Consider the following 72,089-nt stretch of genomic DNA (forward strand, 5'->3'; position numbering starts at 1 on the left):
CAACAGCCCTGAATGCAAATATGCACTAAAATAATCATAATGAGAAATAGAGATCAACCTAAGAGCAGGTTAGAATATAAACTGAAGATCTAACTAATGTTCACACATTTATTTGTGTGACAGCGCTGCTCAGGTATTTTTCTCATCTTCTCTTTTCACACTCAAAACCGTTTTTCTGCTCGCGTCAGTGAAACGTGTGGGAGACCTTCACGCGCTGTCCAGTAGCGCTTCCTGTCTGGAGTTTGGGCCCAATGACTCCTTAGTCGTTCTCAAACCTAGACATGGTTATGTCCCAAAAGCGATTGGTACCCCGTTCAGGGCACAAGTTATTTCCCCATCCGATAGCGAATCTGACTCTAATCTCCTGTGTCCGGTCAGGGCCCTGAGATTATACTTTACTCGCACTGCTCCGGTCAGACGATCTGAGCAGCTTTTTGTTTCGTTCGGTGGGCGCACCAAAGGGTTGGCCGCCTCGAAACAGACTCTATCCAGATGGATAGTTGATGCCATTGCAGCCGCATACGCAAAAGACCTGCCATGCCCTCTGGGCATTAGGGCTCATTCCACTAGAGGCATGGCCTCATCGTGGGCATGGTCCAGCGGAATTTCCATTCATGACATTTGTGTGGCAGCGGGATCTTATTTTACAATCTGGAAGTTCCCGCCTTGCAGGCTAAACTACTAGCTGTCTAGTATGTTACAGCTCTTCTGGTTGTGTTTCACTGTACTCAGTGTTTCATTTTGAAACTTCTCAGAACGGAGTGTTTTTAATGGCAACACCCACGTCCATGATGCATTTAAGGTATGCCGCCTTTTAAAATACATTTATTTTCATCTATAGTTTTCTTGTCTATAACCTGGTATAACATCTTGTGTATTCTCAATAAAAGTGTCTGCTAAATGAGTAAATGTAATCCACAAGCAATATGAAGTGATTTTGTTTGAATAAAATAATAATAAAATTCCCAGTGAATTGTGTATAGATATGTTATTATTTGGTGTAAAGCAACCTGAATACACCACATGCATTTTTTTTCTTCAGTTTTTATATTAGATTTCACTAGTCGTCATGCAGCAAACTTTACAATGAAAAACTGTTCATGGATATATTTGATCTTGGGATTATTGAGACTAACAGACTAAAAATGTATGATCAACTGAATGATGGTGTTGTGTTTGCAAACATGATGTTCTTTTTTCCAGGTCAAGAATGAGGCCAAATAATTGAAAGATTATATGTTTATTTGATATGGTAAACAAGAAGAGGCATAATGTAACAAAAACAGCATGATCAAAAACTGCAAATCAGTTTTTGAATATCTTGTTTATCAACTTTTAAGATTTATTACGCTAAAATATCACAGTAAGAGAGATTAGAGATGTCAGTGAAAAGACCACTAGGTGGAGCTTCAGCAACTACTGTATATTAACAGAGACATACTGTTTATAAAAGGGTTAGTTCATTAATACCAAGTCATTAATTACCCTCATGACGTTCCAAACCCGTAAAACCTTCATTCATCTTCGCAAATGAAGATATTTTTGATGAAATCCGAGAGGTTTCTGAATCAGCCATTTGCAGCAACGCAATTGCAACTTTCAAGGCCCAGAAAGTTAGTAAAGACATCATTAAAATAGTCCATGTGACTACAGTGGCTCAACCTCAATGTTATGAAGCGACTCTAAAAATAACAACTTTATTCAACAATCTATTCTCTTCCACATCAGTATACAACGCTGTGGACGCAGTCTCAACACTGCAGCTCTCTGGGTTCTATGTAGGAACGCCGGCTCACTATTGGCCAACGCTAGTCACGTGAGCACCACGACACATGCGTGTGTTGCTGATGCAGGGGCTGGCCAATAGTGAGCCGGCCTTCTTACGTAGAACTTAGAAGTGCTGCACTGTTTACACTATGTCAACGGTGTAGGAGAATGACACAGAAGAGAAGAGATTGTTGAATAAAGTCGTTTTTTTGGGGTCGCTACATAACATTAAAGGTGGGGTATGTGATTTTCTTTTTTGACCATTTTTTCAAAATCACTTGAAATCCTATTGCTAACCCACTTACAGCCACTGAGTTAGAAACACTGAAATGAAAATTAAGTAATTTAATCATCTGTGGAACGGACAGGACTCGAAAAACTCCAGTCAATCATTTCCAAGACCACCTAGAATCATTGGACAGTAAGTGCGTCAATCAAACAGTCGTACCATACCCCCCTCCCCCCATCCCCCTCGAGCGAATCAGGGCCAGCGTTGGAGGAAAGAAGGAAGGATCCTTTTGAGTTGTGTATTTTCAAAATCTGACGGCCATTTTGCAAATCACATACCCCACCTTTAAGGTTCAACCTTATGTGGTTTTAACGACTATTTTAGACATGGACTATTTTAACGATGTCTTTACTACCTTTCTGTGAACGACATGAGGGTGAGAAATTAATGAAAGAAATTGAATTAGTTAAATTTAGTTAACATTAAGATAAATGCGGGATTAATCTGCTTGCCGAGACACGACATATTAGCACCTGCTATCTGTAGAAGTGAAATGAATGCAGTCACAGTTATGTGCTTTGCACCCTTTAACCCTCTGGGGTCGGCGGTCTCGCCGGCGATACCAGCTCACTTTTTTCCTTATCAGTGCAAAAGAGACTCAAATTACTCTGTTGATTTTGATCTTACATATAAGTGTTGTACATCATTCGATCCTGTTGAGTTTGTATTTTTTTTGTGGAACCTCATAATAAAAACAAAGAAAAATAAACATGATGCGCGTTCTGCGTTCTCTCTGTCAGTGAAGTCCATTCTGCAACGCGTCCGAAAAATGAACTGTAACTCTGCAAATACTCAGTCAAACAGTTATACAGGCACACAGGCATGAAGCCTGAATTATCTTCTTTTAAATGAAGTAATTTATATAAAAAACAAATTTTCTCATTTTATGTAATCTGTACGAAAAGAGAGAGATGATAGTCGTTCTCGTCTCAGGTCATTAAAGTTCATTTGACCACGCCCAAGGATCGCGCGCTCTATTCAAACACAAATGCTCTGAGGCGATCCACGCCCACACATCAGCTGGATAACCCACCGAAAGAGACTCAGATTTACGACGCTGTGAGGAATAATACTATTTTAATAATAATCCTCGAAAAAATTACCTCAGAAGTACAGGTAGTTTCATTTGGAGGAGCAACGGATCCAGCCGAGGAATAGGTACATTCTTTATTTTCAAGTGCTTTGTTCTAATTGCGATATGGAATAGTGTCTGTAAACAAAAAGACTGTTTGAATCGCGTTTTTGTGTGTGAATGAATGAACAGCTTTTACCTAACTATATTCCAATACTGAGATGAGTAAAAATCGACTGAAATATGTTGAAATAAAATATTTTTGTATAAGCAACGTATTAAACTGCAAATTAACATTTATATGTCCTAATCATAAAAACGATGTTACATATGAAAGACAAGATGTCGTTTTTACTGTAAAATACTGCCACATCAAATAAGCTTGTTTGCTAAGATGTTATTATAGTGTTTGTTCGATTGTAGGCTATATTCAAACTAATTAATCCGCAACTGTGAAATATGTAGGCTATGATAAAATGTATACTTTAGTATATACAAAGAAAGATTACATTTGAAATATAGTTAAAATTTTAATTGTTGTTGTAATTGTAACCTTTTTATTAAAATAGCAAAAATATGAATATGATAATTAACTGCACAATTACTAGAAATTTTTACATTTGATATTATACAATTTGCAAGCACAATTTGAAAAATAAATAAATAATTGGAACTGTGAACCAATTTTGTATTATATATATATATATATATATATTGTCATTCTTGTGGCTCAGTGACACACCTGAATGAAAGGGTCATTAGTATGCAGCCACATTATGCGCTCATTATGCGGGCCCATTGTCTTCTCAGGTGTGAATCACAGCAGGTCACACCCCTGCGCATATTGCCTTTCCAAACAAAAAGTGTCATTTTTAAATTTAAACCAATCTATTGTTTTATGTGAATGATAAGGCAGGATGATTTTCAGATCATTTTGAAGAAAAAACTCTAGGCGACAACATCCATTAGTCAAAAGTCTTGTGGACACATATTTAGTATGTGTTTTGTGGCCTTATTTCAGAAACTTTAAGTTTTAGTTTTTTCAATAACCACGCATAAACAATATTCTCTCAAAAATACAAAAATGTACATACATGTTGATAACACATTATGGTAGCCCTGTTTGTGCTAAATAGAGTGTAATTACACCTTTGCCAGTAATATGTTTATAAGCAACTGAAAAAAGCACAAATGTCAGAGTATGTCAAAACATCTCAAGGACCCCAAAAACACCTTGGACCCCAGAGGGACCCCATCTGGATGTCTGTCTGTTTACACTAAAACATCACCACATGGAGAGATTTATGACTATGAGATTTATACCTATACTATTAAAAAGTACACAAATCAGTTTAGCCTAAGTAAACTAATCATAAATGTTGGTATAAAACAAATGTTTGAAGAATAAGATCACTGTGAATGATAAATGGGAATGGAAATACCAATGCAATTACTTCCGCTTAGTTATTTTAGCTGTAGAAAAACAGTCTGTTATGCTGGTAGTCTATTTCTTACCATATTATTTTAATTTGTTATTGTAATCATGAACACACTGGTTTGCAGCACAAGTAGGTTTACATTTTACTGCACTTTTTTTTCCGGTTTTTATCTATAGCATTGAATGAGTTTGCTTTTTTTTTAAAGAAAGAATCTTTGAAATGATATTTACTCAAAGGAGTTCTCGTGATATAATGGCACTAGGGATGCAACGATTACAGATTTTCTAAGTACGATTATTGTCTGAGAAATAATCACGGTTTAACGATTATCACGATTATTATGCATCAATTAATTTCACAACACTACTAATGTATAATATCACATGAACACTCAACACTAGATTTTGATGTGTTATTTATTGCTGCCACAACACAGTACAAAATTATAAAATGGCAAACAATAATCAATCTCTTCCTTTGGAATTAAAGAGAAGTGCTTTGTAAACATCCAGCATTTTTCTTTTAAAAAGCACAAATTCAGTCAAAGGCTGCAGGACTCTTTGATTGAAATAGATCACAAAATTATTAAGTTTTTAGTTTGTTCTAAATTTATTTTCAACCTGAGGTAGAAAACTTGATAACATGAAAACAATATCTTGTTGGTATTTGACTTAAAAACATAAATAAAGGGATAATAAATCCCAATGAAAATAAGAATAAACAAAGTATTTGGCTGGCTCTATTGAATTAAATGCAAGCTAAATATTAGGCCTATGTATTTCTTTTAAAATAAAACAAATATAGTCCAAATGTTATCCACCAATATTATTGTACTTATTTTAATACTCTTTTTTTAATTATTAATCCAAATTTTACATGTGCCTTTAGAAAATCATCTATTATAATCTCATTATTTTTTACATTATTACAAATTAAAATAACTTTTAAATAGATGTTTGTTTGAAGTTTAAGTAAAAATTATAGAAAGTAACTGAGAACATCTCTCATGCAGTGTTATTAATAACTGAAATGCAGTTAATTGGTAGTCCTAGAAGTCTACATGATCTTATGTTAGTGTTTTACACCGGGCATATTAAAACTACAAAGCCTAACATTTACTCAACACAGACAGGAGAAAGCAATAGGATATTAAGTTAAATGTTGCACGCCGCGTTCTCCTTTTTCCAAAGGGCTAGGGCGGTTGCGCTCCGGAGGCGTCTGTCGTTGCTCTGTTAGTTCTTGTCACTTGACCTACGGTGCGCTTGCGGCATTCTGAAAAGTAGAGATGTTTTTATCTAGATGCGGCGCGGACGCGCTTGGAAAAAACATCTAGATGCGGCGCGGACGCGCTTGGAAAAAACGAGCGCGTCGCTTCCATTATGAGCGCGCATACCGCGCGCGCCTACATTTGAAATAACGAACTTGAGCGCGCAAAAGACGCGATATGTACACAAGCACTTTAGGTGTTTTTTCGGTGGAAATAGAGCGTCGCTGCTTAGTCCCTCTGCCATAGTGGTTGACGAGCACGGCACTTTAAGCTGGTGCACCGCTGGTGTAACTGTTTTCGTTTTGTGTTAGGTGCAAAAGTTCCATACTTTGCAGAACACTCGGTGTAGCATAGTCTTTACGATTAATTAACCGTGACGTTTTAAAGCGCGGTTAATTGTGAAATCCGGTAATCGCTGCATCCCTAAATGGCACCAGACATTCAAGGACATCTTCATCTGGTTGATCAGTGTTTGTTGCTGCGTTACGCACAGTCTTCTTCCGTGGAAGATTTCTGGTTCTGCATGCATAAAACAGAAGGACCATCACAGCAACACCCGCCAGAAATGAGAGAGCCAATCTGATCACAGCTTCGGTGAAACTACAACAGCGACTTTCTTAACACTAGAAGTGCCAGAATTCCATAACTACTAGAACTGCCACAAGCGGTCATTTTGACCGTTAGATTGCAAACTCTATATCTTTAATGATAAATACCCAATTGAGAGATTAATGCATTTGTTGTATTAGGATATCTTTTAAAAACAAAACAACACCAAACTGTACATTTTAAAAAGTTTAATTATACATTTATAAATAATAATATCAGTAGCCCGTAATTATCGCATAGGGTCTATTCACAACAGAGCTATATTTCCATATCCCTTCAACATAACTCAGAACAAGATAATAACAACTAAAAGTATCTTATTTAGATATTCTTTTGACAGTGAGAGAGACAATGTCACGGTTTATGAATTCGCTGTCTCCTTTCTCGTCTTGTTGTGTGTGTGTTTGCGTGGTCGCTGATCAATGCAGCTGATCAGCACGTGCGCTCTGATCAACGCGCCAGCTGCAACTGATCAGCGATTCGACCCTTTTCAGTGTTACTGTTCTCGCCTAGTCTTTGGGTGTTTCTCAAAACCAAGAATTCAAAGAACGGACTTGTGTTCTTGGGGAGAACGCTCTTGCTAGTTGTTCTTGGAAGAATGAACTCACAAGGGGACGAGCACACAGAACGCTGCTGACAGTTTGAGACGATGTGTTCTTGCTGGTATTGCGCAATAATACCCCCGCACAGACACCGTCTGCAGTACCCAAACATAACGAGAATTATTGACCATAACAGCCAGGCTGCAATGGTCTTTTGGCTGTGGGGAAAAACGAGTCTGTGAGCAAACTGGCCGGTTGGCTCGATAGCTAACGTTACACCCGCAGGCGCTCATGGAGATTCTCACTTCCAAAAACGTTTGAGCAAATTTTCGATTAGCCATACATTTTCGTAAAAATGCCAATATTTGAAATCTACACAGTTGATTTCTCACATCAAATGTTCTCAGAAGTGAATTTAGTGATGAAATAGTGTACGTAATTGTAGAAAAACGAAATACTGTATTGACCTGCCTCTCCTTCCTCGAATGCCGAATTGAATGCTGGGATATTTCTGCCGTCAAGTTCACACAAGTTACCAACCGATGCATCCTCGGTAAAATGGGCGTGTCAAGAACACATCCGGGATTTTTAACTGTTCTTGCCAAAATGCAAACTTGTGTATTGGGACAGTACTTGGGCCACAAAAGATGACGTTTCACAAGAACACAAGGACACAAGTACAGACAAGAACACAGATTGAGAAAGGCCCTTTGTCAGATCGTTGTGGATTTTTCCTGCGTGTTTGTTCCCTGCCTGTATACGTTTTCCGTGTGTCATCCCGTGTTCAGCACTCCTGGTTCAGCACTCACTCCAGCGTCCCTGTGCTGCCAAGGGCTTCATACCGGACATTTGCACACCTTAACTCTCCCAGCATCTGACCAGCTCTCAATAAACATATCTGTCATTTTGCAATTGAATCTTCTGATTATTTCCTAATAGACAAAGGTCAACCGCGAGAAATGTAACAAAAGAATACCGCGAAATTCAGTGCGGTCAATATGACCGTCTATGGCCGAAATAGGTAAATATGTTCATTTGTTTGTTTGCCTTATGTGTAATTTATATTAAAAACATTTTAAATGAAAATACAGACACTTTTAGGAAAAGTCAGGTACCAGCAGGATTTTATTTATTTTTTCAACAAAGTTATTGCAGATATAAAATTCAAAACGGTCAAAATGACCGTCGTGGCTGTTCTAGTGTTAAGAGAGAAGAAATAAGCAACGCTAGAAAACAGAAATATGATTCATGTTTGGGAAACACAGTGTCTCTGGAGTTTGGTAAGAATTTCAAAGAATCCAATTCTTTGGGGGATTATTTGATACCAATCAGTATACTGTATTTACCAAAGGTGTAAAGTCCAGGGGTCAGAAAGTAAAAGTCCTGCAATATGTTTATTCCACCCATGAACTCAGCCAGCTGATTCCAGCTGATTTCACTAATTAGTTCTATCTCCTGGCTGAAAAACGGTGCTAATTAACAAATCCAGGTGACTGGAACAAAATACTGAGGAGGACTTTTACTTTCTGAACCTGGACTTTACACCTCTGTGTAAAACCACATTTTTCCATCTTAAAAATATATATAAATTGCGATAATATACTCTCAATGGCAAATTCAGAAAAGTTAGTTAATGCGTTCTTTACTTCAAGGCTATATTATTGTAATGCTCTAATGGGTGGTTGCCCCGCACGCTTAATAAACAAACTCCAGCTGGTCCAAAAGACAGCAGCTAGAATTCTAAATAGCCCGGTTCTGTCATTTGTTAAAAAAATTGTTAGGCTGCATAAATTAGGTCAACCGGAACCATGAACACTTGCCATAACACCCAATGTACTTGCTACATCTTAAGAAGAATGGAATCCATGCTGATATTAGTCTTTCTGTCTATCCCAAGGTTACCGTAGTCACCCGTACCTAGTCGATATCCAGATCAGATGCTGGACCAGAGCCTAGACACAACCAAAACAAGAGATCCAGTCTACTAGAGAATTCCCTGTGAGGGTCTCGTCGACATAATCAGACAAGTCCTCTGTACAGTGAACGGGTGGATTCTGGAATCCACTGCTGCTTCAATGTATATCTAATAAGTGAATATAATCAAGGTATTAATCATTATTTCAGCCTGATAATCAGTATACATATGCACCTGCATATCAGTCCATGTGTGGACAATTTCTATGTTTATCTATTTCTTAGCCAATCGGAATCCTTCAACCTGAAGTAACGACGTAGGTGTAAGGTATATTTGTTGTAGAAATGTGAATGTACAGAGAGCGGCCTACAAACTCCTTGTGATTCTTGAAGCTGACTTCTGCCTTATGAAGCTACAAACTATATTCAGTAAAAAAAAATTCTTCAATTGACTGCACTTCTGATTCCGGGTCTTCACTCATCATATCTGGTCCTTGGGTCTTTAACTGTATTCCAATATATATAATTCCTGAAAAATTATATTTCAATGCTTTCACATTCTCTTGCAAAGGTTTTGCATATAAGAAATTGTGCGCTCCCTCACAAAACTTTTGGGTATAAGAAAATATACCCAAAAAACTCACATATTATTGATAAAAGCATTAACATAATTTTTCCTCCCATCTAATATTTTTCCATCACCATATTCCAAGTTTAGGGGCTCTGTAAATTACAACCAAACAGCAAAATTTAGCGCATATCTAACAACTGCAATTCGTCCATTTTGTATAGAATATGATTTACGCACTAAAACCAGAGGAGACTCGATCATCATCTGCATTTTTAAATGCTCATGACAAACATCATAACTGAGCCTCACCGCTGTAGGCCTATTTGTTTTCTGCAAATCATTTGCATAAAGTTGCTGGATGCTTTTGGATGCTCTCAGTGTAAGCTTGGTGTAACCTGCTTAATTTTTCTTTAAAAACTTTTAGGCACAATATAAATAGGACAGAGAGAAAGTCGTGAAAAGTTTAACTTTATGGAAATTAAGCTCCTATTGTAATCTAGTGAACACTAAGTTTGTCAAAACATGACAGTGGTTTTAAGGAGAGACTTAAAGGTGACCTATAATTCAAAATTGAATTTACCTTGGTATAGTCAAATAACAAGAGTTCAGTGCATGGACATGACATAGAGTGAATCTCAAACTGGACTGTTTTCGCGTTCTCATTTAATTCACGTTTATGAAAAACACCCCTGAAAAACGGTCGGTTCTCCACACAATACCGACTGTGACGCAATAGTCGGGATCATTAATATGTACGCCTCCAAATATTTGCATAATGCCAGCCCTCAATGCCAGGCGGAACTGCGCAGCCGAAGCATGGCAGTTGCTCAGTGTGGATGTACACATGAACACAAAAGTATTTTTTAGTTCGCAACGAAGCTCTTACTGTATTTACATCATCGTGTTTGCATTGGTGAAAGCAGAGAGAGTGCAGAAACTGCTTTGCAATGATAAGATCTTCATTCTCGCGATCAACACACTGTCATCTGCTCAATGCTCATCAAGGCAACATTTTATGTGATGGGAATAGATCTAAATACTTTAAAAACATCTCACGATTCGTTAATCTCGATAGCTGTTATAGTAAAAACGTATAATAGCAGTAGTAAAAGTATTCGGGAGAGAGTTTCACATGTAATGCGTAGCTATTTCATATGCAAGCATGTCAGCCAATCACAGCAGTGGCCGCGGTTACACTGAATCCCACAGCAGACACGCCCCTTCAAACAGAGTGTTCAAATCAGAGGCTAAAAGCAGGCTAGGAAAAATGCCATTTATTTCTAAATTATGATTATTTTTTTATCTAAAAAACATACTAACATTATAAGGGTAACCCAGGAAACATTATAAAATAATAGAAAAAAACATTCTAGGGCACCTTTAAATTCAACCACATACATATTTAGGCCCAAAAATAATCTGTCAACAATTAGTGAGTTTGATTCAGAAAGCTATAAAGTATACCCAGGCAACATAGTTCTGGCCCAGATCCGACCCACATCAGGTACATGTGCATTCAACGCGTACCAGATGTGGGCCAGATCTGGGTCATTGCTGCCTCGGTATTGTTCATCTGTACAATGCAAAGAGGAGATTACGTTTCTTTGAAATTAATTAGAATTAGGTTCTTAAAGAAATAAATGTTGTAAAATCATGCAAAAATGTGCACAAATGATTGTCTTCACAAAACCACTTATTTCATCATCAGACTAATTATGACCTTGTTTTACGTGTTAAAAGGTGAATACCCGGACAGCAACATGTGGATTCAAAGCTTCTATGTTGTTCTCTGGGTATATCCTATATATTCAATAATCCAGCTGGTATACTCACCACAGACAATAAGATTGAATATGTTGAGCGGCGTCTCTGATCTGGTGGTTTTGACTGTATAAAGTCCAGAGTCTGTGGTTCTGATGTTTGTGATGGTCAGAGATCCAGTCTGATCCAGTTTCAGTCTGTCTCTAAATCTCCCATCAGCACTGTCATCATAACATTTTGTCTCATTGTTCTGTCTATTGATTTGAGCAATGAAAATGTCTTTACGTCCAAAATTCCACCTAATCTGATCATCTTTCTGTATGTTAGTAACATTAGGCTGTAGAATGACAGATTCTCCCTCCATCGCTGACACTGACTTCACTTCATCTGCAATGCCAAAAACACCTGCAGAATAAACAAAAATGATTTAAACTAATTTGATATATACATATTTTTTTAAAATACTGCAACACAAACATTTTACACTATTGAATGCATAATTGAAATATGTTCACATTTTCAAACAAGTAAGATAAAGGTAAATATTTTTTTTGCGTGAATGGTGAATCAGATTGCTTGATTTACAGTCAGCATCATTTAAAACATTTACAGCACAAGCAATAATCTATTCTCACTAATTTAAATAGAAAACTGTGCACATTAAAACAAGTATAACTTACCAACTAAACACCACAAGCACAAATGGAGGAAAATCGGGTGAATCATTTTCTTCAGCATTTTGAACATCAGAACCGTTTCAAATAATTTGATTCTACCGTCAGAAGAGCGAACGATGAGAGAGATCAGTCTGAGCTGAAGTGCAGTGAATAAATACTTCTGCTTCTCCTTTCAGAGTCTGTACGCCTTCTCACGTGGACTTATTTAGAAATGAAGTCTAAGATACTGCAGACTATTGTTCCTCCATGAGATATTTTAAGATAGGTTTGACCTCCCCTTTATGCCAGTGTAGGGTTTTGCCTTGTAAAATACTCCCGACAAAATACTCCCGACACAATACTCCTGACACCATAGTCCTGACACAATACTCCCGACACAATACTCCCGACACAATACTCCCGGCACAATACTCCCAGCACAATACTCCCGACACAATACTCCCGGCACAATACTCCCGGCACAATACTCCCGACACAATACTCCCGACACAATACTCCCGACACAATACTCCCGACACAATACCCCCGGCACAATACTCCCGACACAATACTCCCGACACAATTCTCCCGACACAATACTCCCGACACAATACTCCCGAAACAATACTCCCGGCACAATACTCCCGACACAATACTCCCGACACAATACTCCCGGCACAATACTCCTGACACAATACTCCCGACACAATACTCCCGGCACAATACTCCCGACACAATACTCCCGGCACAATACTCCCGACAAAATACTCCCGACACAATACTCCCGACACAATACTCCCGACACAATACTCCCGACACAATACTCCTGACACCATAGTCCTGACACAATACTCCCGACACAATACTCCTGACACCATAGTCCTGACACAATACTCCCGACACAATACTCCCGACACAATACTCCCAACACAATACTCCCGACACAATACTCCCGACACAATACTCCCGACACAATACTCCCGACACAATACTCCCGACACAATACTCCCGGCACAATACTCCCGACACAATACTCCAGACACAATACTCCAGACACAATACTCCCGACACAATACTCCCGACACAATACTCCCGGCACAATACTCCCGACACAATACTCCCGACACAATACTCCCGGCACAATACTCCCGACAAAATACTCCCGACACAATACTCCTGACACCATAGTCCTGACACAATACTCCCGACACAATACTCCCGACACAATACTCCCAACACAATACTCCCGACACAATACTCCCGACAGGAGTCCCGACACAATACTCCTGACACAATACTCCCGACACAATACCCCCGGCACAATACTCCCGACACAATACTCCTGACACAATACTCCCGACACAATACTCCCGACACCATACTCCTGACTAGTGATGTTACGTCTGACACCGACGCTCCGAAGCTTGCTTCAAACTCGAACGGCCCTTGCAATGAACCACTGCTTCGGAGCTTGTATCATTATGTCACTAGTCACGTGAAAATGACATCTGAAGCAAACACACTGGTTCACTCCTGTAGTGAACCACCTGACTGCTTTGACAGCCCAATCCAGTGTTGACAGGTTTGAAACCTGCCGGCTGTATTTCTTATAAAAGTGAAGCCAAACCATGGCAACACCGTGGGTTGTAGTAGTCCGTGTTTGGATTGGCGTTATTGTTGAGGAGAAATCAGCCCCACCAGTTAACAAGTTATAGAGTTCTGCTTCCCACAGCTAAACAAGATAAAGCTTTCACACATGATACTGCCCTGCTAAGAAAAACTATAGAAACCATTACAGAAATTCTATTTCCAACTTTTTTTAAGCTGGTCTGATCTTCTGTCCTTGTCTAAAGAAATAATTACACACACACACACATCATGCTTAATGTTTTATTATCAAGGTGAACACATGAAATTCACCAGTATCTGCAAAATTCACCTACATAAATTAGTTTCACAGCACTAACATTGTTTCAGCTTTGATCGCCTCGGTAAACACGTAATAAACGGGGCGTTAACATATAAGCCTACTTGCATTTTATGGTTGTCAGCTTTGTTGCATTACATTTACTTCACCACGAGAGGGTGCTGCAATTTCTATCTAAATGAATCTTCGAGTAATGAACCATTTTCGACACAATTGTATCAGAAAGCATTGATGCTTCGAAACGCTTCATTTGGCAATCACTACTCCTGGCACACTACTCCTGGCACACTACTCCTGGGTATGATAAAGTATAATAATGAACCGGCACAGGACAGCAAACACAAGGGGATTGAATAGCGAGAAACTGATAATGACAGCAGGTGACACAAATGAAACAATAATGACTAACGAGGAGAACAAGGGGGCGGGGTTAAGTGACGAGACAACACAAGCACATGGCCCAAACAAAAGGCCATGTGCTTGCACACAAAACATGGGTCTGTCATGATCCTGCCTCAAGACTAGAGAAAATCAAGGACACGAGGGCAGAATCATGACAAACATGTATTTACTATAGGGTTTGGGGGATTAGTATTTGGTTGAGGGTTATTTGTGTGTAACTATGCATTACTGTTATTATTTTAAGTATTCAACTTGCAAATGTTTCATCTTCAGTAAGACCCTATAAGAGAAATAACATTGCAAAGACAATCTTGATAAAGCTTTTGTAATAAATATTGGAAATGGAGAACAAATGATTATGAATAAATTCTTCTGATTAATCTTCTTCTTCTGAGAACCCCCCAGAAATGGTATATATTAAAGACTATCTGCATGCCTTGAATGTAACGCATGGAGATGACCCAGAAATAAGAAATGTTAATGTAACAGACAAGGTTGATATTTTTATGGATGATCTTATAGTTGAACACCTCCGCAGGGAAAATGCAAAGAGCAAGACGGAGAAGAAGGAGAGAAAGGCGCTGGCGAAGATCTCCACTACGGCTCAACTTCCTTTAGAATGGACTGATTCATCGTGCACAGCAGTTAATAAAAATAAGTTGAACGATTAAATAGGAAAATAATATGCATTGTAAACAGTTTTATGGTTGAAAATAAAATAGACTACTCAAATGAAGATGTGTTGAATTTGCAGGACAAGCTCAAATTACTTAAAGCATAATTTGAGCTTGACCTGCGAACTTAAGGGTCATTGTTAGAGGTGTTATGTGTGTGTGTGTGTGTGTGTGTGTGTGTGTGTGTGTGTGTGTGTGTGTGTGTGTGTGTGTGTGTGTGTGTGTGTGTGTGTGTGTGTGTGTGTGTGTGTGTGTGTGTGTGTGTGTGTGTGTGTGTGTGTGTGTGTGTGTGTGTGTGTGTGGACATGACATGTTTAGAGTGTTAGTACCACATGTATTTTTAAAGGGAACTGTGAACATTGTTTGCCTCTATAGCTCAAAAGGGCTGCGATAGAAAAACTTACCAAATAAAGCTTTTGTGTATGTGCTGCATTAAGTGTGAAAAGGAAATAGATATTTTGAATATATGCTTCTGCAAGATTATGTTAATAAAAGACTAGGATAAGTCAAAAGCTTTACCTTATAAGGGAATTAGTTGTACTCTAATGACAGCCCATAGTTAGAAGGCGGCCTAGAACAGGGTTAATATAAAAAGCCTTGGAGAGGTTTTTTCAGATTTTTTCTTTTGGAATTTTTCTCTTTGTATTATTTTGAATCTTTTTAAATAAAACGAAATCATTAAACAAGTCTAAGAGTAATTTCCCCCTAACAATATTTCATGAGTTTTTTGTAATGAAATATTAATATTGGCAAACGGCCAGTGCATTCGAATCCAGGATTGAACTGGTTAGAGGCACGGCCAAGGACACTGAATTGACATCTTACATCTTTAATCTAAAGGTAAGGGCAATTTTTATGAAGGTAATATGATGCCATAAAGAATCACATCCGCAAGATTTGTGAAAGTGTACATAAGATTCCAAGCGTAAATTAAATTTGCATGCGCAAGACAAGATTTGTAAAGGTGTAAATCGCCTAAGAAAAAAACATTTGCAGCATTTTACTGTTATTCGTTAGTGTAATTCATGTATTGTGAAATTGCAGCTTCATGCTAATGCAAAATAAATAGGATCTGTATTCTTCTGACTTCCATTTTTCTTTTGGCACTTTTTTTTTTTTGCAGAAATATGACCAAAAGCATTGCAGGCCTGTGAACAGCAATTTCCAAGCGAAAACAACAAAGTCAGGAACTGCAAAACAGATCAATTGCGTAAAATCCAACTTTTTGTAAAAAAAATTAACTGTTGCAAATGTCTAAATGGCTTCATGGGCCAAAAAATTTCCCGAAATAACCCAATTTGTACAGTTGCGTCTTTCTTTTACCTGCACTTCCAGTTCTATACCAGAAATACTCGGGAGATAGAATAATGTACAAAGCATTCATTTATTGAAGCATTCATTTATTGACAGCCCAGCAAGCAATTATTTATAAAGTTCTTTTGGCGTAGGCCCCGTCCGTAGTGCATAATTCGAGGGTAGCGGATCTGCATTTCCTGCCTGAAGACAAAGGCAGGGGCGCAGCCGACCCCCTGGGAGGTATGGACAGGACCATCCTGGTGGTGGTGGTGGGGAGGGTGGAGGTAATTGTTGCGTCAGCATTTGCGAACTCAAACATGTGTAAGTAGGGATCTTTTATACAGCAAGTATTAGGACATGATTGGATAGATATGAAGGTAATAAGCCTTGTCTCGTCGTTTCAACCAGAGCCAGTGGCTTGCTTTCTCAGCTTGCTCAGAGAGTAGGTGGATCTACTCAGTGTGGCTCTCCGCAGTCCCCTTGAGCAGGCGTGATGTTGATCTGCCCACAAAGCCTCTGGCTCCCACCTCCACCGGGTACAGCCTCACACTCCATCCACTTCCTCTGCACTCCGCGACCAGGTCTGCATACTTCGCCTTCTTCCTCTCGTAGGCTTCTTCCAGTCCCTCCTCACATGGCACTGTCAGCTCAATCAGTATCGCTGACTTCACAGCTGCAGACCACAGCACCACGTCTGGTCTTAAAGTGGTATAAAGTGGTTAAAGTGGCATATCTCCTGTGGGAACGGGAGCTGCCTTCCCAGGTCTACTTCATCTTCCACACCGCCCCTGGTGTTAACAGCTTGGTGGGTGGCCTCTTGCTGGTATGCACTGCGGGTTCCCCCTGCCTGAAGAAGCGGATCCTGCATCGGCTCTCTGATGGACTCTGGTTGTTTGCCTCCTGCCGACTTGTCTCAGCTTCCTGAGCAGCACTTGGTCGTGCAGCCACCTGAGCCCGCCCTGTGTCAGTGCTGTTTTGTAGCCCGACAGAACATGCTGGAGTGAGGCATTGATTGTCCCGCAGAGGTCACAGGATTGCTCTTTTCCAAGCCATTGGTGGAGGTTGTGAGGGCTCGGGAGGGTGTCGTATGTTCCCCTAATGAGGAAACTGACCAGAACTCTGAACATATTCTATAATATATAACATTTAAATCCAATAACGTTTTTAATCAGCCTAATGGTAGCCTACACAGCTTATGAAGCAATCATGATTTATTTATTTATTTATGTTTGTTCATTTATTTATTTAACATGCATGTGTGCATTAAAAGTACCATTTTGCCAAAGAGAACGTTTCTGAGCCAAATGCAGATAAAAAGATGTGTTCTGGTGACTGGCCTGTTTATTGAACCAATCAGAGCAGAGTAAATCGAGTGTCAGCGAGAAGCTCATCTGATTGGCTACATGATGAAGGTGGACCCGCTCTCCTCTTCGCACTTGCAAAAGTCAATGAGTGAGAGAATCGTGCCAAAACTGTAAGCGCAGGTAAAAGAAAGACGCAACTGTACAAATCGGTTTATTTCGGGAACTTTTTTGCCCCATGCACACGACAAGCCATTTAGACATTTGCAACAGTTAATTTTTTTACACAAAGTTTGATTTTACGCGGTTAATCTGTTTTGCAGTTCCTGCCTCTGTTGTTTTCGCTTGCAAACTGCTGTTCACATGCCTGCAATGCTTTTGGGCGTATATTTTTGTGCAAAAAATGGAAGTCAGAAGAATACAGATCCTTATTTTGTGTGAGCATGAAGCTGCAGTTTTAAAATACATGAATTACACTTACGAATAACAGTAAAATGCTGCAAATGGGTTTTTTTCTTACACTTGAAAGGCGATTTACACCTTTACAAATCTTCTCTTGCGCATGCTAATTTTATTTACCCTTGCAAACTTATGTAGGCTACTCTTTCACAAATATTACCCTGCGCATGTGATTCTTTATGGCATCATATTACCTTCATAGATATTTTATTGCGGCAGATTATATTTTAGAAGGATCTAGAGGTTACAGCAGGATAAAAATACCACACTTTCTGTCTTGTCAGTTTTATGCTAACTCGTTTTTTTTTTTTGCTCTCTTTCTTTTTCATATTTTAATGTTTATTTATAACAAACCAATTATGTAGCACTTTTCACAACACATGCAGTGTCAAAGCAGCTTCATAAAAACTACAGTGTGGATACACAATATTTTCATTAAAGGCATAGTTCACCCAAAAATTTAAATTCTGTTAACATTTATCCTTCATGTCGTACCAAACCCGTATGACTTTTGTTCATCTTTGAAACACAAATGAAGATATTTTTGATGACATCTGAGAGCTTTTTGTCCCTCCATTGACATGCTACGCAAAAACAGGTTTGGAACGACATGAGGGTGAATAAATGACGACAGAATTTTAATTTTTGGGTGAAAAACCCCTTTAATGAATTGCTGTCACTGCACATTTGGGCTGATTCTTACCCCATGTTTTGTTCCCTTTTGTTGTCTTTTGTTTCACCTCACATTAAACATCAACAAAATAAACCTATTTTGTATTCAGTCCCATTACAATACAATACTGCAACAGGAGAAATCAAATGCAAACTCTGTGCTGTCTCTTTATTTCTTTTTTTCTTTTCCTTTTACCTTGGGTTTTTATTTTCTGTATTTAATACGTTTACCAACCTCTATTGAAAAACGTATTTTAACTAAGAAAATTTAATTCTTTGTACGCAGAATGCAGATGTACAGAATCACAATCAGCTCTGGAAAGAAAGTGGAACATCCCGCAAGATAAGATATTTTATATGAAACGTTACAGAAATGATATGGCATAAAGCATTTAGGTGCATGTAAGGGTGAGTTATTTGTGGGTTCCAGCCCTCCCAGCCCATGTTGGAGTAATGAGGAAGCAGATGAACTGGCAAAGGAGTCGTTGAAGGATCCTGAGATCAACATCAGAGTACAGAGGACTAAAGAGGAAATGAAGGGGTTGATGGGAACTGAAGTGAAGAGGCGGCAGAGGATATGGGACTATTAAATATGAGGAAGGCATCAGTATAGTAGGCCTATACAGAGAAATGTGGGGGTGGAAACAACAACTGTTAAAAAGGATGTGATAGTGACAAGATTACTTATTGGACATACAATACTAAATCAAAGTTTATATAAAAGAGGGAAACAAGAAACTGGTAATTGTGATGAATATGGATACAGAAACAGTAAATCATATATTGCTGGAATGGACAGCATACAATAGAAAACAATTAAAGTTAGTTGAGTCACTAAAGGGGGTCAACTAATACTAAAGGGGCTCATCTTTTTAATAATTGTTAAACTGTGTTTTTTTTTATCAAAAAGCCCTACTAGGGACAAGTGTCGTGAATTAGCTTTAGCTAAAAACACTATGATACATACATCAGATGACTGTTAAAGTTGATCTATGTTATTTGTGTCTGTCCCTATATCTAAATAAACTATTAAAAAAATAAATAAAGGAAAGGGGTGTAAGCAATTATTCACCTTAAGGAAATATAAAGAGAAGGAACAAATTATAGAATTCATGAGTTATTATTAGATTTTTGAATGATACTGGTCACTATTATTATTTTTGTTTGTTTGTTTGTGTGTTTGTGTGTGTGTGTTCATACTCCATTTCCATAGGTTGCAGATGCACCTCATAGTTGGTTTGCCAAACGCCATTTAAACAACAGAAGAAGAAGAACAAGAAGAAGAACAAGAAGAATAAGAAGAATACAGCAGAGGGCACAATTATTTCTCGCATTCGAATAGGGCACACTAGACTAAATCATTCTTTGTTCAAAATAGGAAAACATAAAATGGGTAAATAGGCTAATTATTGTGATCAGGCAGAAACAATTGAACATGTTTTAATAAAATATGTAAAAGGTTAGAACTTATGAAGGAAGTAAGAAACTTGAATCATTTAATATGGAAAGCATTTTGAAAGTGCATGCAGATCAAGATACAATATATATTGCTATTATGAATTATGTCAAAGCAATGGAATAGACTGGAGAATTTAAAGTAATTGGTTTAAAATATATATATATATATATATATATTTTCTCTGTCTCCGTACATCTCACACACTCTATGTTGTTTATTTAAGTTGTTCATTTCTACACGCTTATTAGTGCTTCACACTCCGGTCCAGTTGGTGGCGAAAGTTGGTTTGTCAACCGCCACAAAACTCCATTAGAAGAAGAAGAAGAAGAAGAAGAAGAAGAAGAAGAAGAAGAGGGCGGGTAATGCATGTAGTTTACAATCCGCCGTTACAAAGAAGAAGAAGAACAAGATTCGTCTTCTCTGCGCTTTGATAAAGTCTTTGAATATGATGACTTGCAGCTTCTTCTGTCGTTGCAAATCATGCATTAATTCATTAGAAAGTCACAGTCGGTGTAAAAATCTCTCAGTTTAGTGGGTTTTGTTAACAGTTGTTGCTGTCAGTCTGGTGGGTGTGGTTTATAACACAACGAGGATTATTAATATCCCTCGAAATCAGATTTCGCTGGAATCTACAACAATATGAAGAGCACTTCAAATCCCGTTTTGTTTTTATTACTATTGTCCGGTAAGTGTATGATTTGTGTTAATTCTTAATCATTTCTTTTTCACTTTGATGCTTTCACTTTCATAAGTATTTTGAGTGTTTCAGTGGGGGATTTATAAAGTTATTTATAGGGTGGCATGAGGACTTAAGGGTCGCAACACCAAGTCAAGCATTCAAGCATAGTTTTTGTGGATTTATGACCTGACATACACATTAATTAGTTTCACGATTATGTTAAACAATTGCATTACCGGAAAGTAATCATAATGCTGTTTACAAATACGTTTCACAATTGTTCTGTAAAAGCTTAGTTTTACTGTATGTTTACTGTTTTGGAGAACACAAATTACTGAAAACAATATCATACTCTTATTTCTACAGTGCATATGTGAAGGTAAGTTACCCAGCATGCAATGCAGCATGAATAGATTGTGCTGTACAGTAGGCTACTTTATTATACTGGTTGGTTTTATCTGTGTTGCTGAACTTATTTTTTGGTTATCTTTTAGCAGTATGTGTTGTTGGTCTATTTTGTAATACCTTTTTTGTATGTTTTTTTAATTTGTTGAGTGTCACGTGTATGACAGATATTCATGTCGAAAAAAGAATCTTAAATTTTAAAATGAGAAATTATCCGTTTATCATCATCAAACATGCTATTAATATTACAAGTTTCTTTAATGTCCTTTTTACAGTGGAACCCAATATAAAATGATTTGTTTTGCACTGACTAGTTTCTCCAATCAGACTCTGATTACTGTTTGCAGATATGCTACTCTCTAACTACTATCAAAGGTATTGCTGTTGTAGTTGTGCAGTGAAGAGTTGCACATATTCACTCAGCTAAATGTATTTAATTTATCATTTTAATTAGCTTGGTATTAAAGCATCTGCTACATCTTTAGATTGTAGATGAACCAACATGAGTTTTCTCTCATTAGTTTGTCAGGAAGACTGTCTGTTCTTCATTCACAGCTGAATAATTCATTGTTTATAAGACAAGTCTAAACGATCTGTTAAATCTGTTCACTAATATCAGCATCAGTGTTATATGAGTTTAATCTCTGAGAAACTGTTTCTGTGTGTTCTGCAGGAGTGTTTGGTGATGATGCAGTGAAGACAGTGTCAGTGATGGAGGGAGAATCTGTTACTCTGAACACTGATGTTACTAAAACACAGACATTTAATCTGATAGAGTGGAGGTTTGGGGGTACAGTCATTGCTCAAATTGATGGAAATAAGATCTCATATCCCCATCTCACTGAGAGATTCGGAGACAGACTGCAGCTGGATCATCAGACTGGATCTCTGACCATCAAGAACACAAGAAACAAACACTCTGGACAGTATAAACTAGAGATCAGCAGCAACTCTGAGACCTCACCTATGATATTCAGTGTTACTGTCTGTGGTGAGGACACTTTTATTTTTTTTTAATAAATTGTTTTCAATAGAGGCAATACAGAACCAGTAAAATGCTCTATGCCTTTCACAGATCTAAAACCAACAATAAATGCAAATGTCAAAATAAATGGCAGGCAGAATGGGATCAGTGCTTAAACAACAAATTACCTGAAATTAATCTTGATGTTGGGACAAGACATGCATTTTAATACTCACTGGGATCAAGTCATTTACACACAATTACAGACTTGCACATCATTCAAAAATCAGGAGAAAATCCCCCAGTGTTCATCTTGTCAGAAAGAATCAACTGTCATTAAACATATTTTACTGAACTGTAATGCTTCTATTGCTCTGAGGAACTGGTTTTATTCTGTTGATGCGTTTGGAAAAAAAATTAAACCAAGCAAAAAAAATTAAGTCTTAAGGTTTTCTAGAAAAAAAGCTTAAATATGATTTAGTTAAATTTTTATAAAACTAAAACTTATTTATTTCTCAATAACTATAAAATATATTCACCATGAACATTGACACAGGAGCTTGCATAGTGTTGCACAAATGAAAGGGAATTAAACTGCAAGTGCAGAAAACAAATATTATAATGTGTTCGACATTGTTATAGAATTTCAGGTTCACAATATTAGACTCATGCTGTTCTGAATATTATCACAGATGATCACATGACTGATATTCAGAACAACCGAATGACAGATTTGTGATGTTGATTTTATACTACAGGCCAGGACTAGAAAGATTGTACTTTTGCCAGTTACAGTGTTCAATATGTTTAATCTCTGAATGTGAATCTGTTTCTTGTAGAGTCTCCAACTGATGCTGTTATTGATGCTGGTGAAGCTGAAAGGAAGAGCATTATGGAGGGAGATTCTGTCATTCTTCAGACTAATGTTACTGAAACACTCGGAGATGAGCTGATAGTGTGGAGGTTTGGAGATGAAGGAAAACTCATAGCTAAATGTGATATAGAGGTCAAGAGCCTACATTTTTTTCCTGATGAGAGATTCAGAGACAGACTGCAGCTGGATAATCAGACTGGATCTCTGAACATCACAGACACCAGAACCACAGACTCTGGACTTTATACAGTGAAGATCAGCAGCAGCAAACGGACGTTATACAAGGGATTCAGTGTTACTGTCATTGGTGAGTAACTCAAGACTTTGAAGTTATGATTGTTTATCAGCTGTCTGCGAATAATTCAGATCATGTGTCAATAAAGGACTCAAATCATGAGGAAATTATATTCAATGACATCATACTGCAACTTTCAGAGCACAAAACTTTATTAGCAGGGGTGCACATAACTGGTACGCAGGTACGCATGCGCGACATAAATCAGGAATGCGTAATGCCACTTCTGTTACTACGCGCCTTTGCGTAACTGTCGCCAAAATGCAACCTAGGGTCTTTTTGTTAATCTACCCGAGGCAAACTTTCGTTTTAAAGCATAATTAGAATGGAAACGCCACTTTTAAGTTTGACCGTATTTTCGTTTTCGGAGAGCTAGGGGCACGTATATGATAGCAACAAAAATCGCTATTTTTAAAACACTAAGAAGGCTCGACACAACATGAAACTTTGCTCAAAGTATCACCAGGGGACATGAACTCCAGCATTGAGAACATTGTTTGTGTACACAGAGTTTACTAAAAAGAAAGATTTTGAACAACTCACTGTAGCTGTGTCCGCCGGAACAGTAACACCGGCATTTTGTCAGTCAAAAATAGTCGATCTCCGAATGCGAATGAACTGACTCTGAATTTTAGTATTGTTTCTTATGAGGATCCTTTTTCAAATACAAGGTCAATATTGTTTTTCACTTATGACAAAACAACAAATTATCCGTGAATTTTTAATGGAACTAAGCTTTAGGAGCTTTCCATCTTTACTCTCCTCCCTGTTAAGTTGCATTCGGAGATCGACTATTTTTGACTTAAAAAATACCGCTGACAGTGAGTTGTTCAAAATCCTCACCATGAAGTCTAATGAACGCGATGGAAACTAAACAATCAAATTACACTTCAAAATAATTATTTCCAAAGATGTTTTCTGTCATTTTAGGTAGTTTTATTCACGCTGATGTAAATTTAAGTGTTCGTTTTTTAAAATAAGTTTGGTCTTTAGTTAGTTATTTGATGCTATAAAACCGGGAATGTGACATCATGATTGACAGCTTCTACACTGAGGAGGACTGCACTTATTAAGACCAGGCTACATATGGGGTGAGTACCAAACACCATCTCCTGGTACTCACCTGAGTAACTCACTGAAAAACTTATGTGCACCCCTGTTTATTAGCTAAAACATCTTGATGTGAATGGTCATAAATTACTGACACCTGTAAACAAATCTGTGATAAATACTGACTACATGAACTTTGATCTTCATCACTGATTTGATTTTAATATTTACATGCAATTAATTAACCATCATTAACACAAAGATATACTTATCAGATGTTCTCTCAGGTTATATAGTGCTGATGTTTCTAGTGTGTGTTACTGACTGTCTCTCTCTATCATTACAGCACCAGCTCTGTCTCCAGGTGCTAAAGCAGGAATAGTTGTTGTTCTGCTGCTGGTGTTTTCAGCTGCAGCTGCTGGTGTTTTTTACTATCGCCACAAAATCTGTTCTCCAAAACCTTTATTGGGTAATTATAACAACTCATACAACAAGAGATTTTCCACAGTCAATAGTTATATATTTTTAACCACAAGTTCTGCTTGTGATTGTGATTGCACAAGTTGGCCTTAAATCATGATCTTTCTGTTGTTTTTTGGCCATTTTGAATTTTATCTGGACCGCCTAGCGCCTCACAGATGTGTTTGAAAACTAAGAGAATGATATTGAGAGTGTTGTAGACACTGATATGTCTTGTGAGTCAATGAATCTATCACCTCTTATCTGGTCGTTAGTTTAAGTTGTTTATGCACACTTAAAGGGATTGTTCAAGATTTTTTTTTACCAATAAGTAAGAAATGTCATCCTAGGGAGCTCTTATTTTTAATGCCATGATAGTTGATAGAAAGCATTTCTGTCAAAAAGGAAAATAATTAATTTTAATGGTAAATTGCATTGGTTGTCGCATGTTTTTGAATCATGAATCAAGTTTGTTTTTGAAAAATAATATTTAATCGTTGCAGCACAGTGGAATATTTTTAGCAAATAACCACTTAAACTGCACATAAAGCTATCAAGTTCAAAAATGGTGATGATGATGATGAAGCAATAACATGAAAAATCACACCATATCTTCTCAGTCCTCCATTGTTATTGACATCTGCTCAATATTATCTCCTGTTTTCTCTGTTTCTGTGCTGACTGACAAGACGATAAATTCTCTAAACAGAAATCAGAACGTCTAAGTATTAAACCTGGTACAACGAGAACAATTCGATTATTATCTGACAGTAGAGATCTAATGTAGTTTTCATATTCAGCACTTTTTACCACATGTTCTGTTTGTGATTAGTTGAGTTCAATAATCAATGAAGCATGTGTTTGTCCAGTATTGAGCTGCATGACATTAACCATTTAACTGTCACCCTGTTTGTACTTCTACTTTTGAAGCTCACAGAACTAAATCTAAGCTTGAGAAACTTTAAATATAAAATCCTAAACTGCTGTGGCTGTTTTGAGTTTAACATGGGCTGTCTGACTTTTATTTGTGTCATTGTGTGTGGCTTCATTTGGCTTATTCTTTCAGACATTAACACAGAAACCCTGAAGATGGCGCTGCACTTGTTTTTTTTTTAGGATTTGATGCTTCTGTTTAATACTGAGTGAGTTGGTCTACACATCATATCTGGTCAGTAATTATTCACATTTAAGCTATATGATTTCTGATAAATACTGTTGAAAATTGAAATCAATGCCCAAACAAACAGTTAAGTGAATTTTTGCTAGATGTCTGTTCTGTGTGTGTGCTAAATGCTAATGCTTTGCCATGACACCTTAAGCTTGACTAGTCGCTAATCATGGCCTATAGAGGGTGCAACAGGATAAGAAATTTGAAGTCAAAGGGCTCTATCATACACCCAGTGCAATGCAGCGTCAAGCGCGACACAAGTGTGTTTTGATATTTTCAGCCTGACACAATTATTATTTTCTTGTCCTGTGCCACGTTGTTTAAATAGCAAATGCATTTGTGCCTATTTGTGAGGAGGATCGATCAGGGGTGAGTTTCCCAATAGTAGTTTTTGCCTACTATGCTCACAAGTTCCATTGAACTTTATTGGTGACAACGGAACTTGTGACCATAGTTGGCTTTAGGAAACACACCCCTGACTGAGCACCAAAACACTCTTGTAGCCAATCAGCAGTAGGGGGCGTATCCACTCATGATGGAGGGAGGAGAGAGAGTGAGCAAGTGGGACATTTGTAGAAAGAGAAATGCATGAGATATTACCAAAGAGGAAAAGGTCAGAGGAATATAATTGGAAGAAGAAGGGTTACGATCAGAAAAGAGCTTGATCCCGTTTTAATATTGGAAACGTTTCCCAGCATTGGAGAGACGTCTGACAACAGGAAGGCTGGAAAAACAGGAAGCTGTTGTTAAATCACAGTTGACTCAAATAAACAATATTTATTTGCCCTCATGTCATTTCAAACCTGTATGCTGTTATTTTCCCTATGGAACACCAAAGTAAAAGATTTTGTTTAATCTTCTTTTGTGTCCCACAGAAGAAATTCAAACAGGTTTGGAATGACATTAGGTCAAGTAAATGATGACAGAATTGACATTTTTAGGTGATAATTTTTTTTAATTAATGAAGAAATATTAACAGTATGGGGGAAATTTCCTTAAATACTGCTAATATTAGTTAATATTAAAAATGTATACATGACCATTTAACAATATATACATTGTTTTCATATATTGTTTATTAATTCACTTTAATGAGAGCTAATGTTAACACATAAAGCACTTGTGGTGAACCAAACATTATCTTCATCTTCAAACTCACTTAAAATATTCTCATTTCCCTGTTTCTAGCCACTGAATTGAAAGAGGAAGAAACGATACCTAAACAGCCAAGTAAAACGTGTAAGTATTTCAACTTTTTTTTTTAAAAGTACTAATAAAACGAGTGAACTCCCGAGATTTTAATTTCTTATAAGCTTTTAAAATTTATGAAGACAATGAGATGGAGACATTTGAGAGCATGGGGGGAAATATGTATTGTCTAGAAAACTATTTTACAAATATCTTCAAATAAGAAGTTATTTAAAGGAGGAATTAGAAACTTATGATATTCACCCTCTTTTGTGCTTTGATTAAAGTTAGTAAAATTAATAGAGTAGATCATTTGATAGGATGAATAATAAATAATATATTCAAAAAAATTAAGGGTACGAGTTTACATAATATTAAAATAACATGGGAAAATGTATTATACAATAAAATAACAGAAGGAGATTCTAAACAAAGTTTAAGAAACCACGCAGAAAGAAAATTTAAGAACCACGCAATCTCCATATTGGCAAAAATATGCTTGAAAAGTTAATATATGATATTTTATAACACCAGAAATATCTTCTAAGTAAAAATTATCTTTAGGATGTTGGAGAAGTTATGGTGGACTTGTAAGTCCGTCTACATCGGTCCAATGGCGGTTTTACGATAGAACGGGTGAAGGTCTCTGCACGTTACTGTCTTTCCGCGTGGCAAAGTGATTTAATTCCGTTTAAGCTTTTAAGCTCCATTTTATATCTGAGTTCATGTTATCACGACCTCAAATTTAGGTTAGAATGCCAATTGGTTATTTGTAATTTATATAATAGTTTAGCAGCACATTTGATTATTCTTTTGAACTCTTAACTTATATTTTACCCGTTCATCTTAGGAAGCTTTGTGGCTCAGAGGACCTCACGCCTTCTGTTTAACGTGGGTTTCACGGTCACAAACTCGTCAGTTTTGGTCACTAAACAGACAATTGCTATATACCTGAGATCGGTCGCATTCACGCTTACACAATCAAAGATACTTTGGTATAGCCCACATGGTTTTGTATACACTTAAATTTAAAGTAACGTTTACTACAGGCAGAGGTATGGCCACTACTACAGATATAAGTAGACCAACTTCTCTTATAATAGCTTTGCATTGGCCATGCCGTGGTTTCCCACGTACACTTATCTAAAGTAACATTAAATTAAAACAGAGGTACGAGACACCCAAATCTAGGTTGGGCAAGCAGCATTTTGCTGTCCTAAACAGAAATTCACTTGTCTTTGCAAACCAAGTACACTTGAATTAGTGCCAAATTTTACCGCAGACTTGCGGTAACTTACGAATCCGTTTAATCTACTTGGGAAAACAATTTCAGAGTCCGTCAGAATTAAATCAAATGTAACAATTTATTATGTCAGGTAAATGTATCATGCCAATTTCATAATCAGTTCAAAGATAATAAATACAAAACATCAAATGCTCTGGAATAAAGAGCGAACATGCAAATCTGACATTAGAAAATACATGATGCCCATCTTGCCCACACTCCGCATCACGGGATAATTTGAGCTACAAATCGCATTGAGCCTATCGCTGCATCTCTTTAAATACTCAGACCAGGGCAGAAACCTCTTTTCAAATGTAAACATGAGTTCACAGTGGAAATTTGCATTAATCACCGTCCCAGACTTAACTGGGGACAGAAGTTGATTTACATGGGGCACACTCACAGCAGTTAAAAAGAGATCTCTAAACTCTCCACACCTTATTACCTTTTTGGTTTACTTCTATGGGAATGAGACCTTTGTATCAGTCGCACTGAGACATTTCAAATGATACCAAGCATGTATAAAACTGCAAGATAATTGTTCATATTAAACCATAAAGAATTTTGGGTGAATTTCAGGTGATCTCAGCATGAGAGAGAGAAGGAACGGGGGAATGGGGGGTCAAGGGAAAGAGATGTAGATTAGGATGATGCTTGGCTGAGACTTGCGACTCGAATGTTGATGCTAATTTCACAAGAGAGAGTTCAAATGTTGATTTCCAGAAATTTGTCTTCTCAGGGAGTGGTCGTTCTTCAACCAGACTGCCCGGCATATTCTAATTTCTTAATTCTTACAAATTTAAAGCCCATTACTCTCATATATTTTATACTTAAAAAATAATAAAACAATTTTGTACAGAAGTAATTCAGGTAATGGAAGAAATTTTGAAGAAATTAAAGATAAAAAATATAGTTTTGGTTATAGGACCAATGCTACTTAATAAAGATGAGTTATACTTATTTAGAATACTGAGAATTACAGCTTTTAAAGCAATAACACAATTTTAGAGAAGACAAGAATCCACAGTTTTACAATTTCTCTGTTTTTATGTGCTGTTGGACAGATGAAGAGAAGATCGTATCAGTAAAGGAGGGAGAATCTGTCACTCTGAAGACTGATGCTGAAATACAAAAAGATAATCAGATACTGTGGATGTTTGGACCTCAAGAGAATCTCATAGCTGAAATCAAAAGAGAGACCAGAGAAATCTCTACATATCATGGTGCTGATGGGAGATTCAGAGACAGACTGAGTCTGGATGTGAAGACTGGATCTCTGACCATCACAAACATCACAGCTGAACACATCGGCGTCTATAAGCTACAGACCATCAGCAGCAGAGGGAAGTTGAATCAAAGATTCATTGTTACTGTCAAAAGTGAGTAGCTCAAGGTTTTCAGTATAATAATGTCTTTATTGGCAGTTATTTCACACATTAAAGTCCCACTCCGATCATATTTTGAGCTATTTTTAAACATTCCCAGTGGTCTTTAAATTATGATTATGCCATTTTTAGCCAAAATCACAAAACCTGTGCCGTTTTCTGGGACTTCGCTTCAGCAGAGCGGCAGTAGCTCATTAGCAATTCGCCTCTGCGTTGTGGGCAGATCCGTTGGCACGGAGACGACCCTCCCCCTGCCCGTTGCTGAGAGCTCTGTCTCTCCCGCTAGCTTACACCCCCAATACCGGTGGGGCAACAGTATTATATACACGTTAATTATTATTATCCGAAGTTAATCAAAGTTATCACCGATCACCGATCATTATTTCACTCCAAGACGTCGCGTGTGTGGAGACGCCCAGTGGAGTTACTACGTCACAACTCAATTTGAATGTAGAAATACTCAGAAATACAACTTTGAGCTTATTTTTCTCAAGATATGTCCTCTAACATCAGAAAAATGCCACAAGAACATGTTAACACCTAGAAAAACATTATTTTCATCGGAGTGGGTCTTTAAGCTTGATAAATTACCGTAAAATTGGCAGATTGAGTTTTCCGCCTGTTGAGTTGATTTGTGCATAGCACATGTTTTCTTCATCTGTTTCGATGAGGAGAGGCACAGCTCTGATGAATGGAAGGCAGTCTTGAGACACACTTTGGGCCTTTGCAGTCTTTGCACTTGACCACTTGTTTACTTGCATGACGTATTTCCCATATTTGGCCCAAGTGTTCAAGTAGGCGTAAAGACAGCAAGTGTGCATTTAACTTTTGATTACCCGATGGGACACACTTACGGTATAGTGTTGTAAAAATATTTACAGAGCTTTATTTACACATTTTGATTTTCAGTACTTTGCATTTTAAAATAAACTTATGTGACAGACGACACGGTTTAGTTATTGTAGTTGTAAGGACTCATGGGCGGATCTAATCCGTGGGGAATTTGCATATCATAATTAATAATTGGTAATTAATAATTATTCATACATGTTTGGATTAGATCAGTCTTACATGTTAATAAATCTCCCGATAAGGGATGATATGTCATTTTACCTGCACGTGTATCCCTGCAATTAACCACAAGTTGATTGCAATTAATTACACGGACCACGTCCCACAAAACAGGCAAAATTAATTAGCTCAATTGTCAGGATAATATTTGTGGGGCTCCACAATATCATCTTACTTTATAGGATTTCAGGAAACGCAATTCTCTGGCCAGAAGAATTGGGTTTCGCGCCCTATAAGCACATACTCTTTAAGGTATATTTAATTTTAGTAAGCTTGTAGCATAAGATCTTTGGCACTTAAAGACCCACTCCGATGAAAATAATGTTTTTCTAGGTGTTAACATGTTCTTGTGGCATTTTTCTTATGTTAGAGGACATATCTTTAGAAAAATAAGCTCAAAGTTGTATTTCTGAGTATTTCTACATTCAAATGGCTGTGAATCAGTAGCAGACGCAAAAATGCCGTTTGAAATAGACTGGAGTTGTGACGTAGTAACTCCACTGGGCGGGGCCACAAGCTCATACTCCCCGCCACGCCCGCTCAGGTTCTGAGGAGTAGAGAAGACGATGGCGGATCAACACCTATGTGCGGTAGCGGGTTGCAATGCTAAGAGGAGAAATAGTGGTATTAGCTTTCATGCTTTACCAAAACATGTTGCTGTGAGAGATAGATGGATTACGTTCCTTGGTCACGGCAATGTTAAAAACCACACATCGGTTTGCGTTCAGCACTTTACAGAAGACTGTTTCACCAACTGGCAGGAGAAGAAAATGGGCTTCGTCAATAAATTGTTTTTGAAGCCGGATGCAGTGCCTTCCATCAAGACACTATCAACTTCAAAAAGGTTAATCTGACTAAATGTTTGGAGCATGTCCACAAACATATTTATTTACTAACATGTTATTAGGAGTTATTGGCCTGAAATAGTCAATTCAAGAGATTACAAAAACAATACCATTCTGATACATCCACTTGTAGACGACGACTAGATCTATGTACGTCCTCTTGTTCCTCGTCCGAGCTGGCATCTGGCTCAAAACTGTACGGCTGGATAGCTCCAATATTGTTCTCCATTTTTGTTGCACCGGTATTGACAGTTTGGGGATTTAAGCTAGCAGGAGAGACAGAGCTCTCAGCAACGGGGAGGGGGAGGGTCGTCTCCGTGCCAACGGCTCCGCCCACAACGCAGAGGCGAATTTCTAATGAGCTACTGCCGCTCTGCTGAAGCAAAGTCCCAGAAAACGGCACAGGTTTTGTGATTTTGGCTAAAAATGGCATAATCATAATTTAAAGACCACTGGGAATGTTTAAAAATAGCTCAAAAATATGATCGGAGTGGGACTTTAAGGGACTTGAAACTGAGCAAAGTACATCAATCAAATGAATATATAATTAATTTAATAGAGGCATGACTACTTATGTATTTACTACGGTTACACGGGATATATATGTATTTACAAACACATAGACATCAATGAATAATACAATAAGACATCAATGAACGAGAAATGCGTAAAGTTTGGACAATGGATAACTTACACGCGTGAGCGAGTAAGAGAGAGAGAGAGAGGGAGGGGGAGAGAGAGAACATTGACAGAATTCCTCCTAAGACATTCACCTCTCCGATTACAACACAAAACATCATCTTAAAGCTTCTTAGAAGCTCTATAAAGAGATTATACTTGCTCAAGTTATGTTATGGTCTCTCTGTGTCCAAGCATTCCTGTACGGCCCTGTCTGGCCGCGTGAGCTGAGTCCTTTGTGTGTGAGGAAGCGTCACGTGGGCTGCTTGGCGCGCGTGTTGAACGGAGGTTCAAAGTCTTTGGGGTAACATTACCAAAGGGAAATAGTTCGGCTAAGTTCGTTTCACTTCAGGGAAGTGAACTGAGTCAACTACGGAAAACAAAACTTTGACTAACAAAAAAGAAAGAAAGATCTCTACGGGGAAATCACGCGGAGTTAACGTTACATCTTTGCATGGCTGGTGAAGAAGCGCGTGTGCATCTCTCGGTCCGTCGCGTCACGCGGTCACGTGCGCATGTTCAGTTCAGTTCAGTTCAGTCTTTATTGTCCCACTCGGGGAAATTTGATTTGCAGTAGGGTTAAAAAACAAACATACATGAGACATAAACAAAGATAAGAACAGCCGTTATATACAACCTTTTTTGTTTGTGTAAAAATACTCAAGTTGAAATGATAGCCTCAACAATCTGTAATTTTGAGCAATCGCTCAGGCTCAGAACAAATTTAGGGCATTAATTGCCGTAGGTGCAAAAGAAAATTTGTATCTATTAGTTTTTATTTTGGGCAGTCTGTATCTTCTCCCAGAGGGGAGAAGAACAAATTCCTCCCACAGAGGGTGGTCAGAACTGGCTATGATAGTCTGAGCCTTACGTATAACTTGTCTTTTATAGATGTCTGCCAAGGAAAGCTGTTTAATTCCAATTATTTTGCTGGCTACTTTAATGATGTTAAATAATTTATTTTTGCTTTGCACCGTAAGATTTCCGTACCAAGCTATACAACAAAAATTCAAAATGGATTCGATAAAAGATTTATAAAATAGAGTCATCAGAGTTTTGTCCACATTAAAAGTATTCAGTCTGCGCAGAAAATGAAGCCTCTGTAGACCCTTCTTATAGATAGCAGAAGTGTTAAGGTCAAAGTTCAAATTTTTGTCAATTACTGTTCCGAGGTATTTGTAACACTCCACTGTCTCAATAGGTGAGCCCTTGATTATTGTTGAAGAGGTAAAGTGGAGAGTTTTTCTGAAGTCTATGACCATGTTTTTGGTTTTAATGACATTTAACTTTAAGAAGTGGTGGTCACACCAATCAACGAAATCGTTCAAAACAGGCCCATGGTCGACCTCACCATCCTGGAGCAAACTGACTAATACTGTGTCGTCCGCAAACTTCAGAAGAACCCTATTATTGTAGTGACTCCTACAGTCATTTGTATATAGAAGATACAATAGTGGGGACAGGACACACCCCTGGGGTGAGCCTGTAGATGACAATCGCTTCTGAGATAGAACGCCATTAACGCTAACTGACTGGGGCCTACATGTTAAAAAATCCAGTACCCATTTTACTATACCTGGATCAAGGTTAAAAATAGACACAAGTTTCCTTACTAAAAGGTGTGTTTGGATTGTGTTAAATGCTGATGAAAAATCAACAAATAAAAGCCTTGCATGGGTTTTTTTCCCCTCAAGATGCTTATACAGAAGATTAAGTAGGGTAGTGGTAGCATCGTCTACTCCTCTGTTAACCTGATATGCAAACTGCATTGGGTCAAGCATACCATGAACCTTTTCAGACAGGATTTGCTTGACTAATCGCTCAAAAGTCTTCATCACTATTGATGTTAAGGCTACAGGCCTAAAGTCATTAAGCTCTTTTGGGTATCTGTTCTTGGCCACAGGTACAACCACAGATTCCTTCCAAAGTGTTGGGACCTTATGCTGGGAAAGTGACATGTTAAAAAGATCAGAAAAAATGTCACATAATTGATCTGCACAGACTTTTAGGATTTTACCAGTTATCCTGTCAGGGCCAGGGCTCTTTCTGATATTACATTTGTAAAACATAGATCTGACAGAATGGGCACTGATTGTAGGTTGAGAGGGGGCTGCACAATCACTCAAACCATCAAACAGATCACTCTGCGCATTTGTAAAATCATGTTCGTCATTAAAACATAAATAAAAATCATTTAGAGCATTTGCAAGCTCTATGTTTGAGTTAAAACCGTCAATAGAGATTGATCTATTACACGTATTTTGCTGGCACGTCATGGCTTTCATGCCATCCCATACAGCTTTTAAGTTATTGCTATGAAATGTATCCTCTATTTTACTCTTATATTGGAGTTTTGCCCTTTTAATTGCATATTTTACCTCTTTTTTGGCTTCTGCCTTATCCCTCTCCTCACCATGTAAAAAAGCATTATGTTTCTTGTGCAGTGCATCCTTTACTGCTTTATCTAACCAGGGTTTATTATTTGGAAACACCGTCACCCTTTTAGTTGGAATAATAGAGTCTTTTAGGTAAAGAATATAAGAGGAAACTGCCTCAACCATATCATCAAGCTCAGTAGATGAATTGATAAAAACATACCAGTTTGTGCTTTCAAGGGCTCCTCTAAGTTCCTCAACAGCATTTTCAGTCCACATCTCCACTTCTCTTGTAGTCACTTTACCCCTTTTAAGGAGTGGCTTGTAGGTTGGAATAAGAGAGATAGTGTTGTGATCAGAGGAACCAAGAGGAGGCAGAGCTACGGATTTATATGCACCTTTAACTGAACCATAACATAGGTCAATAGTTTTGTTCAGTCTGGTAGGGCATGAGATATATTGATAAAAGTTGCTCATTGATTTGAGATTGTGATTAAAATCACCAAGGATAAAACAAGGGGCATCAGGAGAGAGGGACTGAAGCTTATGTGTCACCTCGTGAAGAATTGCCACTGCGGCTTTTGCGTTAGCTTTAGGGTGTATATACACAACAGTGACAAATATTTGAGGAAATTCGCGGGGCAGATAGAAGGGGCGCACAGACACTGACAGCAACTCAATGTCCGCGGTACACACAGACTCTCTGACAGTGACGTTTTTACACCACCGTTGATTAACATATAGGCAGACACCGCCCCCTTGGGATTTCCCTGTGACGTCAGCGTCTCTGTCAAGCCTGATCGGCGCACCAAAGCCACTGAGAGTCAAGTCAGTCTCTAAATCCGCAGAAGTAAGCCAGGTCTCGGTGAAGGTCATAATGCAAGAGTCTCTGTATTTCTCCAAGTGCCTGACGTTAGCTTGGATCTCTTCGATCTTGTTCCTGATAGACTGGGCATTGCAAAGTAGTATGGAGGGGAGGGGTATACGGTTAAGTCCCAGGCGCTTAAGCCTCTGCCTGACGCCTCCCCGTCTTCCTCTTTTCCGCACTTTGCATTTTCTGTCCCGTGTAGTGAAATTCTCATTGTCATTGTGACGAAGGATGTCTTTAATGAAGCCGTCTTCTTTGAATAATTCCAAGTGTGTTGGTAGCTGCTGTTGGTCTTTTAGGCTCAGCAGAAACCCTCGTGGGTACTGAATTCTGCCCGTGTGCGGATGGCAAGGATCAAACAGACACTGAACCACAGCGAACACAGTTCCCATGACAATAAGAAGCAGTAATTCCATTTCAGTTTTTTAGAGCATTGAACAAGGCAGCAGAAGTAAAAGATAAACTTAGCCAAATAGTTGTGTTTCGGCCTAACGATTACTAACAAAATTAAAGAAAAAACAAACAAAACAAACAGACCACTACTGCATGTCGCTACTCACGCAGCGCCAACGTATATTCGTGTTTCTCCTTCAAAGCGAGCGCGCGCTCGTTTAAAGGTCCCTTGTAGATGGATTTGCTGAAGAGATATGTCACGCGGTTTTCTTTTCACTCGTCGATTGGAATTAAACACGGAGACTTATCTAAAACTGAAAAACACAAACGAAACTAGAAACAAATAAAAAGAAAGGCGAAGAGCTCGCCCGGAGGCGAGACTTTACATTATGACAAGAGTAAGCGAGCGGAGGGGGGAAGCGTCATTTATCACTTTTGGAGAAATCCAGCCTCTTCCTGTTGGCTTGGCCAATTAGAGGGTTGGAAGTTTACAGGCGGGACTTTGGGTTTTATTTCTCTTTGTCTTGTCAGACTGCTTGTCTAATTAAATTATGACCTGTGTTAGAAATGGTCATTTCTACTGCAGAGATGTGTTATGCACATAATCATACCTTTTACGGTGTGTTCATACATATATCTGGCTGAGTCAAGTCCAGGGCATTTTTACGATATCAAACACGACTGTTATAGGTAAACATTTACATTAAAATACATCTAGGGTATTTATAATTCACTTTTAAGTTACGGAAAAATTATAGTCATTACAATGTGACATGGGCAAATGGACACACATAAAAAACACATCGAATATATCTGGTTAAATGTCTTTTAAAGAAAAGAAGTTTCTTTCTCTTTGGAATCACATTCAAGTCAGCCATAAAAATGTCTCGTAACTGGACACCACACTCTGTCCTGAGCGGGCTTCACTTGTGGGGGGATGCGTGTGTGTGTAATTCACATTCCAGGCTTTTTTGGGTCTTTAGCAGGATGTATTTAGTTATTCAGATTCACCCTACGCTCAGTCCTTACATAGTGCTTCTAATAAGTGATAAAAAGCAATTGGAATTTTTTTATAAATATAAACATACCATCTTTGCACCAATAAAATGTGAAACACTTTGTTTTACTTTGCTGAGTCTTCCGTCTGTGCAGATGAGTTTACTCTGACTCACAAAATGCGTTTGTTGTACGTCGCAAATTTTATTCTCCGTCCTCAGAGAAAAATGCTAAAATTTCGAAAGTTTACCTAAGCAAGTAAAACCAGTTGAAGTCCATGAATGTTTTTACTGCCACGGACTTGGTCATTTTATTGCGAATTGTCCCTCACTGAAAAATAAAAATAAAGGGAAGTCAGCCAAAAGTGTTGGTTTTGTTAAGAACACTGGCAGTCAACTTAGTTTGAATATTGATGCCGCGTATGATCCTTTTTTTGTGTCAGTGAATAATTTCTCTTAGTGGATCTGAGCGAGACTTGGTTCCTGTTACCATGTTGCGGGATACAGGGGCCAATCAGTCGTTTGTGTTGGCTAGTATGTTGCCATTTTCTGATAAAAGTTATTGTGGATCTGATGTTCTCATTCAAGGGATTGAGTTGGGGGTGTTGAAAGTATTGTTACATAATGTGTACATTCCATCCGGTTTAGTAACAGGCTGTGTAAAATTGGCAGTGCGGCATAAGTTACCTGTGAATTATGGCGTGGCCTTAATTATAGGTAACGATCTCGCTGGAGGGAAAGTACTCCCATTTCCCGAGGTAATTGAAAACCCTGTGTATGATTCCATTACTTCTGGTGAGTTAGCATCAGTGTTTCCTTCAGTGTTTGCTGCGTGTGTAGTTACGTGGGCTATAGCGCGTAAGTTTGGTGATTCGATTGATATTTCGGATACCTTTTTGGCAGCTGAGGACCAGGTTAAAGATGAAGTTCGCATTGTAAAACTTGAGCTGTCTGGCCCTGAGTCGCTGTCCGTGACTAGTAGTGCTGAACTAGAATCAGCTGATCTGTCGTTGTCCATTAATAGAGACGTGATTTCTGCTGAACAGAAAAAAGACACTACCTTATTGCGTTGCAGGAATGTAGCGTTCAATGTGAAGGAGATGGAGAATAAATCGATAGGTTTCTTTTGGGACAACGAGGTGTTAAAGAGAAAGTGGACTCCAGCAGGGTCTGATGGTTTAGGTTGGGATACTGTTTTTCAGCTGGATTTGCATAAGTGTTTTCGAAAACAAGTTCTGAGTGTGGCCAATGATAATATAGCAAGATCACAACAATCTGATGTGGCACAGTACTGTCGCTCGTGCCACGTGTGTCAGGTCGTAGGAAAACCTAACTTAGATTATACATCCTGCACTACTTAAACCTATCCCTATCATATAGGAGAGCCTTTTGCACGAGTAATCTTGGACTGTGTTGGACCGTTACCGCGAACATAGTGGTCGACCGATATATCGCCAAGGCATTTTTTAAATATCGGCATCGGCCGATCAGTTTTTCTGATTGGCCGATGCGTTGGAAGGGGAACTTTTATATGTGTTTCCCTGGCCTAAAAACGCCTGTTTTATCGGCCCCAAATTATTCATGTGCATTTCAGTTGGATGTTGATGCAAGTGCTACAGGTGGTGGTGCTGTCCTTCTGCAGGATGATGAAAATGGGATTGAACGTTTGGTACTTTTCGAAGAAATTCCTGAAACATCAGTTAAACTACAATACCATTGAGAAGGAGGTGTTAGCCTTTTTAATGGCTACAAAAAAATGTCCTCCTAATTCAGAAAGTAATAGCTACACATTCTAATATCTTTTCCCATGGTCCCATTCTATATCCTTATTGGACTTTATTTTTGCTCATGAATAAAAATGTTCGAGTTAGTTTGTTCAGAGACTCCTTAATATCATTTTGGGGAATTTTAATACGGAGTGATAACAGAATATGTATCTTTTATGAATACTCCTAGATGCTAATAAGTAGAAAATGCCACAACACTTGCAGAATGGTTACAGACAGTTAGGTAGATTTACGTGATAACACACAGATTGAAACTAAGAATGAGTCAGTTTACGGAGCTATGTAAACCTTTAATGAAGGGACTGGGCGAGATGTGGGGGTAATGTTTTCGAGCATATATTTTTCTGTACTATAGTTGTTTACTTCAAATAGACTGGCTGGTTACACTTGGCAAACTTGATCTAATAGAAACATTTTCTTTGTATTTTTATCTTTCTATGTGTCACATATTAAGTCGCATTGATATCATGGGTGGAGGGAGAACCGCTCACTTTATACCCTGAAACTGAAATACAGAAAGACGATCTGATAGTGTGGATGTATGGAGACACTCGCATAGCTCAAATGACTAGAAAGACCAGAGAAACATATGAAGGTACTGATGGGAGATTCAGAGACAGACTGAAGCTGGACAAGAGGACTGGATCTCTGACCATCAAGAGCACGAGAACTGAACACTCTGGACTTTACAAGCTACAGATGAGCAGCAACAGAGGAACCACAAACAAGAGATTCAAAGTTGCCATAAATTGTGAGTAGTTGTTTATTTATCTTTGTGTGATTCTTCGAAATGAACAAAACTGAATTTTAATAGTTAAAGTGCACATTGAGTAACTGCAATGTGTCATTTATTTTTGTATTTTCCTCAATTTATTAAATGTTATGGTGTACAAAATGATGAATTGATGCAGTACAGGAAATTACTGGCCCAGTTAATCATAATTAATGAGCCAAAACATTATGATCATCTTCCTGAAATGCTGTTGGTCCTCCACGTGCTGCCAAAACAGCTCTGACCTGCCGATGCATGAGGTCTGGACTCTACAAGAGCCCTAAAGGTGTCCTGCAGCACCAAGACATTAGCAGCAGATCCCTCAAGTCCTGTAGTTTGCGTGGTGGAGCTGGCGTGGGTCAAATTGTTGGTTCAACACAGATGTTCAATTGGATTGAGATCTGGGGACGCATTACAGAAAACTCCTAACTTTAGAATCCTATCTTATCGATTTGGTAACCTTGGCAATTTCAGATAGGACCTCATTGAAGACAAAAACAATTACAAAATGACTTTTCTTCAGTGCATAATCTTATCTTAACTACGGATAGGAAAGGGGTATTACAGAAGCATCCTAACTGTATGTATCCACAAAAAAATCCTAAAAACGGTCTTAACTTTAGGACAACCCCAATGGTGTCCTAACTTCAAAAGCCAACTGTAAAAATCACATAATAATTGCCCTGTCTGAGAATGGTGTCACATTTATCAATGATAGATGAAGAACAGTGATGTTTGATGGTGGAAAGACTTTGTGAACACCCAAATGGTGTGCTGCACTTTCACAACAAAACTATGACAAATAATTACAGACTCCTATGAAATAAAAGAACGAAAAAGCACCAGTTATTTTGTTTCTCCATTCTCCAATTTTTCCGTTTTACATCACAGTACAACTAACTACAGATCAGATTTTGTAAGATAGGATAAGAATCTTAAATCAACTTAATATTTGCTTCTGTAATACGAATTTGTGTAAAATCCTAAATAAACTTGTCTGATTCTGAGAACTGATTGTTTGCTTAGCATCTAATCTATCCAGACCTTAATATGTGGCCTTGTTATGAGATGATCAAAGATATTTGCTTCACCTGTGACTGGTCATTTTTGTTTTGGCTCATTAGTGTATGTTATATTTGTTAAAAATAATTGTTTTGTAGTTTGTTCTTACCAATAGCATTACACACACACACACATCCTCAACGGAGCTTTACTGACACGTCACATACCCTTATCATTTCCCTGTTTCTATTTGCTACCATGATATAAAGTGAAGAAAGTGTCAGCCAAAGAGGGAGAGTCTGTCACTCTGAAGACTAATGCAGTAATACAGAGAAAAGATGAGTTGCTGTGGCTGTTTGGAGATGAAAACTCTCTCATAGCTGAAATCAAAGGAGGGATTGGAAAGATCTCCACATTTGATGTTGCTGATAGGATATTCAGAGACCGACTGCAGCTGGACGAGAACACTGGATCACTGACCATCAGAAACATCACACCTGAATATGAAGGAGTCTATACTCTGAAGATCAGCAGCAGTAAATTGACCAAAATCAAGAGATGCAATGTTACTGTCAGAGGTGAGTATCTCAAGTCTTTCTTTTTAATTTGACTTGTTAATTTGAACCAAACACTGCCAAGTGTGAACACACCCTAAGATTCAAGTTTCAAAATCTCCCACTGAACTGCATTGTCAAATAAACAGTTCTGTTGCTGCCTTACCTCCCTGAGTATTTCATTCAGTCATTATTTAAAGTAGAATTCTGTAAATAAAGCTAAATTGTACAGTCTTCCCACCTGGATTAATTGTCTTTGATGCAGCAAACTGAGAGTAATATGTAAGGTTAATTTTCGAGCTGATTTTAAATCTCCCTCTGAATAATGTTTGTGAAGTACTTTCAAACTATGATGCCCACATGCACACGCACTTATATAATGTAAACCTTTTCTCTGTATTTCTCTTGTTCTTTGTGCTACTGTCACAAATGTGACAGTGTTGAAGACAATAGAGATGAGGGGAAATAATGTGACTCTAAACCCTGACACTGAAGTACAGAGAGATGATCTGATCCTGTGGATGTTTGGAGATCAAGACAATCTCATCGCTCAACTGACCGGAGAGACCGGAAAGACGACATATGCATCAGCAGACGAGAGATTCAGAGACAAACTGAAGCTGAACAAGAACACTGGATCTCTGACCATCAGTAACATCACACCTGGACCTTATAATCTACAGATCATCAGCAGCAAGAGGACGTCATACAGGACATTCAGAGTTTTCAAGTCTTGTGAGTCTTTCAATTTCCTTTTAAGAAAATTGTATAAGTACTATTATTATTGCAATACATTATTGCTAAAGAAATGATGAGTAAAATGTATACAGTATGTCAGTATGTACAGGGGTCATATAATGGTACGTGCACTTTTACAAGTTGATTGTACTGAAATGTGTGTTGGCAGTGTCTGTACACAGCCATCATATAATGATAAAAATCCATCCAGTGGTTTTGTTTTAATCTCCTTATATGTTTTCCCCTGCCTCAAATCGAGCCGTTCGAGCCTGTGACGTCACAGGCTCGCACGCCCCTCCCACGATTGTAGATTGACAGCCGCGTTTCAACACAGACCCGCCCTCGCTCGTGAGAGCTGTCAATCATAGTCTGCGCGGACCGGCGCGGTCATTGTTTATATGCTGGAGCACTGTCTATGAGCAGAATGGCGTCAAAGCGATTGTGGTGTTCTGTTCTTGGGTGTAATAACGAACACAGCAGTCATTTTAATGTTCCTAAATCCGAACCGCCGAAGACGCAGTGGCTGAGTTTGTTTTCGAAGGGAATATTCCCTACGAGCAACGTCAATGCTCTCATGTTTGCGCGAATCATTTCACACACCAGACTGCTTTATAAGCGAGGAGGTATAAAGCTGGTTTTGCTAGGAAGCTGCTCATGAAAAAAGATCGGTATCAGGTTCGTGTTCCTGCTGAACCTCTAGAACAACTGAAGTGAGTGTAACGTTTTATTAAACTTTATATTAATATTTATATTAATCCTTGCAAATCGCTAGCTGCACGCTTCATAATGAATGCGTCTAAGGTTTACACTCAGGGTACATTATGGCATGTTTTCTATGTATGACGTTCTCAATATAATGCATAATCCCACGTTTATACTGAACAACGTGTTATGGTTATTGTGTTATTGTGTTACAAACGGTGTACGCCAGAGCCGGCTCTGGTGTATGCACAGAACAGAGGGGCGGGGTGAGCAAAGCTCATGATCATTTAAAGTCATATACACTGAAATGGCGTGCTGAAAACAGAGCTGTTTTTGACCAGGTAAAATTAGTGTTTTCTTACAATACTAATAAGAATTTTTAATTAAAGTATATTACAAACTTTTAATTTAGACCCTAAAGAATCATATTAGCTTGTACAAAAATGGCATTATATGACCCCTTTAAAACATGAAAAGATCTGCAAAAACAACAGAAGGAACCAATCTACAATGAATTTGATTATCTATTAATCAGGTCTGCATACAGTGAACAGAGATCATTCACAAATGACGTCACTTAACAGTAGTGAAATAATAGTAACGTATTTCTATAGACAAAAGGCATCAGAAAAATACAGGAGGACATGGAGTGAGATCCCGCAGGAAAAGTGCACGATATAAGGCAAGCTAAGAATGCTTTATATCAAGCATTTTAGACAAACTATTACTTTAACACGTCTTTGCCTTTCCCTGACAGATGTGTGCATCTGTTTAATGTTTCATACATATTTCCTCTGCACATAACGTACATTTTACGGTTGTATCATTATCTGTAAATGTGAGAACGTCACGCGAGAATTTCCATTTGCAGAAAGTTTCAATGAACGATCGTCAGTTTGCGTAGCTACATGCACATCAAGAAGACGGAGCACAGTAGATCATTTTCTGAATTTGGATTGTACAGAACATGCATTTTCAAATTGGGGTCCAGGAACCAATTACGCCAATATAATTTTGGAAACACCCATGATGTCTTTATAACATCTCATTTAATATTGTTCACATGTATAAAGACTCATTAATACTATATTTATTAAATGCAGTAAATGTAGACTATATCAAGTGACATGAGACCTCAGTCTCCTGACAGTGTAATATCAGTGTAACGTACGGACAGAGGCGGTCGGATCCATGTGCAGAACTTTATTAGAACTGGAACATAAGCAGAAATGAACCAGGCACACAAATAAACAAGGGCAATCCAATAACTCGGGGTGTTAACAGGTGTAGGTCGAGGCAGGCAGCACAGGTTCGCAAACAAACAGTCCAGGATACAGGCAAAGGTCGAGAGTCCAGGGAAACACGGAGAAACAGAACAGGGAATAACGCTCAGAAATGCATGCTTACAGTGTAACAAGACTTCGCAAAGGACAGAGGAGAAACACAGGTTTAAATCAGGAACTCAATAACCAATAATGAAACACAGCTGAACATAATAAAACATAATGAGTCCATGGGGAAAACATAACACAATGAGAGCGTGCCCTCCAGTGGCTCTCGAGGGCACTACAGCTGCCAATCGTCACAATCAGTGTCTGTACGAGTAACTTTCTCTGTTTGTTCTCCAGGTGAGTCCGGCCCCAAGACAGTGTCAGGGATGGCGGGAGAATGTTTAGTTTTAATCACTGATTTTAAGGTAGAAAGAGATGAGAAAGTGGAGTGGAGATTTGAAGATAAAATTCTCACTACTGGAATGAATGGAGACATCAGTAAGACTTTTTACGGTGGTGATGTGAGATTCAGAGGCAGACTGGAGCTTCACCATCAAACTGGATCTCTCACCATCAAAGACACCAAAACCAGCGACACTGGAGTTTATTATCTAAACCTCTGCAACAGATGCGGAAAGAACATTAGCTGGGAATTCAGTGTTACTCTCAGTGGTGAGTAAATCAACTCTTTCAAGTTGACTCTTTTTATTAGTTAAAGTGACTTAAGCCATTTCTTTGAAAAATAAACATTTTGTCACCATTTACTTGCTAAACTTAACTTTATTTATTCTGTGGAAGTATCTTCTTTCAGCTTTTTTCCAAATAATAAAAGGAGATTCTACCATTTAGTGTCAGTCTCCAAAAAGGACCAAGAAGTCCATATGCACTAAATTCCAAGTCTATTAAAATCAAATGTTACTTGGTGTGGAAGTTCGGAAGACTGAGTTCACAAATCGTGTTAATTTGTTAGAAAAGAACAAGTGCTCAAACAAGACTGAACTTTGTCCTTTAATTTCCTTTCTTGTCATTAGTTTTGATGTCTGACTGACTTTTTTTAATGTCTTTGTATTTCAGATTCTAGAGGAAACGGATTGAATAATTCAGCAATTGTACTGATGGATGGAGAGGTTCCTGTTGGAGTGAATATGCAGCAGGCTGAGACTCAGAGGTGGAAGTAACGAATTACAACTACTCACGTTACTGTAATTAAGTAGTTTTTTCGTGTACTTGTACTTTCATGAGTATATTTTTAAGTCTGTAATTTTCCTTGTACTTAAGTACAAATTAAGTTAAGTAATGTACTTCGCTACTTTAAAAATCACATTCGTTACTAAGTACTTGTACAATTTGAATTAAATTAATTTTCAAATCTTTGACCAGCATTTGGGTATCCAATAGAAGTAACTGATCGTGGGTGGGCCAATAAAAACCCTTGTATTTGGACCGGGGAAAAAGCCCGGTTTCTGGAGAGCTATTCGTCCTCGCACGTCCTTCACTGTGAAGGTGTATTTTTGTGTTATCAAAGAACTTTGGCGTTATGGACATGGAGATTCGAGACGCTGAATTCATTGAAAATTCCGAAGAAATACCGGATGACGAGTGCCCTTGGCCGCACAAATGCAATGCAAACTTTGTTTGCCATCTGCAGTGATTTCGGCTTACAAGACTTCAGCCTCTAATCTCAAAAAACACATTATGGTACGAAGACTTATAACTATATTTATGTGATAGTTGTTTTCGTTTTTAATGTTGGGTAGTAGGGATGCACGATGATATCGGGACAACATCGGTATCGGCCGATAAAAGCTAAAATGACCATCATCGGCATCGGCGATATGAATATTTCTGCCGATGAGTCTTGCCGATAGGGTGGCGTGTTTACTATGCGCACGTGACGACCATGAACGAAGCATGAGCGCCAGCAACTTAAACTTCCAACTAGGAGTGTGCGTCTCACGGTTTTTGATCGTGGACGATTAAAATGTCTCCACGATCTGCTTTTGAAGAAAAATCATAGTATCGTGCATTCTATCAGTTCAATTCTGGCGCCTTCATCTCAACATACTGTACAACGCGACGTACATTCACATCACATCACATGTAAACGCAGAGGTAGAGTTACACTCACGGGACACTGCAATTCACAAAAGTTGATTGTTTGCATGTGCGTCAAAGTCTTGCTCGTTAAACATGTCATTCACGTGCTGATGCGCTGTTCTAACATCCGCTTTTCTGAGCGAGTACACGCGACGCTCACAGGAACTAAAAGCCTGTCACAGCGCCTGCATACTGGACTAATCTTTCGAGTCTTATTGCGCTGATACTGTCAAATACACACAAGGTTTACATAAACAAAGTTGGTTATGTCTAAAGTGAAAGCAAACAGAGAAAATCTGCTTGTCAAATGCGTGTATATTAGACGCGTCGCGTTACTCGCGTGCAGTTCTTAAAGAGACAGTAATAATATTCTGCCGCTTGTCTTTAAAGAGATACTGCACCCAGAAATAAAAATTCTGTCTATCTAATGTTGTTTCAAACCTGGATTAATTTCTTTCTTGTGCTTAAATATACTATGGAAGTCACTGAAGTACAGCAACTGTTTGGTTAGCCACATTCTTCCAAATAACTTTTATAATTTCAACAGAAGAAAGAAACTTGAGAGAGTAAATGATGACAATTTAAATTTTTGGGAGAACTATCCCGTTAATGTTAATAAAACAACAAAACACAGAGGAAATCACTCACTGCTCTTGACTGAGAACATTAATAGAAGCTTTAATAAGCTTTTTTTGCACTTAAAAAAAATACAAATATATCGGTATCGGCATCGGGCAAAATTAGGTTGAAAATATCGGCATATCGAATATCGGCCAAAATCCTATATCGTGCATCCCTATTGGGTAGACCTCACGATAATTTGACTAAAAACATCACTTGAAACATGAGCTTCAGCGTTACCCAGGTGACGAGCACATAGAGCGTAAAAAAATATTTAGCATTGTAAAGTGGCTTTATGTCATTGTCAACAAATTGTTTTATTCATATTGAATCTGTGTTTTAAACTTATAATAAACGGTCTAATAATGACTCTTTCATAAAAACAGTCTCTTGCCGCGACCCACTGGCGTAACAGTGTAACTGCACTGATTGACAGCCTGTCTAGATTGCGCATGTGTCAGTGCTAAATGCTGATAACTTATGAAATATTAGTAGGGTACTTTTGGAAAGCTTTCTTGTCCAGTCAGATTTTTTTAAATGTAAAAAAAAAAAGAAATCTGTTTATAAATAAAATAACCCAACAAGCTCATTTATGTTGCATTATAATTCATTACTAATAATATTAGACCATTTTTATTACTTGATTCCCATAAAAATTATATGAAGAAATAATATGAAATAATATATAATTTCCTTTATATACTTCCTCTGTTATATTTTCAGTTGTTGGTTTGCAGTGAAAAGTTTATACTGTTTATACATGTTTAAAATTAATTTAACATTCTTTAAACAGACAAAATTCCTGTACTACATGTTTATTCGTATAAACCACAAATTGCCTGTGTTTAAACCATTCATATTTCTGATTTGATTCAATGGATTTGATGTTTATTCAATAAATATCACAGGCTAAAAAGTAATTAGTAGCCTACTTGAGTAGTTTTTGAGAGGGGTACTTTGTACTTTTACTTACGTACATTTTTAACACCAGTACTTTTACTTGTAATTGAGTATTTTTTTAGCAACTACTTGTACTTGTACTCGAGTACAAATTTTCAGTACTCTTTCCACCTCTGCTGAGACTCCAGTTTCATGAGAAGACACTAGCATAGGCATTTCACTTTTGTTCTTGGGTGGGTGTTGGAGAAAATGCATGTGTAACAATATAATTTATTCGTGCACTAGCTCTTAGGTTAGGTTAACTTTATTGTCCCCAAGGGGAAATTCTGCTTGGGCACAGTGCAGAGTTGCCTCCTAAAAAACATCACAAAACACATCAACAAGAACCTGAGAAGCATTGACATATTGTACTTCACAAGAAGAAAAAGGACATTGATGACAACACAGTTCCATGGATTAAAGTGCAAGTGCAAGTGCTAAAGTGCTAGTATGTTTATTGCACGTTGCTCCATTGCACCGGGATCACAAGTAAAGTGCTGAAGTGCTCACATATTTATTGCACACATCTCTATTTCACATCATTCAGCAGCTTAATGGAGGCTGGCACAAATTATAATTTTAGGCCATTAGTTTTGGATTTTGGTACACGGAGTCTTCTTCCTAATGGCAGGGTTTCATATTCAGGAAAGAGGGGATGTATTTTCATAGCCTGTTTCATAACTGCCTGATCATACAGGCTCTGTATCTAGCCTCTCCTCCCTATAATTTTCATGGCTGTTTTGTGCAAGCTTGTTTTTCAGCTTAACTGTTAAGTTGCCAAACCATGCAGATCTGATGACACTCTCTAAGATTGCATGGTAGAAGATCCTCATGATCTGACTGCTCACACCATACAACCTTAGACGTCTTAAAAAATAAAGCCTCTGCTGCAATTTGTTACACAGGTTGTCAACGTGTATTCCTGTAAAGAAGACTGTCGATGTGGACACCTAAATATTTGTATGTTGACACCTGAGTTACTTCCTGGTTTTTAATGATCACTGGCTCGTGGTCTGTAACTTGCCTCGGGTCGAAGACCATCTCCTTTGTTTTTTGAATGTTTAAAATTAGATGGTTGGTGTCACACCATTTAACAAATGTGTCTATTTCGTCTTGGTACACAGAGGAGTCCGTATCCTTGTACAAAAGGCGCAGGATCGCGGTATCATCAGCAAATTTCATTATATAGTTGTTAGAGTGTACGTTCCTACAGTCATTGGTGTACAATGTGAAGAGTATTGGTGATACAACACAACCCTGAGGAACTCCTGTGTTACAGTATTAGATCTCCGATAGCATCCTATTGACCTTCACTTGCTGTGCCCTGTCAGTTAAAAACGAATAAAACCATTTAATTAAGATAGTATTAACATTCATGTTTTTAAGCTTCTCTAAAAGCACGAGTTTGCACTGTATTCCAGATAACAGGTAGTGTCAGTAGCTGGCAGGGACTGTAGAACACTGTCACATTCATGAGAGAAACTTTGAGAATCAAATCGCAGAAAAAAGTCATTCAGCTCATTTGATTTATGTTGGTCGTCCAGTGTGATGACTTGTTTGTTTGCAGGGTTCATATTAGTCACTGATTTCATTGTATCCCAAAGTTTTTGGGTATTTAATGTTTGGAAGTTTTGTTCCATCGTTTACCTGTGTTTTTTCCTCGCATTAGTGAGGAGTTGTTTAAGTTATTTTTGGACCATTGACAATCCCGCTCTGTCTTTGCTTCTAAAGGCTTGCTTTTTCCTATGTATACAGTCTTTAATTTCTTTTGTGTTGTGGAAATTTTTGATTTTCATTGATTTTCAGTGGACATTACAAAGGAATGTCATATGGTTTTATCATTTGCAGTCTGATGTGAAGAGGAGGAACTTCTCTGAAATGTATGTATGTTTATACACCTGAAGTGCAGGAGCGAGACACTCTAGAACCAGATGGGCAAGGACCTCTGAGGTCAGAAGGTCATCTAGTTAAGGGGGGCTTAAAGGGTTAGTGATAAATCAAAGCTAGCAGTAAAGGGCCTTTTGTCTGTGGAAAACTATTGGGAAGCTCTGCAGGGAAAAGGACCTTGAAGAGCAGTATAAAGATTGCCCATTTCTTCCTGTCTGTGTCTCACTCCACAGGGTAACTGCTGTGTTGGCGACTGGGCCTATTCTTGCAAGAATAAATACTTCTCTTTTAATAATTTGATTCCGAGTTGTCTCTTACGCAGTGATGATGTTTATCAGAATTTTTGCCACAACATTTGTAATATAATTTCTGTTGTCATAACCCTGTGAAAGAATTCTAGGATGGTAGTCTCAGCATGAAGAATATGACAGAATGACCTCTTGGTCAGGATGGGGAATGGTCTCCTATTTTTCCCTATTATAATACAGTCTAAGTTCCTCTTGGCTGCAGATGTACTAGTGGTAAGCTAGCCAGAAACTGACCATATATGGACTTGTTATTCAATGTATCGTATTCCTATATGATGGAAGGTATGTACTCTTATTGGTTAACTCTGTGTAACTCCCTTCATATTTTTACTATATATACTCAGACAAATTGCAAGTAAAATTGAGAAACTTTCTCCCTCAGCGCTGGGCCATTGTTCATTCAACTACAAATTGTGAGGACTGAAATGAGGCACAGTTGGACCGGAAATCTAACCTAACCCTTAAAGACAGAAACAGCCGCATGTGGCGTAAAATAACTATTGTTCTTAAATGTTTTAACTTTTGAACTGCTAATCCAATCTGTATGTTTTAAAAAAAGTCTTGTAAAGGAGATTGGTTGAAGAGGCTCCGTTGTAAACATGATTGCGTCATCAAGTTTTGATGCGCATTGATTTGTCAAAGAAACACGTGCGGTTTGTTCCTCTGAGCCAGACATGAACAATTGTTGATGCTTAGTCTCACCCCCGTCCCCAGATTGGTTTTAACTATGATCTACTCACCCAAAAAAAACATAGGTTTTAGTCTTTTGCACCACTTAGCGTTTTTATTTGGACATTTTAACTGCACTCTCTGACACAGCATATCACAAATCAAAAACAATTATACAACTGCTTTACACATCTGGCACTGAAATGTATGTTTTCAAACGAGTCACTGCACAATGACCCAGTGGAATTGACCACTGAGTTTGATTGACAGGCGATCTGACCAATCAAAAATCCATTTTGTCCGACAAAGCAGTCAGGAGAGTTAGTAGATTAATGTTGGAGGATCTGTAAGTAAAGGGGGCGGGTCTTTGCGAACGGTCAATTGCGTCCAATGAAGATAACTGGCGCAGCCAAGAGTTACGTTTCTAAATGTAAATACTTTATAGTTTGTGAAAATATTGTACACTTTTTTTTTTTGCACAAGACAGTTTTCACAAGTGTTTACACTACTATATATACACTCACCGGCCACTTTATTAGGTACCCCATGCTAGTAACGGGTTGGACCCCCTTTTGCCTTCAGAACTGCCTCAATTCTTCGTGGCATAGATTCAACAAGGTGCTGGAAGCATTCCTCAGGGAGTTTGGTCCATATTGACATGATGGCATCACACAGTTGCCGCAGATTTGTCGGCTGCACATCCATGATGCGAATCTCCCGTTCCACCACATCCCAAAGATGCTCTATTGGGTTGAGATCTGGTGACTGTGGAGGCCATTTTAGTACAGTGAACTCATTGTCATGTTCAAGAAACCAATTTGAAATGATTAGAGCTTTGTGACATGGTGGAAGTAGCCATCAGAGGATGGGTACATGGTGGCCATAAAGGGATGGACATGGTCAGAAACAATGCTCAGGTAGGCCGTGGCATTTAAACGATGCCCAATTGGCACTAAGGGGCCTAAAGTGTGCCAGGAAAACATCCCCCACACCATTACACCACCACCACCAGCCTGCACAGTGGTAACAAGGCATGATGGTTCCATGTTCTCATTCTGTTTACGCCAAATTCTGACTCTAACATCTGAATGTCTCAACAGAAATCGAGACTCATCAGACCAGGCAACATTTTTCCAGTCTTCAACGGTTCAATTTTGGTGAGCTCTTGCAAATTGTAGCCTCTTTTTCCTATTTGTAGTGGAGATGAGTGGTACCCGGTGGAGTCTTCTGCTGTTGTAGCCCATCCGCCTCAAGGTTGTGCGTGTTGTGGCTTCACAAATGCTTTGCTGCATACCTCGGTTGTAACGAGTGGTTATTTCAGTCACTGTTGCCCTTCTATCAGCTCGAACCAGTCTGGCCATTCTCCTCTGACCTCTGGCATCAACAAGGCATTTCCGCCCACAGAACTGCCGCTCACTGGATGTTTTTTCTTTTTCGGACCATTCTCTGTAAACCCTAGAGATGGTTGTGCGTGAAAATCCCAGTAGATTAGCAGTTTCTGAAATACTCAGACCAGCCCTTCTGGCACCAACAATCATGCCACGTTCAAAGTCACTCAAATCAACTTTCTTCCCCATACTGATGCTTGGTTTGAACTGCAGGAGATTGTCTTGACCATGTCTACATGCCTAAATGCACTGAGTTGCCGCCATGTGATTGGCTGCTTAGAAATTAAGTGTTAACGAGCAGTTGGACAGGTGTACCTAATAAAGTGGCCGGTGAGTGTATATGAAGTCACTTTACTTCAGTGTGCTATTGTTATATAACAATGTTTACATTTACTTTACTTTCTGAACTTTTTAGGACACATCTGCATTGTCAGTAAATAAAAAACACCAGTTTTTCACTGAAAAGTGCCTATAACTATAATAATGTTGTAATAAATGCAAACCTTGCTCAGGGATTGTTAAATGTCGACAAATTTGAATCTGGACATCTAGAATATCCAAGTATAACTTTGTTGTGAACTTTTTCTTCTTAAAGTGTAGAAAAGTCAGAAGAGCAGACCAGGAGACGGAGAGGTATCTTTTAAAGCAGATGTTCTTTATTAGGTCGCTGTAGCATCTCAATCTCGTCTAACTAAGGGAAATGTTCCCTTGCAATTTATACATTTAGAGGGGGAGGAGTTTACATTGGGGTGGAGTCACACTGAAACAAAGCATGCAAATGAAGTGGGAACACACCCTACTCTGAGAGCCCTATCAGTACAATTGAATCAGCATAACTTATTCAAATGCTGATACTGGCCAGGAACTCTGGTTCCAAGAGCCATCCCAGAGCCATTAAAGACAAAAGGTGGAAGTCTCCCCTATAGCTAATCCCATCAACCTAACGATTCAACATCTAGGCTGAGAGGTGAGAATCTCAGTGATCTGATTAATTTAAAATACAATGGAGAAAACAGGACTGGCAGGAAAGGAGACTCTTGCTGGAGACTCAATAATCATCTGAAACCTAAATGAAACATTTGACAAATTTGTATTCCTTCAACTTTCTAAAGGAAACAAATCCACACTTACAAAGTTCTCAATGCTTCGGTTTTCATGTAGGGACCCGCATTATGCTACCGTGTTAGTGTGGGGCTATTTTGAGCCTTGTTAGTGCTATTAACTACCGATTTCTTTTTGCTTATTCGATGCCCCATATACAAGCATTATAAGCTAAATAGTTTTTAGAGATAAAACTCTTTATATTCAATTATTACGAAAACAAATCCCAGATAACGGTCGACTCGCTACCAATGTGTTATTACACCATAGGTTCATTTTGAGCCGGAGTTCTCCTTTAAAGGGTAATTCAACCCCTGGTCAGAGCCTGACTCCACCCACTGGCAATATTGGAAAAATGCTAGAAAAGTGGGCAGAGCCCAGCGGAGGGGGGGCTGCACCTGAGACCCGCATCTCTTTGTAGGCAAGGACGTAGTGAGCTGGTGCCTGCTTATACATCACGCAGTACCACAACATCCAATAGGAAAATTCAACTGCAGTAGCCAAAAGTCAACCTGAAGAGGGCAGCACTCAGACGTTTTTACACCATATATTGTTGAATTAAAACACTTTATACGCAAATTTAAAAAAATGTACTCGAATCAATGAAAAGCATTAATAAATCCCCAGTCTTACAGATCATTAACTAAAAAAAGTTGTTTTAAGGTTTAGTTACCCGTTAAGGGTTCTTTTTTGTGTGCAGCTTCTTTTCTGGTGCTGCTTCAGTACCCCCTCTGTAAAATAGTTTTTTCCACAAACATAGCAGACATGATTCTTCACACCGCTGTGTCTTTTCTGGTGTAATTTTAAACCATTCACCAATGAAAATCCCTTTCCACACAAAGAACACACGTGAGGCTTCTCATCTGAATGAACATTCATGTGCTTCTTCGGGGAACCTGCCAAAAGAAAATTTTTACCGCACTGATTACAGTTAAATGGTTTTTCTCCAGAATGAGAACGCAGATGTACTCTAAAAGAACTTGCCAATCTGAAACTCTTCCCGCACTGATTACATGTGTACGGCTTCTCTCCAGTGTGGATTGTCATGTGTTCCTTAAGGACTCCTTTTAGTGTGAAACTCTTCCCACACTGATCACATGTGTACGGCTTCTCTCCAGTGTGGATTTTCATGTGATTATTAAGGCCTCCTTTTAGTGTGTAACTCTTCCCACACTGATCACATTTGTGTGGCTTCTCTCCGGTGTGGATTTTCATGTTGTTTCATGTTCATAAAGGAGACTTGTGATGGGTCAAACACTAGCTTTTATTCAGCTCACTTCACATAGCTATCCTTGTGCATTTCTGATGTTTTTATACACTCCTTCGCCTTGTCTCGCCCCCATCCCAAGATAGCTCACTGGTGCCCTCTATTGGCTGACCTATATCGTAACATCTCCCTTCACATAACAAAGGAAAGTTCTTGAAATTGAACAACAGAACACATAACCCAACTTAATCAGAAAACCCCTTATACAGATTAACAGGTTTAACAAAACTAACTGTTATTCTGTGAATAGCTTAATGAATATTTCAGTAAGCATGACTTTTTCTTTTCTTTTTTTTTTCTTTCTTTTTTTTTTTTTTACATAACATAGTCTTTAGAGTATCTAGCAGGCATTTTTATGTTAGATCTGGTTCTTGTGTGTCTTAGAATTGGGACTGTGGGTGGTACGGTATCTTCTTTGTTTGTTATTTGCTGTGCGGTGCTCTCTGAAGACTCTCCTGTCCCCAGAGGTGGGTAGAGTATCCAAAAACTGTACTCAAGTAAAAGTACAAGTACTTATAGAAATATTTACTCAAAGTTAAAGTAAAAGTAATAATCTTAAAAGTTACTTGAGTAAGAGTAAAAAAGTATCCAATGAAAAAACTACTCAAGTAGTTAGTTACTAGTTACTTTACACATAGGCCTATATATATATATATATATATATATATATATATATATATATATACTGTATATGTAACATGATATTATTTAGATTTTTTTTTTTTTCATTTAAATGACTATTATTATCATAATTAGATAAGCTATCTTTGCAACAAAAACAGAAGAGACAAACATTATTTCTGTATATCTATAGCCTGAAAACCATTGGCTGTCCTTTGGTTTGTATAATAGTATAGTAACTTATACAACTACATTTGGATTATTAGACAATGTCGGAATAAAGTGACTCTATGGAGTTTTGCATTCAAGGGATGGGAACCATTGACAGATTAGAAAGTGTTAAAACTCTTCACATGTGCTCGCAGTCATGTCATGCCCAACACAACCAATGATCAAATGCACGGATCTTCTTCTGTCTGTTCTCCAAAATGTATTTAAATGTAGGCTATATTTATGAAAGCATCTTTAAACTGGTTAACTGTGTCTAATAAGGCAGGCAAAGGCATTCGTTTTCAAGTCGAGTTCGCACGCCACTGCGCAATACACACTCGTTGTGTGTGTGTACACACATTCATAAACTGGACGATGATAGCTTATTTAATGTATAAAGTAATGTATATGTCCAAAAAAAGGGTAATGTCATACTTTGTAGTAGTGCTATATGGCGTAATAATCTGTTTGGTTGTAAAATGTATTACCTGAATGAAATCGAATGTATCGTCGTGTGGAATCATTCATTCACAGACAGCTTACGAAGTAACATACGAAGATGTTCAAGTTCAACTAATAAAGATCTTCATCGCTGGCAAAAAATATGATGCGTTTGCAGATTTACTTTCTAGACTGTACTGTAGACTATGGACCGCCACTTCATACAACGTTCTTGATGTTCTTAAATCTTCCTGTTACGACTCCGAGACGATTCAGTGCGTGCAGGAAACTGAACAGATCATTCAAACTGATTCGCGAACCGATTTAGACAGATCTGCCCAACGTGTTTGATGAAGTCTTTGAACAGAATCGACTCAAAAGAGTGATTCATTTGTGAATTGAGCATCGCTCATGCCCAGAAAAAAGAGAGAGCGCGCGCTTAGAATAAACTACGCTTTTAACAACATATTGCATTAAAATAAAGTAACGAGAGGAACGTCGCCAAACGTAACGAAGTAAAAGTACAGTTTTTTCATTAGAAATCTACTCGAGTTAAAGTAAAAGTACCCACAATTAAATCTACTCTTAAAAGTACAAATTTTCCAAAAAAATACTCAAGTAAATGTAACGAAGTAAATGTACTTCGTTACTACCCACCTCTGCCTGTCCCCCAGTATTCATCATTTATGGTGAGTTGGTCTGTTGGTAAGGTGACTTTGAGCTGTTCAGGCACGGGACGAATGTCTTTTCTGTTGCGACGGTATTTCTTGCCTTTCACTAGCAGTACGTAGGAACGGTCACTGAGCTGATCGATGCAGATGCCAAGCGCCCATGTACTGGCTGGGTTATTGGGGTGAAGAAGGACCCGCACTGTCTGCCCTTGAATTATGCTTGGCATGTTGCGTGCTGTAGTGTCATAGCGTTGCTTCACTGCTGCTCCCTTGGCTGTTTTTTTTGTAACAACTTCTTGCACCACTTTAGGCTGCAGAAGGGCCTCTCCAGTAGGCAGTGTGGTGCGTGTTCTCCGTGACATGAGCCTTTGAGTTGGAGAGCTATCAAGGCCTTCTGTTGGGGTGTTTCTCCATGCCAGCACTGCTTTCCAGAGGTCTCCCCCTTCCAAGGTGGACTTTTTTATCAGTGTTTTTGCTATTTTTACAGCTGACTCTGCTTTACCATTGCTTTGGCTGTGATATGGTGATGATGTGACATGGTTAAAGTCCCATTCCTCTGCAAATTTTTGAAAATCCATGCCACTGAAAGGCGGTCCGTTGTCTGTGAAAACCTCAAGGGGAATGCCATGTCTGCTGAACTGTCTTTTGCAGCACTCAATGACTGTGGATGATGTGTAATCTGGCATGCTGTCTATCTCCCAGTAGTCAGAATAGTAATCCACCATAATTAGGAACATGGAGTCGTTTGCAGTAAATAGATCCATGCCTATTTTGGACCATGGAAGGTGAGGTATTTTGTGTGGAATCAATGTTTCTTTTTGCTGTTTCACATGGATAGTGTTGCATGTGGCACAACTGCTGACAAAGTTTTTGACTTCATCTGTGATGCCAGGCCAGAAAACTGCCTCACGAGCCTTTCTCAGGCTAGCCTCAATTCCAGAGTGTCCAGTGTGGATTTTTTCTAAAAAGGCAGGCCGCAGAGCTTCAGGAATGAGAATCCTCTGTCCTTTGAATATCAGGCCACTGTCACTGGCTAATTCCTCTTTGAAAGTCCAGAATGGTCGCAGTAAGCCATTGACAGCACATTTGTGGTTGGGCCAACCGGTTTTAATGCAGGCATGTAGTTTTTGGAATAGCGTGTCTTTGGCAGAGTGTGTTTTGATGGTTTCCAATGTCTTCGTGGAGATATTGATACCGCTGGAATGGCTAACTTGTTCAAAGTCCTGTGATGTAAGACCCATTGTGTATACTGAGGCTGGTGTCTGCATTTGTGAGTGTGTCATGCTCGTCTGAGGCGCTCTAGAGAGGAAGTCGGCGACGTGCAAATCCTTGCCTGGTTTGTACTGCAGGTGTATCTGATATCTCTGTAGCCTCAATAGCATCCTCTGTAACCGCTTGGGTGCTGTCAGCAAGGGTTTTTTGAAGATTGCTTCAAGTGGTCTGTGATCACTATGTACAGTGATGTGCTCTCTTCCATGTAGATACTGGTCAAATTTATCACACGCAAAGACAATGGCAAGGCATTCTTTTTCAATCTGAGCATATTGTTGCTCTGTTGGGGTCAGTGTCCTGGACGCAAATGCAACAGGTTGTCCTTTCTGTAGGAGGGCTGCCCCTAAGCCTTTCTCGCTGGCATCACATTGCAGTGTGACCTCCTCTTTGATGTCATAGTATTTCAGTACAGGGTAGTGAGTGACTAAATCTTTGATCTTCTCCAAAGCAGCGTCATGCTTTTGTAGCCACGCCCAGTCAACGTCCTTGTCTGTCAGCCTTCTGAGAGGTTCACATATGTCTGACAGACGTGGCAGGAACTTTGACAAGTAGTTTACAAACCCCAAAAGCCTTTGGAGGGATTTTACATCGGTCGGTGTTTGCATGTTCTGGATTGCAGTTATTTTCTGCGGGTCCGGGCGTAAGCCTTCTTTTGTGAGGAGGTGACCCATGTACGTTACACTAGGGAGCTTCAGCCGAAGTTTCTTTCTGTTCAGCTTCAAATTGACTTCCCTAGCTCTCTGAAGTAGGGCTGAGATGTTCTTGTCATGATCTGCCATTGCCTCTTTTGTAGTGTTGCCACACCCATAGACAAGAATGTCATCTGCAATCACACTGACTCCTCTAAGACCCTGCAATGCTTCATGCTGTCTCCTTTGGTACTCTTCCGCTGCCGGTTTTATTCCGAATGGCATCCGAAGCCACCTGTATCTTCCTTCAGGCGTCCAAAATGTGGTGAGGTAGCTGCTGGCTTCATCCAGCTTGATTTGCCAATAGCCATCCTTAGCATCGAGAACTGTGAAAATTTTTGCATTGGTTATTTCTGGAAGGATTTCTTCAATTGTGGGAATCTGGAAGTGTGATCTGAGCAAAGCTTTGTTCAATGGGGTAGGATCGATGCATATGCGCAGCTTGTCATTCTTTTCTATAACCACCATGTTGCTTATCCACGGGGTCGGTTCCGTAACTTTAGCAATGACCCCCTTTTGTTCCATTTCCTGAATGGCTTTGATAATTTTTGATTTGATGGGAATGGGAATCCGTCTTGGTAACTGCTGTACAGGCTGGACTGTGGGGTCAATCTCAAGGTGTAGTTCCCCTGGGAGGCATCCTAATCCATCAAACACATCTTCATACATGGAGATGATTTCATCCGTTGTGTTGGGTGCGACTGACTCCGCTTTCGTGTCAATATTGTGTATTACGTGGTTGGTGTTTAATTGAAGTAGATTGAGTTTCTGGCAGGTTTCAGCTGAAAGCAGTGGTGTGTGCGATGTCTCCATTACTTGAAATCTGAGGATGTATTTGTGCCCTTCATGGTCTGTTTTGAGCTCACATTCACCCTTAGGCTTGATTAGCGTGCCATCATACAGCTTGAGTGTGGCTTTGCTGGGCATTAAAACTGGATTGCCGTCTTGCAGTAAGCGTTGGAGGTCACGAAAACCGATTACATTGACTGTGGAGCCTGTGTCTAGCTGGCACTTCAGGGTATAATTGGAATCGTCATTGAATGACTTTACGTTGTGTGGTGTCAGCTTCAGATTTATAAACCATTTGCTTTGGTTGGCTTGCATACAGTTTACATGTGAGATGTACCACATTGCATCTGCTTGTTCTTCAGACTGGACGTCTGCCTCTACTAAGTTCAGCTGTGGTTTGTGTTGTCTTTGCTTGCAAACACGTGCAAAATGATTTCGTTTGCCACATGTTTTACAGATTACACCATAAGCGGGGCATTTGGCTTTTGCATGCAGTGATCCACAGTACTGGCATGAGTTGTTATGTTGCCTTTTTTTGTGATCCTCAGATACGTTTGTCTGTTTGTACCCCTGCCTGCCGCGTTCGGAATAGTTTTCTCTGGAAGTGAAGTTGATGACGTCATCCCGCTCCGCTCCGCTTATTTTCTGTATTTGCAGTTGCGCCTGTTCACTCGCGCGACACATGTCTATAGCCGTGTTCAGTGTGAGCTTTGGTTCACGCAACATCCGTGCTTGTGCACTTGAATCCTTTGTGCCTATGACCAGCCGGTCACGGATCAACTCTTCTCTTAATTCACCAAATTCACACGTGTCTGCTAACTTCCTTAGCTTTGCAATGAACTGTTCTGCTGTCTCACACTGAGTTTGTTTACAGTCATTAAACACAAACCTTTCGTAGATCACATTCTTGCATGGTTCGAAATGTGACTGTAATGCATCTAGTATCTTAGTCGGATCCTCCCTGGCTGCCGACGGCATGTGTAGATGGCGTTGAAGTTGATGACACTCTTTACCCATCACTGTCAATAGTGTAGCAACCCCAATATTTGCGTCTTTTTTGTCCAGGCCCGTGGCAATCTCATAATTCTCCCATTGTGCACGGAAAAACGCCCAGTTGCTGTATGCGTCACCTTTTATGTCCATGGGTTCTGGAACCGGGATGCTGTATGCCATGGTTGCTAGCTGTTGATCTGACTTGACTGAACGAGTAACTTAATTAACAAATACGTTGTCCGTCAGTATGTCTACTATTTACTTGCTTGTTCGGCTGGAGCAGTCTTTGTTGGTTCTGACTTCTGACACCATGTTTCATGTTCATAAAGGAGACTTGTGATGGGTCAAACACTAGCTTTTATTCAGCTCACTTCACATAGCTATCCTTGTGCATTTCTGATGTTTTTATACACTCCTTCGCCTTGTCTCGCCCCCATCCCAAGATAGCTCACTGGTGCCCTCTATTGGCTGACCTATATCGTAACACATGTGATACATAAGCTTTGATTTAATTATAAAACTCTTCCCGCATTGATCACATTTGTACGGCTTCTCTCCAGTGTGGATTTTCTTGTGTCTGTATAGGAGATATTTTAGTGTGAAACCTTTTCCGCATTGATCACATTTGTGCGGCTTCTCTCCACTATGAACTTTCATGTGGTTTTGAAGACTTTGCTTATATATGAACCTCTTCTCACAATGATGACATTTATAAGGCTTCTGTCCAGTGTGGATTTTAATGTGTCTCTTAAGCTGTTCTTTTAGTGTAAAACTCTTCCCACACTGATCACAAGTGTGCGGGTTTTCTCCAGTGTGGATTTTCATGTGATCATTAAGGGTTCCTTTCACTGTGAAACTCTTCCCACGCTGATCGTGCGGCTTCTCTCTGGTGTGGATTTTCATGTGTCTGTTAAGGAGATATTTTAGGGTGAAACCTTTTCCGCATTGATCACATTTGTGCGGCTTCTCTCCACTATGAACTTTCATGTGGTTTTGAAGACTTTGCTTATATATGAACCTCTTCTCACAATGATGACATTTATAAGGCTACTCTCCAGTGTGGATTTTAATGTGTCTCTTAAGCTGTTCTTTTAGTGTAAAACTCTTCCCGCACTGATCACATGTGTGCGGCTTCTCTCCAGTGTGGATTTTCATGTGATCATTAAGGGCTCTTTTTCGTGTGAAACTGTTCCCGCACTGATCACATGTGTGCGGCTTCTCTTCACCATGAACTGTCATGTGATCTTTAAGACATTGTTTGTATGGGAAGCTTTTTCCACACTTAGAGCAAGTGAAAATTTTGATGGCTCTTCTCGGCACAAGTTTACTTCCAGTCTGTGAGCAAGACGAAGGTTTTTCTTCAGTTTTGACACGATGTTCTTCCTCCGCTTCATCCAGTTCTTCACTCTCAATCTCTACCGTCATGTCTAAAATGAAAGTTAAAAAGTTAAAATTTTCAGTAAATCATCAAATATTCTTTTAAACATTTGCTCTAATGTAGTGTAACAAATTAGCTCAAAAGAAATATTAATAATCAATCATAACTTGTTATAATTAATTATTAGTTGGAAGGATTTATGACTCTGTCTCAAGTGTGGTTAGACATGGGCCTTGCCGTTTGTTCATGCTGGCCCCGGGGCCATCAGGCAATCCTTGTTGGCAAGCCCTGAATATAATGCCATAGTGTAATATTCTGTATCAATATTTTATTTAATGAGAAGAACAATAATAGTAGCAACAATTTTTTGTTGAATGACTATTTTTGAAAACCTTGCTGAAATTTTGCTTCCTCTCCCTTCGTACTTTAGCGCTTTTTTAACTCTTTCCCCGCCAAACACAGAATTTTCCAGGTATCCGTGCTTTAGGTGGTATACGGTAAGGAATACCCGTGCACATGTTCTGAAAGAGTACGGAACTTTTTGATCAAAGAAACAGACTGCGATCGTCTCAAACGTGAAGGAATGGAGTAGTGAGAATGTAGGTCAAAATATCACAGACAAATGCAGAGGTATACGGCTGATCAAGTACTGGAGGTGTTGATGGACTCGGAGTCCGATCACTCATTATTTGATAATTCTGAATCTGATCGGGACGAAGTAGTCAGTGAGAGAGATGCACATGTTGTCACAGAAAGTTCTAGTCATGGACGTGCCGAAGATAGATCGTTCACCCGTCAAACTGGAAGAAGACAATGTTCACCTGTGTCAAAGAGTGGACAGTGACAATTCAGACTGTGATACTTCGGACCCATTCAAGGCCAAAATCTCATTCGTCGTTCCCTTTAAGTCGAGAACGTCAGACGTAGTCAACGTCGACTGAATGGGGATCAAGCCAGGGAGCCAATCGTCTTCGAGTACTGTTGAAAGAGCCAATGGAAATTAGATTACATCACACACTCCGCCCCCGCGGCGAGGGTTTAATACAGAAGTGGATGCACGCACTAGTTGCCTTTCGCCTCGGAGCCGATCAGTCTGATGTCTCTGAAGAGTGCAGTTGTTATTCAACGAGCGGGTGTGTCGGTGTTCTTCTGTAAAGACTCTCCCAGTGATGGTGGTTTCTACAGTGCAGTGCAGCGGTGGTCACGAGCTTTAAGCTCTCAACTGCTGTTTTAACAGCAAGCAAATTTCTGTGTTTGTGTGTGTTGACGGCTGGTACTTCACTGTTTTCAGTTCGCTGAATTCAGTGTCGCCGCGGTCATTCCCTGTGTGCTCCGGCACTGGTGACTGGTCCCATTTCTTAAAGAGCAACACGGGTGTGTTTGCGTCTTTTTCAAGATGCCATTCCATCCGTGTATTTCTGGGTGCGGTAGGGCTCTGTCCCCCTCTGACGGTCACGAGAGTTGTATCATGTGTTTGGGCTTAAAGCACGCTGAGGCAGCTCTTGTGGATGAGTCATGTTTCCATTGCGGGAATATGACCATCTCAGTGATAAGGTCGAGACTCGCCTTCATTCGCGAAGGTAGATTTTCCATCCCCCGCTCTAGTGTCTCTTCTGGGTTACCTTCCCAGAAAAGGCCTGGAGTGCCATCTGGGCTGGGTGACCTGAGGATTACAGTGAGGGGTAATCCGCCCAGCAAAGCCCTGCGGATCCCTCACTCTTCTCTTACACCACAGCCGGTGGAGCTCCCTGATGAGCGTGCTGGTCATTCTCGGTGGTGGAGCGACCAGCCGTCTTGTTCGGGGCCCCTCCAGAGGACAGGATGTCCATCCCAGCATCGGAAGGGGAGCTGGGCTCTGGAGATGACGACTCGGCTGCGCTGCCTCCCTCTGGGAGACCAGCGCTGCCCAAGTCGGATCCAGAGATGGCAGCTATGATCAAGAAGGCTGCCGAGGCGGTAGGGCTCGAGTGGAACCCTCCACCGTGTCCCGAAACGTCTCGGTTGGATGATTGGTTTATCAGAGCAGGCTGGTCTGGTTCTCAGCCCGCCGCTCTGGTACCTTTCTTGCCTGAAGTGCGTGAGGAGTTGACAAGGGCATGGATGGCACCTTTCTCTGCCAGAAATCGCCTGATTAGCTCCTCCTCCCTCACTACCCTTGACGGGGGAGCGGTGAAGGGTTATGAGGCTATCCCTCCAGTGGAGCAGTCTATTGCGATGCAGCTGTGTCCAGTGACCGCTACCTCATGGAAGGGGGATCCATGTCTCCCCTCTAAGGCCTGTAAGTTTTCGTCCGTTCTCACGGGCAAGGCATCATGATGCAGAAGCATGGGAAGCACTTCCTGGTCGTCAGGTTCCTGAGGGAGCAAGGGAAAGCCCTGCACCCCTCTTTATCCTCTTAGGCCTTATCTCTGGTGCTACTGCACTGCAGAGGGCATCGCTGCCTGCTGTGTGTTTGTTTGCTTCGAGGTTGTAAGCTCCGCCTGAGCCTCGTATTTCTTTCTGTTTTGAGCCATCATTTACTATCATTTCTAGTTGTTTATACTACTAAATACAGCTTACCCAACATCTCAGATTAACCTTACATCTCTAGCTTCCGTTATTGTTAACACAGCACGCTAGTAACTCGCTAACGCTAGCCTGTTAACGCGCCACCTGTGCGCTCTATTTATTTATTTTCTCTCTCTCGCCCGCGCCTTTGAGTTCATAAAAGCCCAGGGGCTCGTTCTTCGTACGTTGCTTAAAACATCCGAGATCAAATGAGACATCTAAGATGATATCATCGTGCTAATCATGATCCGGCTAATTGGGTTCTTCGAACACACCTGTTGTTTATGATTAGTATCGCTGGATTGAGTTATCTGAGATAATTGCGCGTTCATGCGCTGGTTTAAAAGGGGATATGCATCGATAGTAGAAACATTGATCAGCAACGCTGCTATTGGCTGCTCACCGTAACCAAATAGCGCGCTCAGTTTTACTCTGCAGCAGAGCAAGAGTTATTGCTAGAAGGTTATGCTGAATTTGAAAACTTAATTACGTTAAGTTTTCACCTAAAATGTGCAAAGCCAGGAGAGAGGGCTGGCAAAAAGTAGCCAATTAAGTTTGTAGTGACCATTTAGATGTTTTTATCACTTATTACAGTATATATTTTTTTATTTGAATAATTTCTAAATAATTATTAACTTTGTTCATTGTAATCTCAGTCACCACCCACTACTAGAACATGGGAACAAGTAAAAGTGAAGTACTAGAATATTCTACATAATGGTAATTTGTAGCCTACTATAGGCTACTATAGTCTCTTTTAAAAAGGCACTGTTAATAAATGTTTGCTTGTTTATAAAAGCAACCAAGAAAAAGGCTGAGAAAAAAAGAAAAGAAAAACAAACAGGTGGTGTCGTGCAACCCCACATTATACCCCGGCAGAAGAGCTGCCCTTTGGGTTAAATGTGAACCGACCCGTCCTGGGTTCAGCTCTTCCTCAGACACACAGCAGGGACCAGTAGCAGCAACTCCTTCATTACTGGTAAATTAACTTTAAATGATCTTACACTGTAAAATATTTGTTTGCTGCATTATAGGCCTATAATCCCAATGGCTGGTCCAGTCATATCAACTGTTTAACCTTGAGTAGGCCTAGTGATGAATTGCTTACTTGTGAAAGTGTGCATGTGTGAAACTACATGTAGCCTAGTTAATGAAAAAAAAATATGTTGCCATGAGTTATTGATCACATTTCCCCCCAGTGTACTTCATTATAATGAAATTGTGTTTTCCTCTTTTGTGCAGTTTTAAACACCAACACATTTATCTGTTCCTGGCTGAAGCATGTGCAGTAAGTGGACTTTTCCAAACTTTACATCAAAAGGGAAGAAAGTACAACACATTGTAATGCCCATTTCCCCACCAATGCACAGGACAGTGAAGAAACTCTCTCAGATGACTGTCTTTTGGAGAAAGTATCTTTAAATAACTTTACTTAATTTACACTTGAGTACCTATTATTTCTGAATGCAATATGTGTTGCAGGAGTCCACATCTACAGAAAGGCCTAGAAGAGTCTGCACAAAGCAGTTATACAGAGGTGGGCAGTGTATACTTTTCCTTTTATTTTTTGTTGCATAAGGCTTGTGTTGACAGGTTTAACCCAAGCCCCCCTGCCCCTAGAAAATAGAGTATTTTGAGGGGGAAAACTTGACAACTTAAAGAAAAAAAAAACTGGCACTACAGAGTTAGAGATATAGTTGCTTCAAAGGAACTTCAGAGTAAGTGCTAATTATTATTTCACACAGAGTACTATTGCTGACCTTGCATAGTATCTCTTATTGCAGGCAAAATATGACTTGATCACTGGCTTTTCTTTACAAAGAACAATTTAAATAAAAAATCAAAGAACTAAGCATATTTGTCTTGTCTTTTATTAAACATTTAATGAAATGTTTTATATTTGTGCTGATGGTGGAAATGTTGTGTAATATGGCACATGTAATGTCACAGGCCCTGTCAAGTGCAACCCTCAGGCTTTTTTAGACACTGAAATCTTCCCTTTAGTTGGCCAAAGTTCATTTCATTGTGTGACCATCTCTTGGCTAGAGCTGCATTGTAACTGTGTATGTAATACAGTGAGCTTGATATTGATACCATGTTCAAGTAATGTGCATAAATGTGAATTTCTGTGCTTCCACATTTGTGATACGGAACAGTCACACACCATCTAGAGATTTTAGTCTGTCAACTGCCTTTTTTTAAATTTGATATATTACTAATCTGGAATATTAAGAATTGTAATAGTAACTTGGCTGCACATTTACATTGTGATCCCTCTTTCTGTTCACAAAATCCCCTTCATAGAGGCCTTGATTGGAACATTTGTGCAGTCTATTGACCAATCACATTAGTGAAGCCTGAGGGACATATCTGTGTCATATTAATCGGCATGTTCATGATTGCATGATCTTCATTAAAAATTATAATACCTGCGTTGGCTAACATTTAAAAAAAAAAAAAAAAACCTGCTAGCCTACAACCTTGGGTCTAAACTGGCTTGGAAATGCCACAAAAAAACACCCTAAAAACTGCTTGAGCGCCAGGGTAAACTTTGTGAATGACACGACAGACAGCACTTATCAAGTCCTCCGCATCTCCAATATAGTTTAAAGGAAAAGAGCCACTCGCAAATAATATCAGGACAATGCACACAATTTGTGCTGTTATTAAAGGCCGACTCCGACGAGTCGAACATTTAATGTGCGTTTCCAAAAAATAATTGATGTAAATGACATCCTCACGAGTCATGAGAAAAATTATATCTCTCAAAAAGTACACTATCGCGCTGCGTTAAAAGACTTCTCGTTTCACCTCCGCTTATAAAGGCGCGATCTAATCCTGTTTACATGAAATAAGCCTGCTCACGAGCAGGTTCAAGCTAGCGCACCTGTTGCTATGACCGCAAGTCTAGGATGAGCTTCGAAGAACCAAACGATCCAAGATCATGCCAAATCGTCAACAATCAAATCCAGCTAACTGAGTTAGCGACGTACGAAGAACGAGCCCCAGGTAAGTAAGAATCAGTCAACAAACACGGTGAGTAATGTCTTCTTGTCCTGTTATTGTCACCTGTGTCACGTGTCATATGTTTAGTATAGCCTTCTCCGATGGCAATATAGGATTTATATGTGATAAATGCAAGGAGACAATCAGACTGACGGAGAAGATTTCAGAACTAGAGACACGCATCCAAACTTTAATTGAGGATGGTAAGAATGCTAGATCTTTAGATAGTATTTTGGATGCGCCTAGCATAGTGAACTCTTTACATGATTCGGTTCCGGCTGAAGTAGAGCCTGTGCAGCAGGGCAGATGGGTGACAGTGACAGATCGCTCTTGTCACGGATCAAAAAACCACTCTTCCGTTCCGATTACCATAACAAATCGATTTGCCCCACTCAGTGAAACACCCACTGAGAATTCTGTTGATTGTGCCCTGGTAATTGGTGATTCGATCACACGGAACGTGAAAATAGAGACACCAGCCACCATAGTCACATGTTTGCCGGGAGCCAGAGTGCCTGACATCAAAGCAAATTTAAAAGTGCTGGCTAATGCTAATCGTAAATTCTCTAAGATCATTATTCATGTCGGCACTAATGATGTTCGACTCCGCCAGTCGGAGATCACCAAAATTAATATTAAAGAGGTGTGTGAAATCACAAGTACGTTGTCAGGCACTGTAATTTGCTCTGGCCCCCTTCCTGTTCGAAGGAGTGATGAGATAGTTAGTAGATTGTGTTCGCTCCTTGGTTGGTTGTCCGAGTGGTGTCCGCGTAATAATGTAGAATTCATAGACAATTCGAAAAGTTTTTGGGACAAGCCTGACCTGTTGAAAAGAGATGGTATTCATCCCTCCTGGGCTGGTGCTGCTCTTCTCTCTAGTAAATTGGCTCATAGTCTTAGAGCTAAAACATGACAATCTGGGGCTCAGGTCAGGAAGCAGACAGACTGGCTAAACCGACCGTCTTCTAGCGGCCTCACGTCACCAAGGTCAGATAAATCCCATCACATAGAGCCTCTTTCACCTAGATATCATCATATAGAGACGGTGTCTGTTCCCTGAATTTGGAAATCCAAAAAACGTCAGGTTAAAAATGTAATTGATGTTCAACAAATAAAAAACAGATATAATACAGATGAGCAAATGATAAAGCTTGGGTTGCTGAATATTCGATCCCTTACTCCAAAATCACTCATAGTTAATGATATGATTTCAGATTATAATCTAGATGTGCTGTGTTTGACAGAAACCTGGTTAAAACCAAACGATTATATTACTTTAAATGAGTCAACCCCACAAGATTACAGTTATAAACATGAACCTCGTCTGAAAGGCAAAGGGGGAGGTGTTGCTGTAATTTATAGTAATATTTTCAAAACCACTAAGAAATCTAGTTTTAAATATACTTCTTTTGAAGTGTTGGTTCTTAATGTAAAAATAGTGTAAACAATAAATCACATTTGAGAATCCTGCTGGCTACTGTATACAGGACACCAGGGCACCATAAAAAATGTATCAAAGAATTTGCGGACTTTCTATCAGAATTAGTATTGGCTGCAGATAAAGTACTAATTGTTGGCGATTTTAATATACATGTAGATAATGAAAAAGATGCATTGGGATTGGCATTTAAAGACATTGTAAACTGAATTGGAGTTAAACAACACGAGTCAGGACCTACTCATTGTCGTAATAATACTCTAGATCTAATACTATCACATGGAATAGATGTTGATGCCGTTGAAATTCTGCAGCAGAGCGATGACATCTCAGATCATTATCTAGTCTCATGTAAATTACATTTAGTCAAGGCTGCAAAGCCGACTCCGTGTTATAAATATGTTAGACCTATAACTTCTGCCACTAAAGATTGCTTTATCAATAATCTTCCTAATCAGTTTCATCATCTCAGCATCCCAGATAGCTTAGAAGAACTCGATATTGTGGCAGAAACTTTTAACTCTCTTTTCCAGCACTTTAGACGCAGTTGCTCCGTTGCACTTAAAGAAGATTAAAGAAAATAGTCCAACACCGTGGTACAACGAGCACACCCAGGCCCTTAAGAGAGCAGCCAGAAAAATGAAGCGCAACTGGAAGAAAATTAAACTAGAGGTATTTCGGATTTCATGGAAGGAGAGCTCGATTGCTTACAGAGAGGCCTTAAAAGCTGCTAGATCTGCTTATTTTTCAACCCTATTAGAAGAAAATAAACATAATCCTAGGTATTTATTTGAAACAGTGGCTAAACTAACGAAAAATAATGCTTCAAGCCCAGAAGTGTCCAAGCAACACAGCAGTAATGACTTTATGAACTTCTTCACTTATAAGATCGATAATATCAGGGACAAAATTATAACTATGCAACCGTCTTCCACAGTATCGCATCAGGCAGTGCATTGTAGTCTCCCTGAGGAAAAATTTGATTCATTTGTTGCCATAGGAGAGGAAGAATTTTCTAAACTTGTTAATTCATCTATTCTAAATCGACAACTTGTATGTTAGACCCTATACCGACAAAGCTACTGAAAGAGATGCTTCCAGATGTCATAGATCCTCTTCTTACTATCATTAATTTGTCTTTGTCTCTAGGATATGTACTAAAAACCTTTAAGCTGGCTATGATAAAACCGCTTGTTAAAAAACCGCAACTTGATCATACAAATGTAGTCAATTACAGGCCGATCTCGAATCTGCCTTTTCTATCAAAGATTTTAGAAAAAGCAGTATCCTCACAACTGTGTTCCTTTCTTGAAAGAAATTATATCTGCGAGGATTTTCAGTCAGGATTCAGACCCTACCATAGTACCGAGACAGCTCTCGTTAGAGTTACAAATGATTTGCTCTTATCATCTGATCACGGTTGTATCTCTCTATTAGTGTTACTCGATCTTAGTGCTGCATTTGACACAATTGACCACAACATTCTTTTAAATAGACTATAAAACTATGTTGGCATTAGTGGAATTGCACTAGCATGGTTTAAATCATACTTAACTGACCGTTATCAGTTTGAAGCAGTAAATGAAGAGATGTCTTATCGATCACAAGTTCAGTATGGTGTACCACAAGGCTCAGTACTAGGACCGTTGCTGTTCACTCTGTACATGCTACCATTAGGAGATATCATTAGGGAACATGGAATTAGTTTTCACTGTTATGCCGATGATACTCAGCTGTATATTTCTTCAATACCTAACGGAACTTACCAATTCACAAAATTAATGGAATGCATAGCTGATATAAAAAATTTGATGACTAGTAATTTCCTACTACTAAATTCTGAAAAAACAGAGATTCTAATTATTGGACAAAAAACTTCCACACGTAATAACCTAGAATACTGTCTAACACTTGATGGCTGCTCTGTTAAGTCTTCGTCGTCGGTTAGGAACATGGGTGTGCTCTGATACCAATATTTCATTTGAAAGTCACGTGTCTAGTATATGTAAAACTGCATTTTTCCATCTTAAAAACATATCTAAATTATGCCATATGCTCTCATTAACAAATGCAGAACAATTAGTTCATGCGTTCATGACATCAAGACTAGATTATTGTAATGCTCTACTGGGTGGTTGCCCTGCACGCTTAATAAACAAACTACAGCTAGTTCAAAACGCAGCAGCTCGAGTTCTTAGCAGAACCAGGAAATATGACCATATTAGCCCGGTTCTGTCAACACTGCATTGGCTCCCTATTAAACATCGTATACATTTTAAAATATTGTTGATTACTTACAAAGCACTAAATGGTTTATCTCCGCAGTACTTGAGCGAGCGTTTAAAGCATTATAGTCCTTCACGCCTATTGCGATCTCAAAATTCCGGCCAGTTGATAATACCTAGAAAATCAAAATCGACTGCTGGCGGTAGATCCTTTTCCTATTTAGCACTAAAACTTTGGAACAGTCTTCCTACCATTGTCCGGGAAGCAGACACACTCTGTCAGTTCAAAGCTAGACTAAAAACACATCTCTTTGACCTAGCATTCACATAATACATTATAGACTTCTATAATTCAATGTTAGGCTGCATAGATTAGGTCAGCCGGAACTGGGAACACTTCCCTTAAAGGGTTAGTTCACCCAAAAATGAAAATTCTGTCAGTAATCACTCACCCTCATGTTGTTCCATCCCCGTAAGACATTCGTTCATCTTCGGAACACAAATTAATATATTTTTGATTAAATCTGAGAGCTGGATCACTCCTCCATAGGCTTCTTAAGGGATCGAAACTGACCGGACCAAAAGTTATGAAAGACATCGTTAAAATAGTCCAAGTGACTACAGTGGCTCAACCTTAAGTTTATCAAGCGACGAGAATACTTTTTGTGCGCAAAAAAAACAAACAAAAATAACGACTTTATTCAACTAATCATTTCCTTCTCCGTGGGCCGTGATATTTCACGTAGTGATATTGCGCAAAGCTTCTAGGTTGCACGTCACACGTAGGCTCACTATTGGCCGACGCTGGTCATGTGTGCGATGCGTGATGTACAACCTAGAAGCTTTGCGTAGTTTCACTACGTGAACTATCAAGGCCAAACAGAGAAGGAAATGATTAGTTGAATAAAGTAGTTATTTTTGTTTGTTTTTTGCGCACAAAAAGTATTCTCGTCGCTTGATAAACTTAAGATTGAGCGCATGGGTGTCATACCTGGCATCGGTATCGGCGAGTACTTCTACCCATGTACCGATCCGATACCATTTTCTTACACAATATCTAGTTATGCACGCTAGGTTTGCATAACGCTGCAAATCGGAGATCAATTCTTCTTTGCTGCTCTAAACAGTGGTTGCTTGTGGCGACACAGGAAGTTGTGCTGTTGCCACAAGCAACCACTGTTTAGAGCAGCGAAGAAGAAAACGCGCGCGCGCGATAGCAGTATGTCCGCTGTTTAGCAGTATTTCAGACTAGACCAACCAGCCAGTAAAACGGCGACATGTCTCGTATGCCATACTGCAATTTCGAGGGGTGGAACAAGTATTAGCAACTTCAACACGAGTAACTTAAAGCATTTGAAGACGCGTCACCCCGCAGAACACGATTACACAAAGGCAAGGGCAGAGAAGAATGAGCCGCGCCAGAATCAACAATCTCTGAAAGCTTCATTCAAACAAAGAGAAAAGTTTTCAAAAGACAGCCAACGAGCGATAAATATAACCGACAGCATGTATTGAGTTTATTGTTCTGGATGACCCGCCGCGGTCAAAACTGAAATGCCGTTTATTTAACAAAATTGTTTATGGACTTTAAATTATAAAGAGATTATTTTCTTATATTATTCATATATCATTTTTTAGATTCCTAGATTTAT

The 72,089-nt window shown here is 39.1% G+C and overlaps 1 protein-coding gene across 1 annotated transcript; it reads left to right on the top strand.

Annotated features, from left to right (window-relative positions):
* Positions 1–29,491: 29,491 nt before the first annotated feature.
* On the top strand, positions 29,492–41,094 carry LOC130070539 (uncharacterized). Its single transcript, XM_056234961.1, has 4 exons — positions 29,492–29,823; positions 39,296–39,592; positions 40,885–40,969; positions 41,070–41,094. The coding sequence occupies exons 1-4, from the start codon at positions 29,493–29,495 to the stop codon at positions 41,092–41,094; spliced, it is 738 nt and encodes a 245-aa protein (XP_056090936.1). The 5' UTR covers position 29,492.
* The last annotated feature ends 30,995 nt before the right edge of the window (positions 41,095–72,089 follow it).

This window comes from Rhinichthys klamathensis, unplaced genomic scaffold (assembly GCF_029890125.1).
Source record: "Rhinichthys klamathensis goyatoka isolate OS25496 unplaced genomic scaffold, OSU_Roscu_1.1 h1tg000410l_1, whole genome shotgun sequence".
Classification (NCBI taxonomy): Eukaryota; Metazoa; Chordata; class Actinopteri; order Cypriniformes; family Leuciscidae; genus Rhinichthys; species Rhinichthys klamathensis.

Coding starts and splice junctions, on each gene's coding strand:
- LOC130070539 (XM_056234961.1), top strand. CDS start 29,493: ATGTGCTGTTGGACAGATGAAGAGAAGATCGTATCAGTAAAGGAGGGA. Junction 29,824..39,295: donor ATTCATTGTTACTGTCAAAA/GTGAGTAGCTCA, acceptor TCACATATTAAG/TCGCATTGATATCATGGGTG. Junction 40,970..41,069: donor AAAGATGAGTTGCTGTGGCT/GTTTGGAGATGA, acceptor GACCGACTGCAG/CTGGACGAGAACACTGGATC.